General features: G+C 35.0%; 4 protein-coding genes and 3 pseudogenes across 4 annotated transcripts; 3 read left to right on the top strand and 4 right to left on the bottom strand.

Moving 5' to 3' along the window:
* The first annotated feature begins 19,997 nt into the window (after positions 1-19,997).
* LOC136217510 (uncharacterized) lies at positions 19,998-21,099 on the top strand. The gene is made up of 3 exons (XM_066004104.1): positions 19,998-20,079; positions 20,649-20,925; positions 21,026-21,099. The coding sequence occupies exons 1-3, from the start codon at positions 20,035-20,037 to the stop codon at positions 21,097-21,099; spliced, it is 396 nt and encodes a 131-aa protein (XP_065860176.1). The 5' UTR covers positions 19,998-20,034.
* Positions 21,100-25,011: 3,912 nt separating this feature from the next.
* Positions 25,012-26,179, bottom strand: LOC136217500 (protein FAR-RED ELONGATED HYPOCOTYL 3-like). The gene is made up of 2 exons (XM_066004095.1): positions 25,448-26,179; positions 25,012-25,357 (listed from the first exon to the last, which is right to left on the bottom strand). Exons 1-2 carry the CDS (start codon positions 26,146-26,148, stop codon positions 25,012-25,014), a joined length of 1,047 nt encoding a protein of 348 aa, XP_065860167.1. The 5' UTR covers positions 26,149-26,179.
* A 3,722-nt stretch (positions 26,180-29,901) lies between these two features.
* Positions 29,902-32,034, top strand: LOC136226485 (UDP-glucuronate 4-epimerase 3-like). The gene is made up of 2 exons (XM_066014991.1): positions 29,902-31,437; positions 31,860-32,034. The coding sequence occupies exon 1, from the start codon at positions 30,162-30,164 to the stop codon at positions 31,404-31,406; it is 1,245 nt and encodes a 414-aa protein (XP_065871063.1). The 5' UTR covers positions 29,902-30,161; the 3' UTR covers positions 31,407-31,437; positions 31,860-32,034.
* A 3,855-nt stretch (positions 32,035-35,889) lies between these two features.
* Positions 35,890-38,213, bottom strand: LOC136226475 (chloride conductance regulatory protein ICln). The gene is made up of 7 exons (XM_066014979.1): positions 37,958-38,213; positions 37,734-37,857; positions 36,886-37,000; positions 36,726-36,785; positions 36,551-36,616; positions 36,356-36,453; positions 35,890-36,153 (listed from the first exon to the last, which is right to left on the bottom strand). Exons 1-7 carry the CDS (start codon positions 38,122-38,124, stop codon positions 36,079-36,081), a joined length of 705 nt encoding a protein of 234 aa, XP_065871051.1. The 5' UTR covers positions 38,125-38,213; the 3' UTR covers positions 35,890-36,078.
* An 8,846-nt stretch (positions 38,214-47,059) lies between these two features.
* Positions 47,060-49,405, bottom strand: LOC136217491 (uncharacterized; annotated as a pseudogene).
* Positions 49,406-55,808: 6,403 nt separating this feature from the next.
* Positions 55,809-58,154, bottom strand: LOC136217483 (uncharacterized; annotated as a pseudogene).
* Positions 58,155-60,901: 2,747 nt separating this feature from the next.
* LOC136217474 (F-box protein At4g12382-like) lies at positions 60,902-61,635 on the top strand (annotated as a pseudogene).
* Positions 61,636-72,089: the final 10,454 nt, after the last annotated feature.

The raw sequence follows: 72,089 nt of genomic DNA, 5'->3' as shown, positions 1-72,089 counted from the left end.
GGACTTGCCGTGGTTTCCTTTAGCTTGTTTTGCGCATCCTTTGGGGCAACAACAAGCTTTCATGGCTGAGTTCAAAGCGATGATCATTGCTATCCTCAAAGCAGCTGAGCGGAATTGGTTTCCTTTGTGCGTTGAGAGTGACTCAATCTATGCGATTAAGTTACTGAAATCGAGATCGAGAAATGTTCATTGGAGCCTTCTTTCGGATTGGTTCATTTGTCTTGACATTATTCGTACTCATGCAGTTCGAATTTCTCATCTGTTTAGGGAGGGAAATGCAGTTGCAGATTGTCTTTCCAAGTTTGCTGTCACCACTACCTCTGACTGTTGGTGGAACTCTTTTCCTTATTTTTGCTCTAATACTGTGTTTAGAGATGCAAATAGGACAGAGTACTTTCGCTTTGTTAAGTAGGCCTTTGCTTTCATTGTATTGAACTTTTCTTTTTTCTTTTTAATAAAGTTTTTTGGTTTCTTGGTCGGGGTTTGGTTGCTTGGTTGGTGTCAACCTAGTTGACCTTCTTCCTTCCCTCCTTGAAACTCAGTTTCACTAAAAAAAAAAATTATCACTTTAAAAGTAAAATTGCATCATTTATCACATTAGATGGACTCTTCAGTATTGTTTTTTACATTATCCTTTTAATATATTTGTTTATTCAGACTATGCTTTTAACTAGTTTTTGACATGTGCGATGCACAAATTTATCTTAACATATAAATATTAATAAAAATATAATCTAATAATTACAATTAATGATATAAAGATGCTCTATAAATTAAATATTATTATTTTATTTTCACATTTACTTTAAATAATCTTTTTATAGATAAATATAATAATATAATTAAAATTAATATATTATATATTATATTATATTTTTTATCAGTAAAAAAGGAGGAAATGACACCTCAGCTCCATCGTTATTGTTTTATATTATATATAGATATACAGAGAATTAAAGATATTTTAAGGATTAATTTAAATTCTGTAAAACTCTTAGATATAGTACGGATAAAATAATCTTTTTATAGATAAATATAATAATATAATTAAAATTAATATATTATATATTATATTATATTTTTTATCACTAAAAAATTAAGGAAGCGACACATCAGCTCAATCGTTAATGTTTTATATTATATATAGATTTCTTAAATTTATATTATAGAATGATACTAATAAATTAATTTATTGGGCTTGGTTAATTCTAGACCTGTTATTAGGCGGCTGGGTTAGGCCTAATCGGACCAACATGTAAATGAATTTGTCCAAATCACGCTATGTGGGCTAAGGCAGGCTTCCCTTTTAGAGAAATTTATAGTATAAATTCTGATTTGAAAAACTATCTGTTTGTTAAGTCCTAATTTTGAATTAGGTTAAATTATTAAAATCATTACTTTTAATCTATTTTAAAATTTGGAGTTTACATAAAGTTTAGAATTTATGAATTGGATTTTAGAATTTTTAGATTAGGATGTAAAAGTATACTTTATTTCATATATATGAAAAATAATGACATTTTTAAAATTAAGTTTGATAATCTGATTTAGTTGTAATTTTGTAGTTAATTATAATATTCATGTAACTAATCCAATATTTTAACATAGAGTTTTTTTAACAAAACACAACACAAAAGAAGAGTTTTTATTCCTGATTCTTTTGATTGGATGTTGAGCTTATAGAGAACTATTTTCGTTTAGGAATATATAAGGGATGTTGAAATTTCCGCTACGTTGGGAAATATAATCAATATAGTTTTTTGGCATGTTAACCCATCTGGTATCTATATAATCAAAAGTTCTTATAAACTTACCAATTCTTTGTTTGCTATGGAGAAAATCACATTCAAAGAGAGTGAGAATCTATTTAGAGAGCTGAAGTCCTTTATAAATTCGTATCTACCAATGGAAACTTGCCTAAAATTGTCTTCCTACAGGAGTTCACCTTCTTAGAAAAGGAGTTATCGTCGATGGTCTTTGTATGCATTGTAATGGGGATATTGAAGACTTTTGGCACTTATTTATTAAATGCCCTATCGCTTGAGAGATTTGGTGTTTGGCTAGTCTTGCAGATTTGGTGGCGGGTGTAGCTCGGAAAGCTGACAGCTTCACAATTATTCTTCTCTTTACTCTCCAATCTGACCAAAGTAAATTCTGGCATATTCTCGATGTTGTTGTGGTACCATTGGAGATTTCCTCATGACAAATTCTGACATCATATCTCCACGGCTGAAGTGTTCGTTTCATTAGATACCGAGAAATACTTTTTATTAAAAATGGGATTCCTAGCTACCCTTCCATCCGCCCTTTATCAAGCTACACGTAACAGATCAAATTTGTGGCCATGTATACACTCTGTTCTTGGTTATGGGTGAAACAAATTCGGGAGTTGCACTTCACTGCCCAAGAGATTACTGACTGCCAAGCTTGGAATCCTCCTCATTCACTCTTTTACAACTGCAATACTGATGCTGCATTTTTGGAATGTCTGCTGAAGTGGGTCTTGGGGCTATTCTTCGTGATGCCCAATGAGGTTTCATCGTCGCTCGGTCGATATTCCTTCTAAGTTTGCTATTGAAGGTGAAGTTTCTAAGTTTATAAAGAAAACAATTCCTTCTGTCGGGTATTGGTATTGATTCAAGCAATGAAGTGGGTAGCGGAGCAAAGGTGCCGACAAGTCATTTTTGAGACTGATGTCAAGATTGTTGTTGATGCTATTTATTCTAGCAATAAAGATCAGTGGGAGTTTGGTGACTTGGTTAGTCCGTGTTGGTCCTTGTTTCTTCTAAATGACTCTTACTCAGTTAAGTTCGTTCGGAGATAAGTTAATGAATTGACTCGTTTATATCCTCGTCCTATGTTTTATGTAATGCTTCGTTACTAATATAATATTAAATTCTTATCTAGTTGAGGCATAGTAATAAAACTTGGTTTCTGAAAAAAATTAAATCCTAATAAATTATTTAACCTAATACTAAAAATACTGATTTTCTACAACAGAAACTTTAGCTTAAAATCAAGATACTGGACGCAAGCCTAAGCTTGAAAAACAGAGAAACTCATAGCCCAACTTTCAGAGATGGGCTACAAGAGAGCCTGATACATTAAACCTCGCTGTCCATTTATGAAGTGTTTGATTTAAGTTTCCGAATTAAATTAAAACCAGCTGTATGCAGGATCTATTTACTCTTTTTCAAAACATTATGCAAACTTTCATTTAAAATTTTATTTGAAGAAATAATGTTGGTATGGTGAAATGATATAGTACCATAATCTTTTGGATCATCTTTAACTTAAAATTTAGAAAAAAAAAATCAAAATAACAATGTAAATAAACTATAATTATTATTTAAAAAAAACTATAAATTACTATCTCTCACAAACTATAAACTAAATCTGAAATGAAAAAACCTCTTCATTGTTAAAAAAAAATAAAATAAACTAAATCTGAAATCAATTTCTCATTTATTTAATTATTTAGAAGCAAACAATGAACATGTTGTATAAATTCAAAAAGCAATAACTATAAAAAAATCCTAGCTAAGATTTAAAAAACTATAATCAATCAAGTATTTAAAATTATTAGAAATGGTACATAGAGTATGCAACATCTCTTCAGCGAAATACAGTAATACAATTACGTATTAGGAAGTGTGTAACGCTCGTAAAAAAAATCAGTATTATAATCATGCATTTAAATCTTTGAATTTGGGATCCTAAATTCATTAATTAGAGTTTATTAATTTTAATTAAAGAAAAATATTTATATTTATATATTTATATTTGAAAATAATATTTTATTATATTAAATAGTTGCAACTAATTATTAATGAGAGCTTACTTACTGGTACGGGAATGTAAGTATATATTTAATATTGCACTTAAGGGGTGAGATCCAGTGTGGCAATGGGTTAGGGTGTGACAATGAGTTTATTGTGTGACATAACAAAACTACGTAGTTTTGATGATAATTGAAAAGGGTAAGGTGAAAAATTTGTAAATAAAAGGAAAGAGAGGATATAGAAAATTGTTTTATTTCTTTTCTTTAAAATACATTTTTCCGATATCTCTAACATCGTTTTTTAAAATTTTTTATACTATTAGACTCGTCTAAATTAGACGGTCATTTTAAGATCCCTGAAGCTCAAGTAAAAAAAATTCCGGTGAACGGAATCCGGGTGGACGTTTTCCGGCGATAACAAAAGTACCCAGAAAATTCTCAAAAAAATCCAGAAAATGTAAAACATTATTCTAAGAAACTTTAATTCTTGAGTCGAAGCGGGATTTCTTACGGTTTAGTCCCAATAAAACTTTTTCCTTAATTTTATCTATTTTACATGCTTCAACAATTTGTTGGGTCAAAACTGTAAGGAATCTCGCTTTGAGCCAAGAATTAAAGTTTATTAAAATGATGTTTTAAATGTTTTGGAATTTTTTGATAATTTTCTGGACACGTTTTTTGTCCTACTTACATTGTTCCAAATCAGTGTATCATTTGTTCCAACATAATACTTATATTGTTCCAACAGAAAAATGTTTTATTTCTTTTTTTTAAAATATATTTTCCCAACATTTCTAACCTCATTTTTCAAAAAATTTTATGTTATTAGACTCGTCTAAATTAGACGGTCATTTTAAGATCCCCGAAGCTCAAGTAAAAAAAATTCCGGTGAACGGAATCCGGGTGGACGTTTTCTGGTGAGAACAAAAAGTACCCAAAAAATTCTTAAAACATTCCAAAAAATATAAAATATTATTCTAAGAAACTTTAATTCTTGGGACGAAGGGTTTTGACCCAATAAATTGTTGAATGATGTAAAATGGATAAAATTAAGGAAAACGTTTTATTGGGACTAAACCGTAAGAAATTCTACTTCGAATCAAGAATTAAAGTTTCTCCAAATAATGTTTTACATTTTCTGGAATTGTTTGAAAATTTTCTGGGCACTTTCGGATTTTTTTATCGGAAAACGTCCATCTAACCGTCGGATTCCGTTGATTTGGGACTAAACCGTAAGGAATCTCATTTTGAGTCAAGAATTAAAGTTTCTCAGAATACTGTTTTACATTTTCTGGAATTTTTTGAGAATTTTTGGACATTTGTTTCTCACAGAAAAACAGATCGCTGGATTCCATTCACCGGAAATTTTTTTACCCGAGCTTCTGGGATCTTAAAATGACCGTCTAATTAAGACGAGTCTAACGATATAAATTTTTTTGAAAAACAAGGTTGGAAAATTGGGAAAATGCATTTTAAAGAAAAAAATTAAAACAATTTTTTCTTTCCTTTTATTTACAAATTTGCCTCCTCCTTTTGGTTAATTACAAAATTGGTCATTGTCACACAATAAGGCTTGTCACACCATAAAAAAATGTGTCACACCTGATCTCATCTCTTTCACTTAATATGCTAAAAAAATAAAATAAAAGTATATATATATATATATATATATATATATATATATATATATATATAATAAATAGTTATCTCTTTTAAATCAATTTTAATTAAGGTAAAACTCTTTTCTCCTGTATATATGAAGATGGAAAATTTATTTCTGGGAGGAGCCGCAAACCATCTTCCAAATATTCATATTCTAAAAACAAAAAATATTCTACAAGGATATGAAAGCAAGCAAAACAAAAATAGATTGATCAAGACCGGTTGTTAATTAATTTCTTATTCATACGAGAAGTAAGTGGTTAATTATATGTCTAATTATATTTGGTTGTATATTTTTTGTTTTTTATTGTTAAATTGGTAGTTGATGTTGTTTGTTGATTGATGTGTTAAGTTTGTGAGTATGAAACAATTAATGATGTCTGTCCTTTTTTATTTTCGATGATAATATTGATGATGTCTGAAATTATGGGACTGTTGTGACTTGCCTAATGAGTGCGGCTAGTGACGTACATATTAATGTGATATTAAATATTATGAAATAATTATTATTGAGGAAAATGAATGTTGGATGTCTTTGGTAAAGAAAGGAATTGAGAATAATTAAAAGCTTGTCTTGACGAAATATATTCAATGGTTCATTCGTGTATGTGTTGATGGTATATATGATTGAGTTGAGATATGATTTGCTAGGCACTTGTCCTTGAGGCTAGTGTCGGAGTATCTCGTGATGAAGGAGATACTTTGTGTTGTTTTTGCTACGCACCGGGGTGGTGCGGGGATACTTGGTGGAGAGCGGTATCCTGTGCTGTTGATTATGATGAGATTGTGATATTTTGAATTGACCAGTGAACCATTGGGTATATCTCTTCTTGACAAGCGGGGCCCTTAAACAGATGTTAATAAATAAATAGTAAAAGTCGTGTTCTGATGCTTGGTCAGCTAATCATTATTAAATGTTTGAAAGATGAACTGTATGCGGATGTGGTTGTGCTAGTGCATAATTAGCTATCTTGCTGAGCCTCAAAGCTCACCCCACTTTCCACCAGTTTTCTTTTCAGGTTAAAGATACTAATTGACTAGCGGTCCAACTGCCAAGATGGTCAGTATGTTAAACTATGTTGCAGTCTATAGTTAAACTTATTGTTAAGTTTCGAGATGTAAAGTTTGGCCAATTAATAAATCAGTACGTTTATAATCGTTGTTCATTTTAGTGACATTTTAATTATCTATAATGGTCCAATATTAATTAAATAAAAGGTAATTTGATACGGGTGTTACAAAGTGTGATTCGAAAAATCTCACTAAATCCAGTCAAGGATCTAGTCGTTGCTATAATCACGTCTGATCCTGAGAATCACGAGCCAATCGGCTTTGAGGGATATCAGACTCAATATATGGACACGCTTACTCCTATCAATAGAAGCTACGTAACCCACCCTGCTCCGTAATCTATAAACCGTCTTCCATAGTTCGACATCAGTATACATAGAGTAAACTTATCTCATGGTAAACAAGTTCATTCATTCTATTAAACTTGTATTACAACTTTAGGTTACTTGCAGCCAAAATATGTAGTTGCAAACCGAGTATTATTTGGGTTATCAATCAAACTCCTCTTCTCCATTGAATTGCTACAGTTTTGGATTGAGATTTTGCATTTTGAATTCCATTGATAAACAATCTATAACATCCCCGGCCAATTTACATGTGGCATCACATAATATCATGTCAAAGATTCTAGTAATTTTACACGCCCCAGTTTGTATCATAGAATAGAAAGCAATAACATTTAACTCAATTTCTTCTTGTGCTGGGTAGATCAATCCATATCCCTTTGTTGCTTGTAAATATTTCAACACATAAATTACAACCTGAAGATGATACCTAGATGGATTGTGCATGTATTAACTTAGTTGTTGAGTAGCATAGCTAATTTAGGTCAGTATAACTAATATAGATAAGCCCTCCAAACTATCCTTCTATATAATTTTGTATCATCTAAAACTTTCCCTAAAGTAGAAAGTTTCAAACCACGAGACATTAGACTAGTTATAGAATTTTTTCCCCCTCTATTCTTACATCCTTCGATATATCATAAATGTATTTATTCTGAGATAACACCATTCATGTACTTGATCGGACAATTTCAATGCCTAAAAAAAATACTTCAGAGGACCTAAGTCCTTTATGGCTAAAGATGATGAAGATGCTCTTTGATTTTGAAAATTTATGCTTCATCATGATATGTAATTAGAATATCATCAACACGTATGATCATAAACAGAGAAACATCATTTACAATTTTCTTAATGAATAAGTAGTGCATGACTTAGCCTTCTTAAGTCACTTTCTAGTAACTTCATTGATATTTCCGTATTGTCAATGCATATCAACTTGTTTTAGTATATATAAGGACTTTACAAGTTGAAACAATCTCCATTGTGGGCATTGGTTACATCTTGGTGGTATTAGAGAAACCTATCCTCATCAAGGTAACTGTATAAGTAGACATTGTTAATATCTATATAGCTAATAAACCATTATTAGCTTAAACAATGGCTAAAAAAAATCCTAATAGTGACACTCTTTGCAACTAGACTAATACTCAATGCAGGGACGAATCCAGGATTTATAGGTAGTGGGGGCAAACTATATATACATTAAAAGGCGGCCCGGTGCACTACGCGTCCCCGCTAAGCGAGGGTTCGGAGAGGGGTCCCACCATAAGGGTGTACTGGGGCAAGCCTTTCCCTGTATTTTTTTTGGCAAGAGGCCGCTCCTAAGACTCGAACGATGACTTCTCGGTCAGACGACAACAACGTTTACCGTTGCGCCAAAAAAATCAATTATAGCATAAATTAAGGGAATAAGGTTTTACCATAATATATGAATTGGTTTAAATTTAACATTAACGTTTTTAAAAAAAATCAATTTGTCAAAACTTTGAAAAAATTGATTTAATGGTTATAATTGATATTCCAAACATCAATTGAGTTTAAAATATTAAGTATCACTAACATTCAGTTTATCGATAAATTATCTCGTGGGATGGAGTAGGCCAAGAGAGGGGGTTGTGAAGCTGAATACTGATGGTTCCTGCCTCAGTAACGGTAAGATTGCGGCTGGAGGTGTGCTTAGAGATGTAGGGGGCGTCTGGCTTTCTGGGTTCTCCCAGAATTTAGGGTTGGGTTCTTCCTTTTCTGCGGAGCTCTGGGCTATTCTTACTGGAATCAATCTTGCTAAAAGGCTGGGTGTTAAGAGGCTCTCTGTGGAGTCTGATAATTTGGAAGCAATCAAAATGATTTCTGAGAATCATTCTATGGGTCTTAACAGTCGCAACCTCATCAAAGCTATTATAAGGCTTTGCTCCTCCTTTGAGTTCGTAGAGTTCAGACACATTTTTAGAGAGCAGAATCGTGTTGCTGATCGCTTGGCGGCGGCGGGCCATGAAGGGACGTTAGGCGTTACTACCCTTCCTGTTTCCCCTAGTTTCATCTCTCATCTTCTCTTAGAAGATAGGATTGGGGTTAGCTTCCCTAGGCTAATTCCTGGGTAGTTTGTTGTTATTCGTTTTTCTTTTCCTTTTCTACCAAAAAAAAAAAAAAAAGTTTATCGATAAATTTATTTAGAAATTATCAGGTGACAATTAAATAACAGCAAAACTAAATTTTCATTAACGTAAAGCTAAAATTGATCTGATTGAAAACATTTAGCAATGGGTAAATTACACACATGGCCACTGAGCTTTATCCTTTTAACATTATGACCATTGAACTTTAATTCTTAACAGTATTGTTACTAAAGTTTACACTTTTTAACATTTGTGGTCACTCAACGCCTTAAAACGACTGTTGACGGTCTAAAAATAAAAAAATCCGAACCATTAATGATATTCTAAGGAACTTTAATTCTTGAATTTTTTTGTTTTGAGGTCATTTAGGTGTTTGGTTAGAAAAGCGAAGATGAATTTTTAAAGAGAAAAAGCTCCAAAAAATGTGATTTTGCAAAATAAAAAAGGTGGTTTCATGATAAATGTCGTTCTAAAAAACTTTAATTCTTGAATATTTTTATTTTGAAGTCATTGATGGTCATTTAGAGAAGTTAGTTAAAATTGAGTTGTCATCGATATTCAAAAGTGTAAAGTTTATGGTCATACTGTTAAGAATTAAAGTTTAGTTGCTATAATGTTAAAATAGACAAAGTTCAATGGCCATGGATATAATTTACCCATAAAAAGAAAAGAAAAAAAAGGACAGAAGTGGGTTGAGTGGTCTGATGCGTAGGAATTAGTTTATGATTTTAGTTTTGATTTGTGAAACACGACATCGTTCCACTTAAGTGGAACAATGTCGCTTTGTGGAGCAAGTTTTACAAATTAAAATTAAAACCTAGACTAAATCATCTTCTTCCCCTGCTTGCTTGAACTTCAACAATGGCGTTGGCTGCGATCTATGGGGGCAAGGTCAAAAAATTTGAAATTCACACTTGGGGATTTATAGATGTTCAGATCTCAGTGGGGGCAAGTGCCCCCATTGCCCCCACTGTAGATTCGTCCCTGACTCAATGCCATTAGTTTGAGTATACCTTTTGACAACTATTTTTTTTTCCAATTTGTCTACTTTCCTATTTAGCTTTTACTTGATATTTGAAAACCCATTTTGAGTCAATTGCTTTTTTTTTCCTTCAGACAATTCTACAAACATTCACGTGTCGTTCCCGTATAAACCTTTAGTTTACTTTCTATAGATAAGCATGTCGTCAATTCTTATTTCTAAGAGTAAGGCTAAATCTAAACCAATAATATAAGCCACTTCGAAATACCGTCTGCAAGATCCCCTATGGATACATCATCCACCTTTATAGGAGCCATAATTATAAGCCCTGATGGCCTATAATGCCCATAGAAGAACTCCTCAACTAGGAGTGAACATGGTCTAGTTTGGTCTAAAAATTGAATCAAACCGAATTGGACCGAACTAAATTACCTGTATTTTTTAGACCAAAACAAACCAAATTATAATTTGGATCGAACTGAATTATTTCAGTCCGATCCGGTTTGGTTCATATAACTGAAATTGGATAATTGTTGTAAAGGAATCGAAGATCCTATGACAAAGGCAAGAAGGTATCATTCAAAACTTGCATTCTCATCAATCAAACTTATGTCTCAATCTCAATAAAGATCAAATTAATAAAACGGATGAACAAGAAAGGTGGTGCTGTTTTTGGGGCCACAAACATTACTAATTTTTTAGTTTTAGGCAGATTCGTTTTATTAGGCGATTTTTTTCTTCTTCTAAAATTATCATACAACTTTGGTTTAACTTATTTTACTATATATATATATATATATATATATATATATATATATATTTTTTTTTTTTTTTTTTTTTAATTCCAATATATATTATTTTACTGGGATTAAAACAAAAGTAATGAAATCTTAGGATAAGAAATAAACTTAATCCGGTCGGAAAAATTCTAAATACAATCAAATTCAAAATTTTCATTTTGTGATACAAATTGATTTATAGGAATTTTTTTTAAAAAATGTGATGTTGTACTTTGACAATTTGAGATCCTGTGAATTTTTTTTTTTTTGTGACAAAAAGATACTTGAAGTTTTTTATGTTAACAAAAGAAAAAAGAATTTTTTTAATGATATTATTAAAGTCAGAAAGAATTTTTAATATTACTATTAGGTTAATGATGCCATGGGAGATATTGTTTTTTCAATTAATATCCTATCCTATAATTTATTTATAAATAGAAGAAATTTTAAAATTATAGTCAAGATAAAGCTTGTTAACTGTTCTCGATCAATAATTTTTTTTTTTAATAAAATTGATGATTTGAAGTGGTTGGATACTCTTTAAAAAATAGCAAAGTGAAAATACTAGAAAAGAAGTGATCGAAGCAAAATACCGATTCAACTTTAACATTTAACAATGTTACTAATTTTTTTTAATTATTATTATTAACATACAAAATATAGGTAAAATAGTTAATGTATTGAGCTTCTATAAAAAAACAAAATATAAGTACCATGAAAAGCTTACAGTTATCGAAGCGTGAAACCAGCTAAACTTTTATAACTTTTCTTTTGATTTTCAAAGTGTGAAACCAGGTAAGTTTTTACAACTTTTCCCTTAATTTTTTAAATTAGGTTGTTAGAAGATGAACCAGAAAAATACAAGAATCACCTAATAAAGAAATGGATAGAACCGCGGAGTAAGTCGTTTTCTTTAAGACGTTCACGGAACTGTCAAAAAGTGCAAGCATATAAGATTCTTATCGCCCTCGGGATAAAATACCCATCATGTAATACGAGTTCGTATTGCACAGTACGAACTCGGTTCTGTCTACACTCTTAATTGCTCAGTTCGAAATTTACAGAAAGTATATGTTTTGGTGTGTTTGAAAAGAAAAACACAACATGTATTTATACAGAAAAAACAGTTCAATAAGAGATCTCGGATCGAATCGGTATGTCTGATTTAATGGAGAAGAAAAAATGAGAGAAAGCAGGGAAGTGAGGAATTGTGTGATTGGTTCAGAATGACCAAATCATAAGAGACGTTAAGGATTTTTAATTAATTAAAAAATTAATTCTGAAAATAAAATAATAATAAAATACAAAAATATTATTATTATTTTTCAATAAAAAGTATAGAGTTTACACCACACCGGTTCGGCTCGGACGGTGATGACGCACGTGTGGTGGTCAAACATCAATTAGATTCTCACTCTCTTATAAAAATGGGGTACTTTTTGAGACACACTCAAAATATATAAGTACTCTCTTTATAAATATCATTACAAAGTGATTTAAATAGTGTGAAATGCGGTGGACTCTTTTAAAACATTTGAGACTTTTTTTTTTTTTTTTTTTTATAAATTTTAATTGGGAGTAAAGGGCAAGCCCAACATTAGTAAGCTAAAGGAATCTTAATGAAGGTGATTTGAATGTGAATGAGCAATAAACTCTTTGGATATGTCATTTGAAATTTACAATCACCACAAAACATGTCGGCATCCACTTTTACTCTTCTTCTTTTTTTCATTTGTATATAAAAAAAACATTTCAATTTCTTATATTTAAGCAACATTTTTCTTTGTATTAGTGGATCCTATTATATTTATAGCCTTTTTATATTGTTACATCTCACATTTAATAGGATAGTATATTAAATAATTATTTATGATTTGTGAATATGATAATTAATAGGTTATAATTGTTTCAAATAAATTTTATCTTAAAATTTTGGATCACTACTATTTTGTAAATATATAAATTTATTATTATATTGTTTATATTTTTCCATATTAATTTAAATTAAAATGTATTTTGTAAAAACGATATAAACATAAAACTTATTATGTTGACTCATTGTGACATTTTCTCTTAAAAGAGTCGAATTATTTGATAATAGAGTATAAGAAGATCCTAACACAACTAGTAGTCAAATTTTATAAAGATGTAAGACGAGAGTGGTGGTGTAAAAACCCTAATAGATGGTGGAGGAATGGAAGTTGCATCTCCAGTAAGCCGACGCAATAATAAATTGAAGGGTATTGATGGTCGACCAGATGATAATCCCATGAACCATAATAATCCCATGAACCATAATCCCATGGAAAGTGGTTCAATTTCGGAAGGTGATTAGATTGAAGAGTTTGACCCGAATTCGGATGGGCAAGGAAGACAAAGAAAATGACCCTAAATGCCTGTTATGCGTTTGTCGACAAATGATAAATGGATGCTTTGGGACCGATGGAGGTGGTCTTTTATAGTGAATATATATTATGGGTAGAAATATGGGGTTCCATTATTTATACCATCAATTCAAGCAATTCTTTGCTAACAAAGTGGAAAAATTGACATAATCGAGGACGCTAATGAGTATTACATTATTAAGTTTATGAACTAATCTGACTATCAAGCTGATACCGAGGGAGGACCGCATATAGTGGCTAACCATTGCCTAGCTATCTATTAATGGAACCTGAATTTTAATCCTTAGAGGATCAAATTAAAAGAGTAATCGCATGGGTTAGATTTCCTGATCTTCCGATTTAGTATTATAATGAGAAATTTATATCTAGATTGGGAAACCTTATGCGGAAAATGCATCATGCTTAGGGATGTAAACGGGGTGGGGTGAGGAATGCATTTTCCATCCCCGTCCCCGCGAGTTAAGCAGGGACAAATTTGTTCTCATCCCCGTCCCCACGGGGATCCTCATTCCCCATTTATAGATGTTCTAAACCTTTTTCCTCGTTCCCTGTGGGGAATCACCGTTTATATTTAAACAAAATAGTAATACCTACAACATTAAGAATCAGTAGCTAATAATATCAAACATCAACAATCATTCTCAAATTTTCCAAACCATAAAAAACTAAAAATCGAAAATAATCAATCGCCTAATTAAAATATACTTAAATCATCCAAAAATCAATTATTACGGGAAATAGTCGGGGATCCCCCCATCGAGGATTAATGGGGCGGATACGAAAATTCCTTTCTCCATCCTGGCCTCATCCCAACCACTGGGGATAAAACTATCCCCATCTTCGTCCCATAGAGATTCTTATCGAGGATTCTCCATCCCCATCGGGACGGGAAATCCCTACCTCATTTACATCCCTAATCATGTCTATAAAAAATGGGTTAATACACATATTTGCCTTTGTATTATCATAGAAAAACAGATATGCCCTTATATCAAATAAACCCACAAAACTATCCGTAAACTTCCCACAAACCTGCAATTATACCCTAATCTAACAGACCTGTGATGTAGCATAAACGACATGCCCATTTAATTTGATATAAGGGCATGCCCCTAATTGATAAACTAATAAAAACCATATAATAAATTAAATTAAAAACTAATTGATAAACAAATAAAAATGGAAGCACTAGAAGCATGGGAACACTACACCTCCATTTTTCCTCTATCACCTCTCGACTCTCATCTTTTCCTCCGTTTCACCATTGAATATCTCCTCTTTTACATGCTCGTCCAGCTCTAGACGTTTGTTTTACCATTGAATATCTCCTCACATATTTTAGAGAGAAAGCGATGAATATATAGAGAGAGAAAGAGTTGAACTGAGATATCTTAGTCCCTTACTACCCCTTAGCCGACCGAGTTAGGGCTAAGCCGGACAGATCCTCCTTAGAAGTCGTCTGCCGAGGCCAAAGAGTCGTATTCATTCAAGCTTCTGATTCTAATATCGCCATTAACAAGTTCGATAAAGCTCTGAAATCTATCACACACAATGAGGAAACTCTTGTTGTGATTCAGCTTACGTGGCTTAAAGATGGTTTCAGAATACAGATCATTATTATCTTGTGGTTGATTCAACTCACAAGAGATAAAAAAAAAAAATTTGAAACAACCACAAGATAAAAACAATCTCGCTCCGTTATTGAAAAATTTGATCTGATGTTGTTTGTGAAGATCATCTTTTTTTAGATCCTGCTATAACTACTGCTAATTTGAAGTTTGGCCATGTTTCAAGAAATTAAAATAAAAGAGAGCAGAAGACCTTCTACTATTTTTCCAAGCAAATATTTCTCCTTCATCATTAGTGAACAAAACACTTCAAAATTTCTGAAATTTTTCTTCATTCTATCTTTGCTTGAATCCATTCCGATGACAGCCGCCAAATTTTTCCGGCCGAAAAATCTCTACTGCCTCCCAGTGGATATCGACATAGATGGTGGACATGGTGATTCTATATTCCCCTCTCTTTTTTGAACGTGTTGTAGAAATAATTTGATTTTTTTAATTTAAAAATGGTACAGGTGTCATGAGATGATGAATGGGAGTACTTTTGTGTGAGATGGAAGATGTTGGAGGGCTTGACATGGCATGTCGTTTATGCCACATCACAGGTCTATTAGATTAAGGTATAATTGCAGGTTTGTAGAAAGTTCAGGGATAGTTTTGTGGGTTTATTTGATATAAGACATATCTGTTTTCCGTAATAATACAGGGGAAAATATGTGTATTAACCTTAAAAAAAATATGACAACAGAAAGGGGAAATTTTTCCCGTGCATATGTGGAGATAGACCAGGATAAGCCTTTGGTTTCCAAATTTTGGCTTAGAAGGAGAACATATCGGATTGTCTACGAGGGCCTTCATAATATTTTCTTTGATTGTGGTTTGTTTGCCTATGGCAGTGACAACTGCCCATCGAAAATTAAACCAACAGAAGATATCCAGTCAAATTCAAATGACTTAGGTGGCACGACAGACATTCAGGATGAAGATTTGCAGGCCTATGGCCCTTAGGTTCAAAAGTGTCTAAAAGTACATCTAATTGGTTGGCAGTTCAATGAACTAGATGGATAAAATTAACAAAATTAAAGAAGCAAATATGGTTGTGGGTTCTTGTTTTGGAATACTTAACAGTGTGAATGAGGGTTCTAGACCAGGGGAGTTAGGTTCGAAGGAGACATATTTTGCTAGTAAGGATATGTTTGGTGAATCCTTGGAAGTGGGGGTCCCTAATCCTTTATTTGAGCCCCTACGTAGTAACACCAAACCTATTCTGACCGAAAATCAAGATGTATCCAAATCCATTAGTATTGGAGGGTTGATGTAGGAGCCTCGATGCTAAAATTTATCGAAGCATAAAATAATATACTCATATTGGTAAACAGCCAATGGAAGCAAGAACACCCTGTATGGGTCTAGGATTAAAATTCAGAGTGGCTGTCCTCCTAGTTTTGGGGGGCACTTCTCAAAAGTATTTGGCTTAATTGCCTTCTATTCATTTCCTTTCCTTTTCTTATTGTTTCTTTACGGATTTGATTTGTTGGAATGTTCATGGAATAATGAGTAAGGCGATTCATGTCCACTTGAATGATATTATTAAACAGTTTAGGCCTTCTTGTGTCGCTATTCTTGAGCCCCAAGTTAGTGGTGATAAAGTAGACATGATTTTGGCTAAGTTTCGTGCCTGGAATTTTTTTTTGTCCGGAAGCTCAAGGTCACTCTAGAGTTATTTGGGTACTGTGGAAGTCGAGCATTATTTGTGTGATTTCTCTAATTGTGAACACTCAATTTATCCATTGTTCTATCCTTTCAAATGGGAAGGAGGTTTGTAAGGTTACTTTTGTGTACACTTCCTCATGTGTCTTCTAGTATAATCCATTTTTAGGAGGAGCTCATCAAGTTGAGCAAGAGTATTAATGGCCCTTGCCTCCTTATAGTTATTTTAACAATATTTCTTCCTCGTTTAACCAGTGGGGGGGCGGGCAACCAGCAGTATATTAGTATGTGCTTGAATCGCCGACGATCTATGGTTGGGTGTGGGTTTTTTTACATGGATTGCTCGAGTTATCATTTTACTTAGCATAGGGGTAATCTCTTTAGAAGGTAATTGGATAAATTTTATCAAACAATGTCATGAGAATTTCATCTTCGAAAGGTTTAGCGACCAATTTGCCTTTTCACTAGTCTGATCCTTGCCTGATTTTATTTCCACTGCCTTTTGGTAATTAATTGCATGAGAAACCCATCCAAATTTTAAAGACCTAGTTGTCGATTCGTGGAAGCTGAACCATGATCCTATATCTGTTGCTCGTGCTTTTAGTGATGTTGCTCGTGTGTGGAATAAGAATGTATGTGGTCACATTCTCGGTAAAAAGAAAGCAGCTTTTAGATCATATTGGAAGGACCCAAAAGTTACTGGAAAACCAGTTTGATAAACTTTTGGTGGGGCTATTAAACAATCTCCAACAAGATATGCTTATTGTGCTAACTCGGGAAGAGGTTTCATAAGTCGAGGAAGCAATGACTTAATTAAGGGATTATGAATTCTCGATTTTTTCATCTTTCCACCATTATTTATCGTTGCCGTAATAAAATTGAGGCGATTAAGGATGACATGGGGAGATGAAATTTTTAGGAAGAAGAGATTCAGAAGTGTGTTGTCCAATTTTATAAATAGTTGTTTAAGGCCAGGAGTATAGGGGCAAGGGAGGCTTAGTTCAAATGCCACCTTTGGGGCTATTCACCTAGCTGGTTTCTATGAAGCCTTTCCTCCAGTCACGGAGGTGGATGTCAAAAAATAAATCTTCAGCATATGGGCTTCGAAAGCACCAGGCATTGATGGCCTTCCTGCTTTATTTTATCAGAAGCATTGGAGGCTATTAAACTGGGGGGGGTTGTAAGTTTGTAATTAGGGGTGTTTAATGGTGTGGAAGATATTTCTAAAGCTAATGAGACTCTTATCGTGCTTATCCCTAAAGTCCATATCCCTACATAATTCGCTCAAATATGGGTTACTAGTCTTTACAATGTTATTTATAAGATGGTTACTAAGATTATTACCAACAAGATTCAAGGTCTCCTGCCTCAGCTTATTGGCCCCAACTAAGGTAGTTTTTTTTCTGAAAAGGATAAAATGGTTAACAACATTGCCCTAGAAAAGGCATACGATCGAAGTGAGTGGGACTTTATGTCAAATACTCTCAAACTCATTGTGTTATGCTATATTATTGTTCTTGTATTATTACTGCCTCTATGAGGGTGTTGGTGAATGGAAATATATGTGCCATGTTCTAGTCATCTCGTGGTATTCGCCAAGGGGATCCTATATCTCTATATATGTTTTTCCTAACTATGGAGAATTCGGCTCGTCTCTTCCATGATGTCGTCACTGAAGGAAGTTGTAGGCCGATTAAAATTAGAAAATTCTGCCTTGCCATCTCTCACCTATTTTATGCTAACAATGTGTTGGTTTTCCTTGAAGAGGATGTTGAGCAGCTTCGTGGGGTGATGAGTATCCTTCATCAATTTTGTGTGGCCTCTAGGAAAAATCTGAATCTCAACAAGTCCAGAATGTACTGTTCTAAAAACAAGAATAAGCAGGTATGCTCCTAAATTAGTGCGGGTTATGGTATCTGCCTCTCTAATTCACTTGGTACTTACTTGGGAGTGCTTTTATTTAGTGGTCAGGTCACGAAGGTGGATTTTAATAAAACCGTTGCACTATGTTCTATCTCATTTTACCTCTTAGAAGTACAGTTCTCTCTCTCTGGCGGGTCGAATGACTCATCCATTCAGTCATTAACACTGGCCCTAATCATATTGCGGGTTATGATATCTGCCTCTCTAATTCACTTGGTGCTTACTTGGGAGTGCTTTTATTTAGTGGTCAGGTCACGAAGGTGGATTTTAATAAAACCGTTTCACTATGTTCTATCTCATTTTACCTCTTAGAAGTACAGTTCTCTCTCTCTGGCGGGTCGAATGACTCATCCATTCAATCATTAACACTGGCCCTAATCATGTTATGCAGTCGAATCTTCTCCCAAAGGTTGTGCTTAATTACTTCGATAAATTAAATATGCATTTTCTTTGGGGAGCGAAAGGATGGTGAAAAGAAATTGCACTTGATTCCTTGGGAAGAGGTGTGCAAGCCTAAATATAATGGAGGGAGGCGAATTCCAAAAACGATTGATAATAATAACAAGCCTAAAGTTATAATGTGTGGAAAATCATCCTCCCAAGAAATTGGAAGTTAGTTACTTCTCATAACCTAGTGATCAGTGGTTTGAATGAAGTTTGTTCGCAAGTGACTTTCATAGCTTAGACTAGCAAATTATCTTTATTGTGACATGTTGGTTGTTGTGGAAGTGGAAGAACTTATGGGTGTTTGACGTAAAGGACAAGATTCTAAAGGATCCTATTGGGAGCATTCATATTGTTGTCTCTACGATTTTGAATGGATTGGTGGAGAAAGAGAGCTTGCTCAACATCGTTTCTAGGTATGAAGTCGTGTTGTTGGTTAGGCTAACCAGAGGCAGGGTTGTTTTAAGATGAAAACAAATGGTTCTAGGGATGGGACTGGTAATATCTCGGGTAGGGCATTATTCGAAACTGGTATGCTGATCGGTGTGCTGGATTTATGCATAATTAATTTGTGCAGAGGTAACTCATTTGAAGCTGAAATTTGGGGTTTGCTTTCGGGTTTAGAGCTTGCTTGGAATCTTATAACAGTGTGATTGGTAATTTGAAGCTTACGGGGAGTTCTAAGAATTTACTGCGTAGCAGCCGTAGGTAGGCGGTATGCTTCGAAGAATGATGCGGGCATCTAGCAAACTAGACGAGAGGAGACAAGTGGTGGAAAAAGTCGGGTCAAAGGGACAACACACCGGAGTAAAGAAGAAAGCTAATATGTAAAAAACATATCCCATACACTGTGTGGATGTTAAAATTTAGCATTAGAAACTCGGCAGCAAACCCACACACCGTGTGGATTTTCGAAATATATCTCACACGCCATGTGGGCTCTTTAAAATGCCTTCAATATCAGATTTAACTATCACTCAAGCTTTTCCCTAATTATATCTTTACCGCCCATTGTTTACAATTACAATTCATGTCACTACCTTATTTACAAGCTTGTCACTCCTTTATCCTTACCCATTTTATCCTTAACTTTACCCATTTAATTAGTGGGCGACTATATACCGCACTAAAATTCCGGTTCACCGCCCTGTATTGACCTTTTTGCCCTTCTCATTATTTCAAACATAAGTTTTGAAATTCCAAATCCTCTCAATATCTTTTCCATTCTAAAAAAAACCGACCAAAAACGAGATGGCACGAAGAGGAGGCATCGGCAAAGGATACATGGGTATTACGGTAAGTATTTCCATAAAAAAAATTATCAAAATCGTGAGTAATCGGGCCGAAATTCGGGATTAAAATCCCAGAATTTCGCCTAGGCGGGCGCCGAAATCCATCTCCGCCTACGGTGGAACGCATGAACTATGCGTTCCACCGTAGGTGGAGATGCATAGTGTCGAGCGATCCACCTTAGGGTCGATCGCACGGCGCACGCGCTCCACCGTAAGGCGGAGCGCGCGGCGCATGCGATCCACCTTAGGGTGGATCGCTCGACGTACGCGTTCCACTTAAGGTGGAACGCGTACAACGCATGCGCTCCACCTTATGGTGGGGCGCATGCGCCACCCGTTTGGCCTAAGGGCCAAACATTTGCGGCGCACTGGTCGGCCCTAAGGCCGACTGGTGCGCCGCACCCGTTTGGCCCTTAGGGCAGGTGGTGTAAACCACCCGCCCAGGCCAAAAAGGGGCAAATTTTGAATTTTTTTTAAAAAAAATTGCACGGACCGGGCGTAGGCAAACCCGAACGTATAGAAAAAAAAAATTATGTTAAATTGAATATACCTTATAAATAAATAATATTACAGGATAAGGAGGGAGCTGACCCTAGACGCACGTCTTCACGTCCTGTTACTGCATCTGCTCGGCGGGACCGGGAGGAGCAGCAGCGGTTTATGGCGGACGCCCGGAGGGCACATGCTGCACAGGCGGAGCGTGCTAAGGGACGGGATGAGGCGGCTGGTATAGACATGGACGGGGATGCTTCTATGCATCGTCCTAGTGCTGATACTATCCCCATAGATCGTGGCGTTGTGACGAGGGGTCGAGACGGACGATTTTCTTCTACCGCAGCATCTTCTTCTGGTAAGAGAAATTAAAAAATGTGTTTATTTGTATTTGTGTTAATCGTGATTATTGAAAAATATACTAAAAAATTAATGTCTACCGTTTGCTGTAATTTCAGGTAGCAGCAAGCGATCGAGGAGTGTAGAGGATGACTGGGTTGTGAAGGACCCCGTCCCCGGGGTGTCCATTTGATGGTGCTGTGATCCCGAGCTTTTTGGGACATATTGCATGTGCTATATGGGCCGGTCAGGACAGGGGCGTCCTTAGGTGTCATACCAGATCAGGGTATTGCACGAAGCTGAGATTATGGTACAGTGGTTCTTCCCGGACGATTCAGTCGCGTATCGAGTCATCTGGCTTGTTCCATTTACCTGGTATTATGCACAGTCACATAGATGCTGCACTGATCACAGCATTTGTTGAGCGGTGGCAGCCAGACACGTCATCATTTCACATGCCATTTGGCGAGATGACCATTTTGATGCATGATGTGTGGGAGATATTGCGCATCCCCGTAGATGGTGCCATGGTGACTGCTGATGCGACTGTTGATGATCTTAAGGAGTGCGTGATGGATTTGTTTGGGGCGACTCGGGTTGAGTTAGATGCCCGTCATTATGCTTCTGGTGGTATACGAGCCGCTTCCGTCATGGAGCACTGTGGAGGTGATCGGATTCCTGAGACCCAGGCTATAGCTTGGACGTGGCTGATGCTCGGTTCCACCTTGTTCGTAGACAAGAGTGGTGACCGCATCCGACCTTCTTGTCTGTTAGAGGTGCAGGACTCGGCGGCTGGAGCCGTTGGACTTTCTTGGGGATCAGCTGCACTAGCATATCTATACCGTCATCTTGGTATTGCTACCAGAGGAGATTGCGGGCAGATGACGGGTTGTATGACATTGCTCCAGTCCTGGATTTACGAGTATTTTCCTTGCTTCAGGCCACATCGAGAGGCAGTTACAGTTGACCCGGATCTTCCTAGGGCTTCGTTGTGGCCATCTATATCGATGGAGAAGAGCGATGAGCGGTTGAGAGCATTTCGTGCCCGGCTTGATGTGTTGACAGCAGATGAGGTATACTTGCTTTATAATTATAAATACTATTCAATTAAAACAAATTTGTGTATTACTTGTATGTGTTAATGTAATTTTATACATCTGTAGGTAATGTGGATGCCGTATGGCCCTGATGCCATTACTGAGACCCCGAGGACTCTATATTCTGGATGGATACGGTATCGGGATGTGATCGAGCCGTACATGCCGGGGCGATGCCTTCGACAGCTTGGACATGTGCAGACCATTCCTAGACCGATATTGCAGCCTTCTAAGGCTGTTCGCCCGTGGACCAGTTTGAAGTATCGTGTAGAGGTGCCAGCTGTGATGGTGCAGGGTATTTGGGACTCTTTTCCCCAGTCGTCCGTCCTTATACTGTCTGTATTCACTCCAGCACATACTCCATCAGATTATGAGGATCAGTACATGCATTGGTACACCCGTCACTCACACCCTCGTCTACTTTCGGAGATTGTTGCACCCGGACCGGCTGTTTATACTCGCTCGAACAGTGAGATTGTAAGTTATTTTTGGTTTTCTTGACTGGTCTAGTAATGTGAAATGATATTTACTGAAATGTGAAATGATATTAACCTTGTTTTTTGTTCCTTACTTTTTTACAGTGGGTTAGTCGATTATCTGGCTGGGGTGAAACTGTGCTGGATCACATGAGTCATCTGGACGAGGATGCTGCGATTGTATATAGGCAGTCGTTAGAGGAGATTATGGATGCTTGGCATTTGGCCAAGTGAGTTATGACTGTATTTTGTAGTATTTTAGTACTATTTTGACAGAATTTGGTGGATTGATATTTTAGTACTTTTTTGTGGTATGTTTTGTTATTATTGCAAATTTAAGAATACATTAGAACGACATAAACTGCATAAACTGTAAAAATACATTAGAACGACATAAACTGAAAAAATACATTACAACGACATAAACCGGAAAAAAAGACATTAGTCACTATCTTCTTCGTACACCTGAATGTTTGGTGAAGATGTCGTTGGTACACCTGACTGTATTGCAAGGTATATCTCTTTCTCCTCTGCAATATTCGTCTCATATTCCACAGGAAAAATGTTCCATGGAGCATTTCCTCTATTTCTTGGCCAAGCTCGTCCTGGCAGGTAATCGTTCTTTGAAGCGCTGATACTCTGTAGTACTCGAACCTCTAATTTATAGCGATCCCAATTTTTCACGATCGAGTAAGGATAAGTTCGATGAACCTCATGAGAAATTTCAGACTCTGTCCATCTTAAAAAGATGATGGAGTTGAAATTTTTTTTAGGGATGATTCCCCTCTGATTATCACGCAATAGTCTGGCGAACATAGCTTTCCAGTCATCAATAGGCATAAACCACTTCAGAAATGTTTGAATATGACTAGGAATATTTCCTTCATTCAAATTGTTCAACCATTCCTCTAGAGCAAATTCAAAAGGCATGTAATACATATAACATAAGAACCACAGCATGTGTAGTGAGTATATTGGAAACTCACCAGCAGACAGAAGCTTGAAGCAAAACATAAATGGAAATTCAGGATGGAACATTGTTGGACTCACAAATGTCTCTCCATATACACGAATTGCGTAGTATTGATAATCAAGCATCTTCGTCGTGCAATCAGACTTATTCAAAGTTGAAACTATGCTTTTCTCGGGAGGAAAATTAGGGAACTCGTTGGTAAAATCAGATGAAGCCATTTATGTTTGAGAGTTTTCGTTGATCGTAATGTAAAAAGTAAATGTGGATAACTGAAGTAGCAACATTGTTTAATTTTATAGATGGAGAATATAGACGTTGGAATATAGACGTTGGAATATAGACGTTGGAATATAGCCGTTGGAATATAGACGTTGGAACATTACAGAACCACACAAAATTCATCACAATTCACCTGTAACATTACAGAACCACACAAAATTCATCAATATTCACCTGTAACATTACAGAACCACACAAAATTCATCACAATTCACCTGTAACATTACAGAACCACACATAATTCATCAGAATTCACCTGTAACATTATAGAATATCAACCACTAATATCCCCTAAGTTGGGCCAATCTGGTCCACTGTGTCACCCTATCCTGATAGAAGCGCTCTCATCCTACAACGCTTTGGCCTCGGTGCACAAACCACCAGTGTACTATAGGGGGCACCGGAAAGTTAGGCGATAAATTTAAACGTATGTAGTGCTGGCAGTGATTCCCTAAATGAGCTATACAAATCTCACGTGATGGTCTTGTAGCAGTCGATGCGGCATACAATGGTAAGATAGTACCACACAACGCTAATGTGTCCCCACCTGAGAAGCCAAATAACATGATAGCAGAATTGTACATGGTAGCAACCGGCCACAAGTCATCCCAAACGATCATCCAATAATCCGGCGTACAACCTGCACCGTCCCAACTTACTCTACGAAGAGCTGCATCAACAGTATCAACAAACACTCTTTGATACAAACAACGGTTAGCAATTACTTCATTTCGAATGTGATGCCTAACTGTCTGCCACGCTTCTTCGTCACCAAAAATGTAAGTTGCTACCGTACGAAAACCACAATTTCCATCACCTACAACGTCGTAGTATGATTCGACGTATGGTTTAATTATGCCAACTATTTTATCGGAATGTACGAATTCAGAACCATGATACGTTTTTCCATCTGCATTCATGTATATTAGTGTAAAACAACTCTATATTGCAAAACAGTTATAAAAAAAGTTAGGTTTATCAGATATAATTTACCTGATGAGGCAGCATTATGTACCGAGGATGACGAGCTAATTCTGCCACTTCTACCACGACTCCTAGATGAACTAGTAGAACGAGCCCGTCCACGATGAGTTTCATTATATTCCCAAGAACTCGGCATACGTTTTGTGGATTTGCTCACCTTAGGTCGCCCCCGCACGTTAATTTTGACATCGGGTTCGGTGTACTGAGCTTGATCAGGGTGTAGTTGATCATGGATAAACATTGAAATATTAGGCATTACGGATGGGTCGGCTTTAGAGACTTGGTCCACTAAGGACTTAAAATATCGCTGGCTGTTCCTCGTTCAGATCATTACGCCCGTCATTTTCATCAGTGTGACCATGATTGATTAAAAGTGTTCTCCAAAACACGTGAACACTCTCAGAACTGATCATTTGTTCCAGATCACAAGCTCGTTTCAGTTCACATGCACATGGTATCTTATGCGATGTTCTCAATACACAACCGCAACGCACGTACACTTCATGGCTCAACCCTCTCATACGCTCTAACTCTTGATTCAACAACTGCAGACAATAATGAGAGACTTTGAATACAAGTTGGCTTAATGGGCGTCCGGTGAAAGTGACTGATTGACGAAGCCGCGACTGTTCAAGCATGTACCTGATACGAAGACAAAATTATTATTAGTTAGTGAAATGATACAACCCTAAATGCAAATTCCAAAATCGCAGTAGAAGAAATTGCAAATACCTTATATTGGTTGCTTGTGATTCAATCTGCTTGTGAACCTTCTGCCATACCGTGTCAAGGGACCCAGTTGCCGTATTGAGCCATTGCTTTAGACTAGCATGTTCGCTCTCCACTCGACAAGTAGTTGTGTTACCAAAATGTAGGAACTCCTTTGTCCAAGCAACAACAAACTTCTCCTTATGCACCAACCACGTCTCCTCAACATACGAGATAACTCCTTTGAACCTGCTCATCTTTTCCTTCATCATCATAAGATTGGTCTCGTACTCCTCAATGGTTAATGATTCTAATATTGTTCTCCATTTGCCATTCTTGAATTTAGAGGCAAGGCCTTTATCTCCAATGATTCTATACACACGATCTTCCACATCCTTATTAATATGCCAAGTGCATAGCAAGTGCGCTGCTTGTGGAAAAACTTCTTGTATCGGCTTTAATAACCCAAGCTCCCTGTCACTAACAACAACGGTCGGGTTAAGATCATCCCCAAGCAAAATCTTCAGCCTTTGCAAAATCCAACGATAGCTCCCTTCGGTCTCGTCTTTAACAATAGCATACGCTATCTTGAAGTTATTATTGCATGGCGTCATCCCAACAATCTCAACAAACGGCATTTTGTACTTGTTTGTTTTGTACGTTGAATCAATGCCGATGTACCAGTGGTAAGTCCTGAACATATCAACTGACTCTGGATGTGCCATGAACACATGCGTTATCACACCTGAATCAGCCTGTGTGTAATTGACATATTTGTTCTCCACAGCAATATGGTAGAATTGACTAGCCAGGTCTCTACCTTCAAACGCGTCCCTCCTCATTTTGTCCCTGTAATTATATATGTGTTTAATTACTGAGTTGTCCTCTGGGTGTTTTTCTTTAACTGCTGCTAAAATAGCACAAGGCTTTGCTTGAGCTGAAGACATATCACACACAATTTGTTTAGATGCGATACTGAGTCCGCTCATTTGCCGACTTCCCTCTGGATACATACGCATTGTATGGTTATGCATTCCAGTTAACCCAGCCTTAGCCTTTATCCCCCATCCCGAAAGGTCTGCATGTTGATAGGCTTTAATCTGAAATTTACATCGGCACGCTTTAGTTTTACTTTTCCTAATTGCAGGATCTTCATCATTTTTCACAACACCTCTATATCGTTCACCCCGTGAACAGCGCAACAACTTCTGTTTACCCCCATTTTTGTGCGAAGATATTACAAGCTCAAACCCATTCTGAATAGCTATCTTTTTTGCCCAATCAATAGCATCCTGACTGGAGGGGAAAACGGTATCCGTTATAAAACGCGAACTATAATCAATGTTATCGGGGTTCCAATCTTCTATCGGTACCTGAATATACGAAAAATTTACATTAAAATTACAAAAAAAAATACTTCGGACCTATTTCTCCCGTTCGAAATTAGTTCGGGGCAATTTCTGTCCACTTTTGCCTGAACGGGTAGGCTACCCGTTCCACCATAGGTGGAAACGGGCAGCGCGTACTGCCCGTTCCAAAGGTGGAACGGGTGGCGATTACCACCCGTTCCATGGGTGGAGCGGGTGGCGATTACCACCCGTTCCATGGGTGGAGCGGGTGGCGATTACCACCCGTTCCTTAGGCCGATCGGGTAGTTCATCCGATCGGCCTAAGGAACGGGTGGTAATCGCCACCCGCCCAGGCAAAATTCGAATAAAAAAAAATAAAAAAATGATTAATAACGTTTTTAATTCTCGTAATATTACCTCGTGTTCGAACTCATTGTCTTCGGGAATGTTTTGATCCATTTTTTTCAAATCCGGGATTTGTGCTCGGGAGAGAAAACTAGAGAGAGTTTTTAAGGTTTTAGGGGGGAAAAAAGTGGCAAGGGTAAAATGGTCAAAACAGTGCGGTGAAACGGAAATTAAGGGCGGTATTTAGCAATACCCTTTAATTATTTATATAATTTGGACTTTATGTAATTTGTCAATTAGGTTTTGAGATGATATAAATTCATCTCTTTCTTTGTAATCAACTTAACTTTTTATTAATAAAAAATTATAGTCTTCTCTTTAAAGCTTTTGTTAAGGTTTTATGCCTTCAGTAATGAGGATTTCACTATTTCTACGGATTTAGTCCGTGAATACCAGAATTAACTCCTTCTACTTTAGCTAGACAAGAAACTTTTTTACCGATTTAAAATTAAAATCAATTCGTTCAACATTAATCTGTATCAAAGAAGTTGCTTTTAAGCATGTGTATAGGAAGTAAAATTGTACGCCCGGTTGTTTTGTTGATCTTTTAGCTTGTGTTTGTTATTAAAAAAAAAAACAAGATACCAACAAAATTTACAGGAATTAGTAAACAAGATATATATAGTAAAGTATAGGCCACTAGGTAGGGCACATGGAAGACGGGTAATTGAATTTTATTTATCTATGATGGATGGATTTTATGCTTATTCTTCTTATTTTGTTTATTAAACTGAACTGAACATGATCTCTTGGACTTAGATGTAAGCTTTCACATGGAGATAGATATGAAACACAACAACCTTTATTAACTATGCTATGCTATTTAATGCATCGTCGGTGAGGGAATTAACTATTACTGGACTCTATTTGATTTGTTACGGTTATTTTTGTGACAGCTTTTAGCTGTAATTGTTAGCTTTCGTAAATTTAGCCAATGAGGGTTGGTCCGAGTGGTAAGGCGTTGAACTTCTGCTTTACAAGTTTGAGGTTTTAAATCCTCATCAAGGTCTGTAATTTACTCTGACCTTGGGAGTGGGTAGACATACCCTTACCTAAACTTTTGATTACCAAAAAAAAAAGTTTTCGTAAATTTACAAGTTATTAAAATGCCATATTAATGTATAAGGTAGTGACTATGTTTACTTTGTTAAAAGCAAAGTAAGTTTTATTCTGTGTGTTTTTACCATTGGATGAATTTTACTCTCCATTAATATATAATAGTTACATGAATAAAATATTAGGGTTAAGGATTAAATTTGATTATAGCATTTTTTAGAAGTATAGATTTAACTCTAATCTATAAAATGATGTAAATTTAATTTTAATGTTTTCAAGGAGGATCAATTTTAGTCTTACGTTACTTAATTTTTTTTAGTGAGGTAGAGGGCAGAAGCCCAAAAGGAAAAAGAGGAGAAACAAGCGGAGCAACTCTTATTTTATCATTAAACATGGTGTTCCGAGGGCTTGCAAGAGGTGCACCTAACATTTTAAACAAATTTGTCGATAAACTGAAACAGTTTTGTATATTTTTAGTTGGTATTTTTAACTATAATAGTAACATAGCGAAAAATTTAGACAATTTGACAAAAAAAATGTTATTAATTTATATGTGGCGGACTTAGTTATTAACATTTTAACATTGTTTTTGCAACTGTATTAGTAACACATTAAATATTTTAGACATAATTAATTTTGAAAGGACCGATATTACAATTAAATAATAGTCAAACCAAGCATTATAGTTAACACATTTATTTTCAGTTGTTCACACACTAAAATACTGAATTTTACACCCACTCAGCGAGTGGGCTTGCTTCTCGTCCAATTCAAACAATTTTTGATATTATTTGTGTTGTTTCAGGTTGTCGAGTGGGATAACCACTCGGCGTGTGGACAGTCTGTTTGACTGAAAAATACTGAATTTTCACTGTTCAATACTGAAAAATAAGGAATTGAGTAGAATTTTTATAAAATTAAATTATTAATTATAATGAATTATGAAAGTAACTTCAAGGATAAGAAAAAAAATAATTGAAATTGAAAGAGTAACTTGTTACCAAAAAAACAACGGGTAATTAGTATGAATGGTCACACAAGTTTGGACAATGTTTCCAAAAAGTCACAGAAGTTTAATTTGTCTCAATAAAATCACTTAAGTGTGTTTTTATTTCAATAAAATCACTTTAAATGTTTTTCATTCATTTTTTCATTAAAATTGCTAACGTGACATCTCAACCTTATGTTAGTACCACCCGGCATATTAAGAAAATATAATTACACATTTTAATTGAAAATCAATATGCCACATGAGTTAATTTGTAGTTAAAATTTTAATTGAAAATTCTTATTTACTTGAATTAATTTGTATTTAATTTTTTTTATTATGTCATATGACGTTGAGACATGTGATTAGATGTCACGTAATCAACTCCGACAAAAAAAAAAGATTAAAAAATGCTTAAAGTGACTTTATTGGGACAAAAACAAACTTAATTGATTTTACTAAGACAAATTAAACTTTTATGACATTTTGGGGACATTGCTCAAACTTTTTGACCACCAATGCTAATTACCAAAAAAAACAACACTATTAATTAAGAATTTAAGATTTAAGAATGAAGACAAATGAAATTGAATGATTCTTGGTATGGATTAACTTTCCTTTTAATAAAATGGGTTCCATCACTAAATTTAATAATATCTAAAATAGTGTTTAATGGAATAATTTACAGGAAGAACAGTAGACTCTTTCTCTTTAATCCTTTTTTCCCTCCCTCCATTGTCTCTTTCTGAAAATCAGATACTCATCAAATTGAGAGCACAATCCAAACTGCAAGCAATCAATCTATACCTATTCAATAGGATAAGAACAATCTACTTCCTTGCATCATCTTCTTCCTCCTTATTAATATCTTCATCATCCACTCTCTCCTACTACATTCTAACTTCCCCTTTCGATTTCATTCTCAGATTTTCGTTTCGCCATGGATAAACCCTTTTACATCAATAGGTTTCGTTACCATTTTTCTATCACTAAGTCAATTTTCTGGACCTGCATTTTCCTAGGTCTTATCGTTCTCTTCTTCTTCCACTCCACTAATTCTCCTCACTCCTCCGATCCCGGCCGCCGACGGTTTCTAGGTGGTGCCGATTGGGAGAATCGGGTAGTCAAATCCGGTCAGCCCAGGTCTCGAGCAGGTGGTATGCGTGTTCTAGTTACCGGAGCTGCTGGATTTGTCGGCACACATGTCAGCGCCGCATTGCGCCGCCGTGGAGACGGCGTTGTAGGACTTGACAACTTCAATTCCTACTACGATCCATCTCTAAAACAAGCCCGCCGCTCTCTATTAGAACGCGCCGACGTTTTTATTGTGGAGGGGGATATTAATGATTCTGCTCTGTTGAAACAGCTTTTTCAATTGGTTCAATTCACTCATGTAATGCACCTCGCAGCACAGGCGGGAGTGCGGTATGCGATGAAAAACCCCAAATCGTATATTCATAGCAATATTGCTGGGTGGGTTAATTTACTCGAGGTCTGCAAATCAGCGAATCCACAACCTGCGGTTGTTTGGGCGTCTTCAAGTTCTGTCTATGGACTTAATACTAAAGTTCCTTTCTCGGAGAAACATCGAACAGATCAACCATCGAGTCTCTATGCTGCTACGAAGAAGGCAGGTGAAGAAATTGCTCACACTTATAATCATATCTATGGTTTATCAATTACTGGTTTGAGGTTTTTCACTGTTTATGGTCCTTGGGGAAGACCAGATATGGCTTATTTCTTTTTCACCAAAGCTATTTTAAAAAGGAAGCCGATTTCAATTTTTGAAGGGCCTAATCATTTTTCAGTTGCTAGAGATTTCACTTACATTGATGATGTTGTAAAGGGTTGTTTGGGTGCATTAGATACTGCAAAAAAGAGTACAGGAAGTGGTGGGATTAAGAAAGGAAATGCCCAATTGAGGGTTTTTAATTTGGGGAATACTTCGCCTGTGCCTGTTAGTAAGCTTGTGAGTATATTGGAGAAGCTATTGAAGGTTAAGGCTAAGAAAGTTGTGCTTCCAATGCCTGAAAATGGGGATGTTTTGTTTACTCATGCTAATATTAGCTTGGCTCAGAGAGAACTTGGATACAAACCCAACACAGATCTACAAAATGGATTGAAGAAGTTTGTGAGATGGTATCTTGATTACTATACGCCGTCAGGGAAGAAGAGTGAGGTGTAAAGGTTGCAGCCTTTTCTCATGGATGTCTCTGGTAGGTTCATGTTGATATGATTCTTGTGATGAATATATTGTTTAGTATCTATTACGTTCTGTGGTAAATGAGAATAGGAAAATACTGAATCGTATAGTATTCTTGATTTGCATGAATTTAGGGATATAATTCTAGTTTATCCTTTGTTTGATTCTTAATTTTTTTATTAGATTGTTGCTATCTGAGGCATTGGCTTTGATGAACTACATTACAATGATTGTCTGTCAAAGTTTATGAATATTTTACATTTGGGTTTATACTTGTAATATTTGGATTCACTTTCTCATGTTGGAAGAACTTCAGATGTCCAAATAACCTTTCCTTGGCTGCTGTTCTGTTATGTGATCATTATTTATGGAAGTTCATTCTTCTGCTGTTCTTTCATTCTATGAACACTTTCTCATTCATACCGCCTTTTGCAGTTTTCTTGTTGTCAGTTTTCTTGTTGTTGAAGATCATGTGTTCTGTTCATAAGAGTTGTTTGGCATCTGTATTGGAACATAGAAATTCATTTGGAGTTGTTTTATCTTGTGATGGCGACATACCCTGTAAACACCATTTTCAGATTCATGAGTTACAAAATGGTTTCGTATTACATTGGAGCTATGTAAAAAGCTTCTGCTTTGTTTCACTAGTAATACAGTTTTCTAAACATACCCTTTCCTAGGGTTGCAAACGGGACGGGAATTCTCCATCCCGGACGGGAACAGGAATTTCCATTTGATTTCCCCATGGGATGGGATAGGATGGGGAAGAGGGAAAATATATTCCACAAAGAAGGGGATGGGGGAGAGATTGAGACTTCTCTCCTCCCTACGAGGATCCCCATCCCAATTCAGTTTGTATGGATTTTTAGGTGCTAAGTTTTATATTTAGATATTTTTTAATTTATTTTTATATTTAATAGGTTGATGTATTACTTATAAATTATGATTGGTGTATTTGTTTTTCTTGTATAAATATACTAATCTGATATAGAAAATTTTAAATATCACTAAAGGAAATGCTATTTAGAAATTGAGATCTGAGGAACAGGCATTCCTACATGGATCTTAATTCCAATGAGAACGGTGATAGAGACTATATTTTGTCCATTTTATAGATAGAGATATGGATTCTTCATCTAGACGGTGAGGAGAAAGCAGTCACCATCACTATCCCGCTCCATTTGCATCTCTATATTTTCCCTTTTCTCTACGAATTACTTGATTGGGAAAGCAATAAATCTAAATCTAATGAAATTAGTAAGTTAGTAGACTGTAAACGGAGTGTAGCCCCATCTGCTACCATGGGGCGGCAGAGCTTCCCAAATAGCCTTTTCTAGGGGGCTTTTGGTGAATCGGAGAATAAATGGATCTTTTACGACTCTTCGTGGATCTTCCCCGCCCTCAGTAGAGAAAACCCATTTATATAAATATTTCATCCACAAAGGATTTCGGATTTATTGAAATTGGTATTAGAAGAAAAATGGTACTAAAATTCAAGTCTTTCAGATCTTCGGAACCTAAGTCTTTGTATGCAAGTGCACATGATACCGCTGTCAGTGCAGTCAAGTGATGTTGCCAGCTAGTAATTTTTCTTTTGAAAAAAACACTAAACTACAAGTTTTTTTTGAAGGTAATTAAACTACAAGTTATCCTTTTAATAACTAAATAAATAAAAAAATCATCAAAAATGACTTCATGAATAAGACCGCCAAAAATATCATTTGACCAAATACTTCTTCTATTTAATCATTTCAGAGGTAAATGCCTTTATTTATTTATTTTTAAATGTGACACTGAAACAGAATCCACCACATTTTCGATTCTATTTTCTACTAAAATTTGTAGAAAAATCAATTGGCAAGAAATGAGAGACTCTTCTGAATTTTGAGAAATAAGAGTTAGATTTATCAAAGTTTATTTTCATTATGTAATTTCAATTTTGTTTTTAGGATAGAAATTTTAGTTTAATTAGCTATTATACTAGATTTTGATTATGGAGAAAAGATAACTATTTTTAAACTATAAAAGTAAAACTGAACTTTCCTAATCATTTTAAGGGAAATACCTCTCTTGACTATTTATTTTTTTTAACGATTGTTCCTTGGTGAGATATTCTCATATATGATATCTGTTGGTTGTTGTGTTGCAATTTTAATTGAGCCTCCCTCAATTCGTTAGGGGACTCTGGTGGGTTTTGCAAGACAACTATAAAAGTTGTAGTAGGCTATGTTTTTCGCCGAGGCTGATGAGAAGTCGTCGAAGCCAGAGCAACTTTCAAGATGCTTATCGAAACCCTGTCGAGAACCTTTTGCGAGCAACCTTTTTCGAGAAAGTTGCTCGGTCGGTCGAGCTGAGAGAATAAGTTTGAAGGTCGTCTAAGTGCCTATTTGTTTACATTTCTTGAAACTAATTTTTGTACAGAAGATAAAATATGTTTGGTAAAATTTCAAAACAACTGCTTTTAACAAAAAAAAAAAAAATGAACGAACATCTACTACATATCAGCAACAGTAAACATCAAACAGCTAACAGGAACAAGTGAACCAAACAAACCCTAAATTTCGAGTCATGTAAACCAAATGACCAAATAGATCCTAAATCTCGAGTCTGACCCAAAAGCTCGATCGCTGACCCGATCTTCATAGAAAGTCATTATATAAAGATATGTAGCAATCAATTAAATTAAAAGATTTTAATTTATTTTCAAATATGTATCTTGCATTTGGAATAATATTAACCATCTGATAAGTTTTCTAAACTAAATTTAATAATAATATGAGACCGACAAAATCATGTTAAATGGACTGACAAATTTATCAATTGAAAAAATATTATTAGAAGAAATTGGTTTTAGAAATTTGATCAAGGAATGTACATTAAAGAAAGGGATAGTTACTAATCTGGCCCAATCAAGGACCCCAATTTACATATCTAACCCACTTTATCTCAAAGTTACCAAATTAGACACTTTCACCCATTTTGAACAAAACTAACCTTAGTTCTATTTGATGAATCGATGATCTTCTTCTTCTTCTTCTTCTTCTTCCTCCTCCGCTTCATCCGCTTCTTGTTCTTCTTCTTCTTGTTGTTCTTCTCCTTCTTCGTTTCAATTTCTTCATCTTCTTCAATTTCTTATACCAATAGTTAGCGATTTTTGACATATTATGTTCAATTTCCCGTGCAAATGGTATATTTTTTGCTTATACGCTTGCTTTTCTCATTGGTTTTGCCTCTTTCTTCATCTTTAATGGTATCGTTTCAATTTCCTCAATTTTCCATAATTTCTTTATCATTTTCGTCCATTGGTGTCGCAAATGCGACAAGAACAGTCGTATTTCATCACAAATGCGACAAGAACTGTCGCATTTGTTAATGCGACAGTTCGTGTCGCATTTGCGACGAAATGCAACAGTTCTTATCGCATTTGCGACGAAGTACGACAGTTCTTGTCGCATTTGTGACGAAATGCGACAATTTCGTAACAAATGCGACAGCAATGGAGGGAAATGGAAAAAATTATGGAAAAATAGAGGAAATTGAAACGATACCATTACAGATGATGAAAAAGGGAAAACCAACGAGAAAAGCAAGCGTATAAGCAAAAAATATACCATTTGTACGAGAAATTGAACATAATTTGTCAAAATCTCAAAAATCGCTAACGATTGGTATCAGAAATTGAAGAAGATGAACTGAAGAAGAAGTTGAAACGGAGAAGAAGAAGAAGAAGAAGAAGAAGCAGATGAAGCGGAGGAGGAGGAGGAGGAGGAAGAAGATCGATTCATCAAATAGAACTAAGGTTAGTTTTGTCCAAAATAGGTGAAAATGTCTAATTTGGTAACTTTGAGGCAAGGCGGGTTAGATATGTAAATTGGGGTCCTTGATTGGGCCGGAGTGGAGGGAGCGAATCTGTGTCGCTGACACGACTTGATTTTCACGGTTTTATATGATGGTTCATGTTAGCCGACCCCGAATCATTTCGGGACTAAGGCTTTGTTGTTGTTGTTGTTGTCAAACAAATTTATTTAAATGTCATATTTGGTGGGTTTTTTAAAACTGTTTTTATTTCCTGCAACTGAATAACTGAAAATTTGACAAAAATAAAAATAAAATTATGATATTCTGAAGTTTTAAAATTAAAATCATATAATGATAAAATACATAAAAACGATTTTCATAATTGTAAATAGTTTTTAAAATATGAATTTTTATGTAATTTTCCCTTAATAATTTTCAAAAGGCTCAACTGAACTCGCCTTTAGGCCTAATTCAGACATGGAGCCGGCCTTTTTTAGGAGACAACTGGGTATGTTGTCAAGGAACTAGATGCTTATTTCCATCGTTATTCAGTAAATCTGTATATTAGATTGGTAAAATCTCATGATATCATAGATGCTAAATAACATATATAATATGCACGGAAAAAAAAAAAAAAAAACCCTGTTATGAGGTAAAAAACATCATATGCTAAAATGGTCATACACTTGGATAAATAATAAATATAATTTGGACAGAGTTGAATAATTCACATATGATTTGGTAACAATGTTTACATGTTACAACACAACAAAACTATCTCATCAAATATTTTAATGTAGAGCAAAGAAAAGTTTCTACATAGGCACCGATGTTTGTTGAAAAACGAAAAGGGGCCTCACTGGGGATGACCGGGCCTCCTCTCATGTTCCATCTCTTCGGGATCTTCAAACCGTCGATCATCAATTTGAAGCTGTAAATATCATATCCACTATTAAAAACACGAAAATCCGGTCATTGAACCAGTATGTGCTCGTATAAGAGTATGGGAAGCAGACAGTGTAACGAAGGTACAAATTCCCATACACAAGCCGTTATAGTATACAACACAATAGAGTTGCAGAGCACAAATAAGTTGTATGCTACACCACTGCTATAAGACATATAAGTCATACCTCGAGCACTCTACGAGTTACATCATGATCCCCCCCATTTGAATGGCCAATTGAGTTGGCTAGATTTTGAGAGATAAGCCATTCAGAATCTTCATCATCTACAGATAAGAATGGTGTGTAACAAAATCCATCAAAATATGGCGATGTCTAGTTCGTAATGTAATCAATAATCATCTTCGATGACCAATCTCATACCTGCGGCATCATCAGCCACCATCTGATCAGCACTAAAAATCCAATTGTGCTCTTCTTCATCAGCCTCTGTATTGAAAAGATCAGTGGAAAATCAGAAGAACAGACATTGAGCAGTAAAATCAGGAAGAGAAATAATCTATCTGTAATCAATTCCAATAATGAAAAGAGTTCATACCATCTACTGGTTCAGGATTCAGCTCAGCACACTCACAGAAAATCTGAAATAGAGTATCCACTGTCACAAGAACATAAACAAACATAGATAAGGAGGAGAAACAAGGCATAACATGAGCATTATTATTTACTCCATCTTAAAAGAAGAATGAGAGTATTACACTGGCTGGGGTCTGAGGGGATAACCCTCATCTCCGTCACGTGCGATAAGTCAACAATTTCATTACTTTCTGAATCTGAATCTTCTGAGTCAGGTTCATCAGTTTCTGTATCAATCTTCAAACAAACAATGTGTTGATAAAAGGTAATTTAACAAAAAAACAGAAATATGGAGCAAACGCAGGCCAATATGGCGATTCGACTCCACAAAAGGCTCCTAAAAGAGTTCACCTCGCTCATATTTAATAGATCACCCGATAAATGTCAAATGTGAAACCAAAATTAAAAAACTTCCCATGTCTTATATATATTGAAATCAGAAGAAAGCATCCCATTTTGCTGGACTAATAACATTCATAATTATAAAATTCAAGATGACTAGATGTGTAACTCTCAAAACCTAATATGTTGGCAATAAGAATAACGTATTCCAAGGACTAAAATCTTAATTACAAGTCTACTTTCTGAATTGATGAGGAAGAGTTTGATTGGATGCAGAGTTGGGAAGGGTAAATAAAGGAAGGGGAAGGGTCCAACCCTTCCAAACCCCCAAATTGAAAAATTAGTGGGTACAAAAATTGAAAAATTTGCAATAAAATCAACCCTTCTAAACCCTTACAAAACCCCTGCCCTTCTAAATTTAATTCTCTCAAACAAGGGTTTCCATCAACCCTTGCTAACCCTCCTAAACCCCTCATCCATTCAAGGTGAAGGCTATGCTTACTTTGTTTTTAACAAAGTAAGACTTACTTTGTGTGTTTTTTCATCATTGAATTAATTTTCTAATCCATTGTCAAAAAGAATGGCTCCGAAACAAATTAAATATCTTTAATAAAATGAACAGACATACCTGAGCGTAAATGCAAGGAGAAGGATAGGCCTCAGGATCCCTGGAAATTGCGTGCAGCGAGATAGATAAGAAATCAACCGCATAACCTTTTTCCCTATCGACATCGCTCAACCAGACCAGCTTCCTGGCAGAGAAAACCCATCAACAAACTCACAACAATGCCGAAGCCGGAAAAAAAATAAAAAAAGAGAAAATTGAAAAAGGAAAAGGAAAGTAAAATTTACTTAGTGGATATGTAGAGAGTGCCAGGTGAATCCGGGGAGTGATTGCCAATGGCGATGGCAACATTGGCCTCCACGTGCATCAACTCCTCGCCATTGAAGGTGTCGAGAACAGGTTCTCCTGCTCCCTCTCCGATCCTTTGGGAGAATTGTCTAAGTCCTAGTACCATTTTTGGGCTTTGAATTGGTGTTGGAACGAGGTTTTGGGAGTCTAGGGTTTTTGATATCGAGAACTGGTTTAGGGATTTGGGGTTCTGGTCTAATTGTATTTATTGGTCGTAAAAGGGGTGAAAATTTAAATAAGGAAAAAAAAAATTAAAAATAATTACGCGGAAGCCACTCTGTATCAGAGCCAGGTTTCGATCCTGGGACCTGTGGGTTATGGGCCCACCACGTTTCCGCTGCGCCACTCTGATTTGGTGTTAGATTTGGTAAACAATACCTCAAGTATTATGTTTCTTTAAATGTTCTTTTCCATCTTCCCATCTCTTTGTATCCGCTTACTATTTATCATCTTTTCATCTAATAATTAAAAGGAAAGGAAATGGAGAACAAGAAAATCAATTTGAAAGGAGAAGACTAATATGTTAGAAAATATTATATAATATAATATGTTAAATTATAAATTAAATGGATAAATTTCCTAAAAAAAATAAATGGATAAATATTAGAAAAAATATTATATATTTACTCTTATTGAGTGTATAATTTTATTCTTAACGTTTCTAAACAAAGTTAATGTTATCTCTATTTAGTAAAAAATTTAAACAAACCGATTGACCGTTATTTGAAGTTAATATTATCTCTATTTAGTAAAAAAAAACTAAACAAACCAATTGACCGTTATTTGACTCGTTATTTAATTGTACCATCGGATTTTTCGAACATTTATTATGTCTAAAATGTTAGTAACATTGTTATAAAAAAAATGGTAAATAATTTATTAGTTCCCTACTTTTTACTTAACACATTGTTTAGTCCTCCTATTTTAAAAAACACATTATAAGGTCTCTATCGTTTGCCAATATTAATCATTTGGTCATTTTGTCTATTTTTTTTAAGACTTTTAACCGTTATATTTAGCATAAAAAGATAGACATAACAGAGTGACATGGACATTTTATATTATACTATGGTTGTACTAAAAGCTAAGTTATATTCGGTTAAAAATCTAAAAAAATAAAGGACCAAAGAATTAATATTGGTAAAATATAGGGACCTTATAATGTGTTTTTTAAAATAGGGGGACTTAACAGTGTGTTACGTAAAAAGTAGGGGACTAATAAATTGTTTACCCTAAAAAATCTTGACAAAATATCAATATTTAAATATAACAAATATAAATTAATCACAAAAAAAAACTACTTGCATTTAACAACAAACTTGTTTTGGAAGATTCTGCGTAGCAGTCAAATAAATGACGAATAAGTTCGTTCAAATTTTTTGTTAGGTATGAGTAAAATAGATTTTGGTTAGCAACGTTAGGGTAAAATTGCATCCTTTTGTACATAAGGAATAAAGTTGCACTTCTCCAAAAACGATATAGACAAATTTGGACTTTATCCCTATTATAAATTTAAATATTCATGGTAACCCTAACAGTAATGTGTTGGAGATAGTTATTATTGTTCCCAACCAAAAATAGCTCTACCTTTAGATACTAGATGCGGTTGCCTATGGCAACAAAAAATAGGTGATAAATTGAGAGTTTTACGGATATGATGATAGATCCCAAATATCATTTACTTTTCAAATAATTTCCTACAAAACAAGAAAGGTGTCGGTTACCCGTCGTAGGCACTTTAATGCTTGAGCCAGTATCACTCTTAAGAACAGTGAAAAAGTAATGGAGGCTAAGGTTTTGTAGTGCCTCTTTCTAGATCCAGGCATTATAAGTCTCCTTTCGACGTTTTTATACATACATATAGAAGATAAACAATGAGTTCTCTTATCATTTCCATGTCCCTATGGCTTCTGTTTTGGATGCATGTCATTTGTGCCCTGGTTAGATCCATCCTAACAGGTGGGTCAATTTGGTGTGTCTCTATTGGCTCTATAAGAATGTGGACAGATCCATAAACCTCCACATCTTTTGTCAGGTGTTTATCCAGCCATTCGAGACTCAAAGGACCATACAATGTTCTTTCGTATATCTAGTCGTTGTGTTGATGTCTTTAAGAACGACAAACCTTCATTTGTGAAGCGGCAATATTACTTCTTTTGATAAAGGATAAAGGATAACTATAAAGCTCATTTAGATTTGGAAGTGATGGGAATCCGAAAAGAATTACATTTACAACAAGATACGATAAATTTCTAATGACACAAGCATGTTACACATTGTCATCACGTGAAAATAAAAAGTTGTGTGAGTGGCTGAAATGAATTAAACTACCTGATGGTTATGCTTCAAATCTTTCTCAATGTGTAAATGTTGAAGACTGTAGGATATCAGGAATGAAAAGTCGTGATTACCATACCTTTTCGCAACGAGTACTACCTAATACAGCTCATGGTTTTCTAACAAATGATCTTTATATTGTATTATCTGAGCTAAGTTCTTTCTTCAAAGATTTGTGCTCAATGACAATTGATGGAGGGAGGTTAGATAACCTACAAAAGGATGTAGTTTTAATCTTATGCATGCTCGAGATGTTGTATCTTCCATCATGTTTGTTTTTATCATTGTGATACATTTACCAATTCACTTGCCACATGAGGTGGAACTAGGCGATCCAGTTCAATATAGATGGATGTGTAAAATTGAAAGGTAATTCATAGTAATATGCTTTTTTTTTATAACATTTCAAATTATTCTTTCTAAAGTGAGGAATAAGGCAAATTAATATAAATAATGGCAAAATGTTATTCCTTCAAGAAGAATGATTAATGACAATTAATGCATGATTAATAGGGTAAATTTCATCAATATGTACAACATTTGCCTCATTTCACATTTTGGTGTACAACCTTCAATTTGTCTCACTAATATGTATGAACTTATAGGTGACCTCCCACTTTGGTGTACAACAGGTAAAAATAACCGGTCAACGTGTCACGTCAGTAGTTTGACCATTCAAAAAGTCAAAATTTGACCACCTAAATTAAATTACTTTTATACCCTCTCATTCCTTCTTCCTCTTTCCATTTCCCTTTCTCTCTCTAACTCCTCTCAATCTCCTTTATTTTTCTTCCTTTAATCTCTTCATTCAATCACAATTACTAAAAATTAGATTGAAATTAAGATACAAAAGAAAACAATTGGGAGGTCACATATATTCATACATATTAGTGAGACAAATTGAAGGTTGTACACCAGAGTGTGAAATGGGGCAAAGGTTGTACACAATTGATGAAATTTACCCATGATTAATATATATTTAATGATAATTAATGCAGGATTAATGCATGGATAAATATACAATAATGAATGAAAAGTAGGAGCATTCAAACATTATGCCATGCCATCTAGATCGAACCATGACAAGACATGTCATAATAAGATACGCCCCGATGAGAGCAAGTAAAAGAGATTCGCCATTGTTCTCACAGAGAGCGTATATATGCCTTGACGGTTCTTAGAATACCAAAGGACACCTTTACAGCCATCCATAAATGGGAATAAATACAATTAAATAGAAATTAATAGTCTTTAAGATGAGTAATGATATGATTGTTCGAATACAACAACATTAATGCCAAAAGGTTACAAAAATTTATATAAATACCCTCACTCTGAGGTACTCGAGGTATGCTTGTTGATGCTCTAAAAACTCTTAGCAATTATTCTTATTATTCTCAAATAATATACTGACTTTGACATCGGAGTGTCTCGACCCCAACGACACCTCACATGGAGGAGATTCCAGCCAAAAAAATTTACACAATTATCACTTTTTTATTTTATTTTATTTTAATACTCAATTTCACATGGTAAAAGTGAAAGGTAATTTATAGTAATTTTTTTTTTTTGTATTTATTGTATGTAGTAAGGCTTTTTACTATTTTTTTGTTATGGATATAATAGGTTTTTATGCACATTGAAGAATCGATACATGATAAAGCTCATTTGGAAGGTTCTATCGCTGAGGTATATATTACAAAAGAATACCTTAACTTTTGTTCGATTTACTTTCATGGAATTGAAACCAGACACAATCAAGAAGAAATGAACTTTGACAGTTCTCAATTTCCAAATGAAAATGGATTTTCGACTTTTACACACAAAGTAAGACCTCTTGGAGCTAGAAAAAGTTATATGTTGTTTATTTCTGATTTCAACAAAATCGAATGGTATATATTGAGTAAGAGATAGAATAATATCTAATGTATATGATTTATGAATATGTTATATTATTGTAGATTGTTTAAGTCTACTATGTCATTTTTCATGTATGGTTTGCACAAAGAGACAATTCAAGCATAAAATCTTCTCAATGTAGAGCAAAAACATCAAAATAAATTATTGTCTTGGTTTAAGCAACATGTAAGCTTTTGTTGTATTTTATTTTGAAAAAACCTATAAATAAATTTATTTTTATGGCTTGCTAACAAATATTATTGAACTTGAATATTTTAATTGGAACAATGTTTTTTGTCTTGAAATGTGATTAGTGGAATGTTGGTGATAAAAAAACGTGGAGTAAGAATAGATACTCATTTACTAGGTGTAAATGTTTATCGAAAATGGTATGAAAATCCTTTTATGGTGGCAACTCAAGCAGAACAAACTTTCTACATGGATGACATAAAAAAAATGGAAGTAATTAGAAAATAGTACAAAAAAAACTTGTCTTAGAAATGTCTATAATATTCCAAAAACCGAAGAAAGTGCTAATGAAACACTGACCCTTAATTTTGAGTCATATCAACAATATGAGGAAAATGATGGTAATGAGGTTGAACAAAATGATTTAGAATCTTTGTCTCGAGAATATTTACTCTTGAAGAAATTCATGTTGATTATGTACTTCAAAAAAATGGACTGATAGAAAATGAGGATTTTAATAATGAAGCAGATAGTGATTTTAATGATGAAGAAGATGATACTATTGTTGATTGTCTGGATGATAACAAAGAAGAAGATGAAATTGATGATGAAGACAATGAAGATGATGACGAATGTAAATACCCATTTGGTCCACGATGAATTCTCATTTTTTCTTATTTTTCTTTTATCTTTTAAATCGAGTAATTTCATAAGTATTCACGTTGTAAATATTTGCTCAATATACTAATATTTTTTTGAAGAAAACATTGTTAATTGTATAAAAAAAAAACTAATCATATGTATGGGTTTTTATAGTTGATTAAATATTTATGTTATAAAGATTTAATCAAATGATTAAAACATTAATTAAAATAATGCTATTTTTAAGTTGAAATGTCCGTCATGGGATTAAAATTTATATATATATATGAATTGGATAAAGTTCGTATGTTTAAAATTTAATTGTAATGTATACTAATTAATGTTTCCATGATAAGCATTTTATTCTTGAAATGGAAAAGATATTAACAAAAATTTTATTGATCCAAATTAGAAAAGGTCCTAAAACCCAAGTCCAAATCCAAACCCATTCAACAATCAATCAAACAATTAAGGTGAACAAAACTAATTAACAACACTTAACACTAAGTAATCAAAAGAATCTGCCTATATAAAGAGTGTACTGGTGGACCCAAAAGGGAGGATTCAGACAAACAACAAAAAAAAAAAAAAAAAAAAAAGCAGCTTGAATCTTCTCTCCTTCTCTCGTGCAGAGATCTTCAGAAAAGGTAACCATTACTATACCAAATTTTTTATTCCTTTGTCAACCATATTTATTATTACTGGAGCACTTTACTTCTGTTGCATCTGCTTCATCTCTTTCTTTCATCTCTAATCTCTTTCTTTCATTAAACTCTTCATAGTTCTGTTTCTAGGTTCTAGAGACAGAGCCATTAAGTTTCCTTTAATGATCTTAGATCTATCTCTGTCATTAAGTTTCCTTTAATGATCTTAGATCTATTTCCTTCTTCCTTCCAAAAAGAAACTTTAATGCCTAAACATCCAATTTCATTCGGAGACATGTATTCTGGTCCCCATGTTTTGGGAGACTAGAACAAAAGTCTTAAAATACAAAGAGACTCTAAAAGATCTGGAAAATGGATACTACTTTCCACATCTACAAGAAATCCCCAAGATGTTTAGACACAAGAGTTTTTAAAAAACCATTATTCTGTTTTGAGTTGTTATTGTATTCTTTTCCCTCTGCACTTCCTACACTACTCAGGTTTTTTCCTTGAAGCAACATAAAAGGCATAACCTTTATAAAAAATAGAGCCTTTTTACAGTGAAAACTCAGGGAACCCCTGAACCAAAAATTAAAGCACAACCTTTGTAAAAATGAGATATTTTTTACAGTAAAAACGGAACCAAAAACTAAAGCACAAGCTTTGTAAAAATGAGATCTTTTTGCAGGAACCCCTGAACCAAAAATTAACGCACAAACCTTGTAAAAGATGGGACCTTTTTTATAGTAAAAAATCAGGGAACCCCTAAACCAAAATTAAAGCACAGGCCTTTGTAAAAATGAGACCTTTTTACAGGAACCCCTTAACCAAAAATTAAAACACAAGCTTTGTAAAAAAAAAAGGATCTTTTGGACCAAAAGACGCAAGCTTTGTAAGAAATGAGTCCTTTTCTGTAATAGCCAAACTCAGGGAACCCCTAAGACAAAATTAAGACATAAACTTGTGAAAAAGGGAAACTCTTTCATTAGCTAATTCAGGAAATCCCCGAACCACAATAAATGTACAAAATTAGGTACAAAAATTTGTAAAAAAGGACGTCCTTGCTTCAAATCAGCTGCAACCCCAGGAAAATCTCTTTACCAAACACAAGAAAAGCACAAATAAGCATCTCCGTCTTCCTTAATCCGTAGCTGACCCTGAGACCTACACTTCAGGTTCAAAGAACTCTGAAAAAGACAGGAAGAGTTAGCCACGTTTCTGTAAAAAGGAAAACACAAGGAAAAACATATAAATACGATTTACCTTCGCAAAAACGACATGCATGAGTAGATCAGACCCCCTACGAACCTCGAGAGAGTCGATCGGTGGTAGTCCGCCCTTTAAATGGCTCAGACTGTCGAGAAACCCCACAAATGGAATAGATCGAAGTAGTTCAGTTCCGTTTCACCCATGAAAACCACTCGAAAGTGTCTGAAACAGAGAGAAGAACTAGTAAGTCGAAATGAAAACATTTAAAACGTAGGAGATAAGGAGATTCGAGTGCCGTCGGCGACCATAGGCTGATAACTTGGTTCATCCTCCATAGGTTGGAGAAGATGAACAGTGAAGAATAGAAAGAGTCTAGAAGGGGAGGAGGGTGCTTTCGGCAAAGTGCAAATGAAGGGGGGCTAGGTTAAATGTTTAGAATAGGGTGTTATTTATATTAGGGAATTAAGAGGATTTGGACCTTTAAAAAATCGGAATAAAATGCACTTTGGGCCTAAATGCATTAAGCATAGCCTTTTTTGGTTTATTTTCTTCTTTTAATCTACTGTGTTTTCGTGATCACTTCTTCTTCAATTTAGTTGATTTAATCAATTCATGTTTTTTTTAGTTGAACTTAATTTTGTTTTCTAATTCAACTTCTAATTAATTAGTTTATTCTTATATTAACTAGTTTTGCTTAAGCTTATATTTCAATATGAATTTGCAATTATCGTTTTATTAATTTCCTCTCCGTTAAAATTTCATCAATTGGTCTGTTTGGACTTCGTTTAGTTTAGATTGATTTTTTTTTTTTGTAAAAACTGGTTTATTAATAAAACGTTTGCTTTCATTTCGTTAGATTTAATCTATACCCTTTCTATGAATAATCGAACGATTTAATTCATACGCCTATGTCATAGGGGTATAAAATCAGTCAAAATAAATTTAATTAAAATAAAACGGCTCACTTTATACGTTTATATTTTAGGGGTATGACGATAGCCGCAATAAATTAATTAATAAATAAACGATCCAATTCATACGCCTATGGCATAGGGATATAAAATCGGTCAAAATAAATTTTATTAAAATAAAAATGGCTCACTCGATACGTTTATGTTTTAGGGGGTATGACGATAGCCGCAATAAATTAATTAATAAATAAATGGCCTAATTCATACGTCTATGTCATAGGACTATGGAATCGGTCAAAATAAGATTAATCAAACTTCTCCGTTTATGTGCCTATATCAAAAAATAATAATATAATAATAATAGATTAGACAAACGTTAACACAAAAATCACATCCTTTTAGTACCAATATTTGGGCGGGTAGGGTTATTAATCAAGTTTTTCTTCCCTACACATAACCAACAAATGAACCTAAAATCTCTATTTCGCAGACCTTCTTATCCATTAAAATTTACTCGATTTCGGTGTCCAATCACGCCTTAATTTTGATTGTTTCAGCTTTAAAAAATAGTTTTAACTAGGAAAAACCATTAACCGATTTAGCTTTCGGCGTTCGTGCCAGAAAAATCCGGTAGCGATAAGGAACATGGCAATGTTACAAGCAGGTAGTGCATTTTGGGATAATATTATTATTAATTTATCCTAAATCAACTGCTTTTCTTTTATATTCTCAATTTATTATTTTGTAGTGATTAATTTTAGGTGGTTACGAACAAATGAATCAATATGGAAGAATAAATATCATGAGATTTTATGTCTTGTAACTTAGATGACACTATGTTGAATGTCTTCTCATTTCTTCACTTGCTTTAAAAACAAAGCTACTATCTATATAAAGAGAGAAGATGATGGATTCTGCATAGTGTGCATACATATGTTTGATCATTTAATCCTGATTGTGCTCTTATTTTTTACCATAATTTGATTAATTTCTTTTTATATTCACAAAGTTGCAACTTTTATTTTATATATGGTTCTTGGCAGGGACGGATCCAGAATTTTTAGACAGTGGGGGCAGACTATATATACGGTGTAAAAAAATCAATAACAACGTAAATAAATAATATCAATTACCATATATCAAAATAGATTACATAATAAAGTAATATCTCTCACAATTGTCCTCTACGCTTCTTCATATGTTGAAAACCTTAGATAATTTTTTCATTATCAATACTATCAAATACTTCCCTCTCAATATATGTAACTAAACAATCATTTAAAAAATCATCTCCCAAACGATTCCGTAGTGGAGTTTTCACCAAGTTCATAGCCGAAAATACCCTTTCCACTGAAGCAGTTGCAACCAGTAAAATTAAAGCTAACTTCACAAGCAAATAAACAAGAGGATACAAAACACTCTTCTTTGTCTTAACTAAGCTCTTAGCAAGATCTGCAATTCCTTTAAGCTCAGAAAATCGTCTGTCAGATCTCATATCAAAAATATAAATGTCCAATTGATCTTCAAGTATAGCAATCTGCACGGTAGAAAAATCAAATGGATACAAGTGGGCGAGTCTAGTCAGCTTTTGCTTATCAAATGCTACAAAAGAATCAATAGGATTTAAGCACGCGACACATAAAAGTAATTCTGAGTTTTTCTCCGTGAAGCGCTCATTGAGCTCTAAAAGTTGCATATCAATGACAGTATAAAATATACCAGTTTGATAATGACGCAAATTTGTAATTTTATGAGTATTTCTCCGTGACCTTCCTTGATCCACAAACATATCATCCATATTTGGAACATTGATGTTATTCTTTTCACAAAAAGAAGCCACTTGAATCAATAAAGAATCACATCCATCATCTCTCATTTGTTGGAGGAGTTGTTTGGAAATGTGGACCAAACTTATTGCGTTGATGATATCTTGATCTTTTCTTTGTAATGCTTGGGACAAATCATGTGTAAATCCCAATATCTTTTTCATCAAATGTAAGTTGAAAACAAACTCAAATGTTTGTGTCAAGGCAAGTAAAGCACAAGCTTGACCCTTTTGCTCTAAACTTTTTCCATCTCCCTGAATCACATCAAGCACATCAATCATAGAGGGAAACATGGTGATTAGGCTTACCAATGAAACATAATGTGAACTCCATTGTGTATCACCAGCTCGTTGAAGAGAAGTTTCTTGATGTAATCCTGTACCACTTTCAATCTCTCCATTTTGTAGTGCTTCAATGACTTTACTGTATTGCTTCTCACGAAGAAGATCTTTTCTCTTGCATGAAGCTCCCACAGTATTTGATAAGTTAGAAACAACATTAAACAACAAAGCAACACGAACATGTTTTTTGGCCACATCAACTAGAGCTAATTGCAATTGATGAGCAAAACAGTGTACATAATATGCAGAAGGATTTTCTGTCAAGATCAATGTTTTTAGGCCATTAAACTCGCCATTCATATTGCTAGCTCCATCATAACCTTGCCAACGTAAACTTGATATACTTAAACCATGTTTGGAAAATAATCCTTCCATTGCTAACTTGAGTGATAAAGCAGTTGTATCACTAACATGCACAATAACAAGAAAACGCTCAATCACACATCCTTTTAGGTTCACATAACGTAATACAATTGCCATTTGCTCTTTCACAGATATATCCCGAGATTCATCAATTAAAATAGAAAACAGTTCATTATGAAGATCATTGATGATAACTTTAGTGGTTTCACTAGAAGCAACACGCACAACTTCCTTTCGAATATCAGGAGAAACAAGTTTAGAGTTACCTGGAGCATTATCTAAAGTGACTTTGTTGATGTCTTCATTATGATTTGCAAGAAATTTTAGAAGTTCCAAAAAATTCTCTTGATTACTTGAATCATCAGACTCGTCATTTCCTCGAAATGCTAGTCCTTGATGTAAAAGAAACCGAATGCAATCAATAGTTGCTATTAGACGCATTCTGTATTCCTTCCGAGTTTGAACTGAATGCGTCTCAAAAGATACTTCAATGTGTTGTTTCTGATTCATCAAGTATTCACATTGCTTCCAAGCTTGGTTATGAGCACTATTGTGGGCGCCAACATGAGTTTGAAACCTTTCATTCTTTTTCCAATTTGTAAATCCATCAACAATAAAACTATCTTTATTTGCTTGCTCACCAATATATGATTTGTAAAGATAACAACACAGACAAAAAGCTGCATCTTTGGAAATGCTATATTCCAACCAAGTGCTATACTCCTTAAACCAAGTAGGAACAAATCGCCTTAATATTTATCCTATTCTTCTTTGTGGAAATTCATGTTCATGGGGTTGACATGGACCTTTTTGCAGATAAGCTCTTTAAACTTTATCTCGATCATTTGGATGATAGTCTGTAATTAATTTTCTTAACCCAGGATCAGAAGGAAGATCATTCAAATCAATTTCAATCCGAGGTTGTTTTGAAGAACATCTCGCTTCTCTCCCATCAACATTTTTGTCAATTGCTTGTTGTTCATTGATCGACTCTTTTCTAGCGAAGTATTTTTTCATAATCTGCATTAGAGAATCAGTTAGTTAAGCTTAACTTAAGCACAAGATAAGCTTACAAAGCTTAAACATATGTTTATAAATTTAGTTAAGGATATAATGCATTCATTCCCTCAAATTTAGTTAATGTTAAGTTACTAATGTTAATTTAAAGTTAAATTGGTAAATTGGAATTCTTAAGTGATAAATCGGAAGGCTAAATCGTCCACGACTAATTGCTAATGGTAAATTGTTAATGGCTATTTGTTAATGGTAAATTGGAATACAAACTAATGTTAATTTAATTATTAATTGCTATATTAACTACAACTTACAAACACAACTCAAGTCTTAGATTATAAAATGCTAAAAGAAAAGCTAAAGTGCTGAAAAAACAATTAAAAAACAACTAATTCTAGATTATATAACAAATCAAACTCCTCAAATCAAACAACACAAGTTCTCTGTGTACATGGATATATATCTTTTACATATATAGAAATTGGTCCAACCTTATATAAGGTTTCTTACACAATTGATTTCGGGCTCATTCAAATTGGGTCACAATTGGAAATAAAGCTAATAATGAACACAACTAAAACCTTAGATTAGATGATATAGTTTTAGATTATATAATTTACAAATACATGAGCAAACAAAAAAGCGCAAATCCTTCTGCAAACAACTCAAATCAGTAAAGCAAGAAGCTAAATTCAATTAAACTGCTCTTCCCTGCTGCAAACAACTCAAACTTTTCCCTGCAAAACATAATTTTTCGAGACAAAAAAAGCAGCAAGAAATTCAAAAAAGAGCAGAGCAGAGCAGCAAACAACCTTCTTTCGGTTCAGTTCGAGTCTTCGAGATACAAGTCGAGTTGAAACTGACGAAGAGCAGAGCAGCAGCAAGCAGGCAAACACCAATTTTTCCTAATCGTATTTGAGAAAAGGTTAGGGGTTCAGATGATGTATTTGGGGATATTTGGGTTATGTTATGTCGATAGATTTAGGGAGTGTGAGTTGAGGGCAAAGTTGTCATTTTGTTTATTATTTTCTTTAAACAAAACAACGTCGTTCCGCTTTAAAGCGGAACGACGTCGTTTTGTTTAAAGGAAATAATAAAAAAAAAATTACAACTCTGCCCTATTATCTTCTTCCTCCCATAGTTCTTCAATGAGGGCAAGACTTTGAAATCAGAAAAAACATATATATGGTATTTTTTTTTTACAGATCTCAGTGGGGGCAAGTGCCCCCATTGTCCCCACTGTAGATCCGTCCCTGGTTCTTGGGTTTTATTTTGATGATTTCTTTTGATTCTATTGTTTCATTGCATTTGCAGTTTGCTAAAATATTATCCTTAGTTTCAATATTGTTTGATGTTTTGAATTGAAGAATGATGTTTTGCAATTAGGTTATTGGAGGATTCTGCAAGATCCTAAGCTTGACAAGATTCCATTGTTTCAGCCTTGAGATATCATAGTACATTTTTAAATTCTTCTACTCCCAGTTCTGAACTTTGTGATAATCTTTTGCAATAATTTCTCGTCCACCTTCTAATTGGCGCTAAAAGCAGTTATGTCAGCTTGATTAATCAATCTAAATTTGAAAGGATAACTTGTAGTTAATGAAAGCAGTCAGTGCAGTCAAGTGAGGAGAAAGCAGTCACCATCACTATCCCGCTCCATTTGCATCTCTATATTTTCCCTTTTCTCTACGAATTACTTGATTGGGAAAGCAATAAATCTAAATCTAATGAAATTAGTAAGTTAGTAGACTGTAAACGGAGTGTAGCCCCATCTGCTACCATGGGGCGGCAGAGCTTCCCAAATAGCCTTTTCTAGGGGGCTTTTGGTGAATCGGAGAATAAATGGATCTTTTACGACTCTTCGTGGATCTTCCCCGCCCTCAGTAGAGAAAACCCATTTATATAAATATTTCATCCACAAAGGATTTCGGATTTATTGAAATTGGTATTAGAAGAAAAATGGTACTAAAATTCAAGTCTTTCAGATCTTCGGAACCTAAGTCTTTGTATGCAAGTGCACATGATACCGCTGTCAGTGCAGTCAAGTGATGTTGCCAGCTAGTAATTTTTCTTTTGAAAAAAACACTAAACTACAAGTTTTTTTTGAAGGTAATTAAACTACAAGTTATCCTTTTAATAACTAAATAAATAAAAAAATCATCAAAAATGACTTCATGAATAAGACCGCCAAAAATATCATTTGACCAAATACTTCTTCTATTTAATCATTTCAGAGGTAAATGCCTTTATTTATTTATTTTTAAATGTGACACTGAAACAGAATCCACCACATTTTCGATTCTATTTTCTACTAAAATTTGTAGAAAAATCAATTGGCAAGAAATGAGAGACTCTTCTGAATTTTGAGAAATAAGAGTTAGATTTATCAAAGTTTATTTTCATTATGTAATTTCAATTTTGTTTTTAGGATAGAAATTTTAGTTTAATTAGCTATTATACTAGATTTTGATTATGGAGAAAAGATAACTATTTTTAAACTATAAAAGTAAAACTGAACTTTCCTAATCATTTTAAGGGAAATACCTCTCTTGACTATTTATTTTTTTTAACGATTGTTCCTTGGTGAGATATTCTCATATATGATATCTGTTGGTTGTTGTGTTGCAATTTTAATTGAGCCTCCCTCAATTCGTTAGGGGACTCTGGTGGGTTTTGCAAGACAACTATAAAAGTTGTAGTAGGCTATGTTTTTCGCCGAGGCTGATGAGAAGTCGTCGAAGCCAGAGCAACTTTCAAGATGCTTATCGAAACCCTGTCGAGAACCTTTTGCGAGCAACCTTTTTCGAGAAAGTTGCTCGGTCGGTCGAGCTGAGAGAATAAGTTTGAAGGTCGTCTAAGTGCCTATTTGTTTACATTTCTTGAAACTAATTTTTGTACAGAAGATAAAATATGTTTGGTAAAATTTCAAAACAACTGCTTTTAACAAAAAAAAAAAAAATGAACGAACATCTACTACATATCAGCAACAGTAAACATCAAACAGCTAACAGGAACAAGTGAACCAAACAAACCCTAAATTTCGAGTCATGTAAACCAAATGACCAAATAGATCCTAAATCTCGAGTCTGACCCAAAAGCTCGATCGCTGACCCGATCTTCATAGAAAGTCATTATATAAAGATATGTAGCAATCAATTAAATTAAAAGATTTTAATTTATTTTCAAATATGTATCTTGCATTTGGAATAATATTAACCATCTGATAAGTTTTCTAAACTAAATTTAATAATAATATGAGACCGACAAAATCATGTTAAATGGACTGACAAATTTATCAATTGAAAAAATATTATTAGAAGAAATTGGTTTTAGAAATTTGATCAAGGAATGTACATTAAAGAAAGGGATAGTTACTAATCTGGCCCAATCAAGGACCCCAATTTACATATCTAACCCACTTTATCTCAAAGTTACCAAATTAGACACTTTCACCCATTTTGAACAAAACTAACCTTAGTTCTATTTGATGAATCGATCTTCTTCTTCTTCTTCTTCTTCCTCCTCCTCCGCTTCATCCGCTTCTTGTTCTTCTTCTTCTTGTTGTTCTTCTCCTTCTTCGTTTCAATTTCTTCATCTTCTTCAATTTCTTATACCAATAGTTAGCGATTTTTGACATATTATGTTCAATTTCCCGTGCAAATGGTATATTTTTTGCTTATACGCTTGCTTTTCTCATTGGTTTTGCCTCTTTCTTCATCTTTAATGGTATCGTTTCAATTTCCTCAATTTTCCATAATTTCTTTATCATTTTCGTCCATTGGTGTCGCAAATGCGACAAGAACAGTCGTATTTCATCACAAATGCGACAAGAACTGTCGCATTTGTTAATGCGACAGTTCGTGTCGCATTTGCGACGAAATGCAACAGTTCTTATCGCATTTGCGACACCAATGGACGAAAATGATAAAGAAATTATGGAAAATTGAGGAAATTGAAACGATACCATTAAAGATGAAGAAAGAGGCAAAACCAATGAGAAAACCAATGAGAAAAGGGAACCCCTAAGACAAAATTAAGACATAAACTTGTGAAAAAGGGAAACTCTTTCATTAGCTAATTCAGGAAATCCCCGAACCACAATAAATGTACAAAATTAGGTACAAAAATTTGTAAAAAAGGACGTCCTTGCTTCAAATCAGCTGCAACCCCAGGAAAATCTCTTTACCAAACACAAGAAAAGCACAAATAAGCATCTCCGTCTTCCTTAATCCGTAGCTGACCCTGAGACCTACACTTCAGGTTCAAAGAACTCTGAAAAAGACAGGAAGAGTTAGCCACGTTTCTGTAAAAAGGAAAACACAAGGAAAAACATATAAATACGATTTACCTTCGCAAAAACGACATGCATGAGTAGATCAGACCCCCTACGAACCTCGAGAGAGTCGATCGGTGGTAGTCCGCCCTTTAAATGGCTCAGACTGTCGAGAAACCCCACAAATGGAATAGATCGAAGTAGTTCAGTTCCGTTTCACCCATGAAAACCACTCGAAAGTGTCTGAAACAGAGAGAAGAACTAGTAAGTCGAAATGAAAACATTTAAAACGTAGGAGATAAGGAGATTCGAGTGCCGTCGGCGACCATAGGCTGATAACTTGGTTCATCCTCCATAGGTTGGAGAAGATGAACAGTGAAGAATAGAAAGAGTCTAGAAGGGGAGGAGGGTGCTTTCGGCAAAGTGCAAATGAAGGGGGGCTAGGTTAAATGTTTAGAATAGGGTGTTATTTATATTAGGGAATTAAGAGGATTTGGACCTTTAAAAAATCGGAATAAAATGCACTTTGGGCCTAAATGCATTAAGCATAGCCTTTTTTGGTTTATTTTCTTCTTTTAATCTACTGTGTTTTCGTGATCACTTCTTCTTCAATTTAGTTGATTTAATCAATTCATGTTTTTTTTAGTTGAACTTAATTTTGTTTTCTAATTCAACTTCTAATTAATTAGTTTATTCTTATATTAACTAGTTTTGCTTAAGCTTATATTTCAATATGAATTTGCAATTATCGTTTTATTAATTTCCTCTCCGTTAAAATTTCATCAATTGGTCTGTTTGGACTTCGTTTAGTTTAGATTGATTTTTTTTTTTTGTAAAAACTGGTTTATTAATAAAACGTTTGCTTTCATTTCGTTAGATTTAATCTATACCCTTTCTATGAATAATCGAACGATTTAATTCATACGCCTATGTCATAGGGGTATAAAATCAGTCAAAATAAATTTAATTAAAATAAAACGGCTCACTTTATACGTTTATATTTTAGGGGTATGACGATAGCCGCAATAAATTAATTAATAAATAAACGATCCAATTCATACGCCTATGGCATAGGGATATAAAATCGGTCAAAATAAATTTTATTAAAATAAAAATGGCTCACTCGATACGTTTATGTTTTAGGGGGTATGACGATAGCCGCAATAAATTAATTAATAAATAAATGGCCTAATTCATACGTCTATGTCATAGGACTATGGAATCGGTCAAAATAAGATTAATCAAACTTCTCCGTTTATGTGCCTATATCAAAAAATAATAATATAATAATAATAGATTAGACAAACGTTAACACAAAAATCACATCCTTTTAGTACCAATATTTGGGCGGGTAGGGTTATTAATCAAGTTTTTCTTCCCTACACATAACCAACAAATGAACCTAAAATCTCTATTTCGCAGACCTTCTTATCCATTAAAATTTACTCGATTTCGGTGTCCAATCACGCCTTAATTTTGATTGTTTCAGCTTTAAAAAATAGTTTTAACTAGGAAAAACCATTAACCGATTTAGCTTTCGGCGTTCGTGCCAGAAAAATCCGGTAGCGATAAGGAACATGGCAATGTTACAAGCAGGTAGTGCATTTTGGGATAATATTATTATTAATTTATCCTAAATCAACTGCTTTTCTTTTATATTCTCAATTTATTATTTTGTAGTGATTAATTTTAGGTGGTTACGAACAAATGAATCAATATGGAAGAATAAATATCATGAGATTTTATGTCTTGTAACTTAGATGACACTATGTTGAATGTCTTCTCATTTCTTCACTTGCTTTAAAAACAAAGCTACTATCTATATAAAGAGAGAAGATGATGGATTCTGCATAGTGTGCATACATATGTTTGATCATTTAATCCTGATTGTGCTCTTATTTTTTACCATAATTTGATTAATTTCTTTTTATATTCACAAAGTTGCAACTTTTATTTTATATATGGTTCTTGGCAGGGACGGATCCAGAATTTTTAGACAGTGGGGGCAGACTATATATACGGTGTAAAAAAATCAATAACAACGTAAATAAATAATATCAATTACCATATATCAAAATAGATTACATAATAAAGTAATATCTCTCACAATTGTCCTCTACGCTTCTTCATATGTTGAAAACCTTAGATAATTTTTTCATTATCAATACTATCAAATACTTCCCTCTCAATATATGTAACTAAACAATCATTTAAAAAATCATCTCCCAAACGATTCCGTAGTGGAGTTTTCACCAAGTTCATAGCCGAAAATACCCTTTCCACTGAAGCAGTTGCAACCAGTAAAATTAAAGCTAACTTCACAAGCAAATAAACAAGAGGATACAAAACACTCTTCTTTGTCTTAACTAAGCTCTTAGCAAGATCTGCAATTCCTTTAAGCTCAGAAAATCGTCTGTCAGATCTCATATCAAAAATATAAATGTCCAATTGATCTTCAAGTATAGCAATCTGCACGGTAGAAAAATCAAATGGATACAAGTGGGCGAGTCTAGTCAGCTTTTGCTTATCAAATGCTACAAAAGAATCAATAGGATTTAAGCACGCGACACATAAAAGTAATTCTGAGTTTTTCTCCGTGAAGCGCTCATTGAGCTCTAAAAGTTGCATATCAATGACAGTATAAAATATACCAGTTTGATAATGACGCAAATTTGTAATTTTATGAGTATTTCTCCGTGACCTTCCTTGATCCACAAACATATCATCCATATTTGGAACATTGATGTTATTCTTTTCACAAAAAGAAGCCACTTGAATCAATAAAGAATCACATCCATCATCTCTCATTTGTTGGAGGAGTTGTTTGGAAATGTGGACCAAACTTATTGCGTTGATGATATCTTGATCTTTTCTTTGTAATGCTTGGGACAAATCATGTGTAAATCCCAATATCTTTTTCATCAAATGTAAGTTGAAAACAAACTCAAATGTTTGTGTCAAGGCAAGTAAAGCACAAGCTTGACCCTTTTGCTCTAAACTTTTTCCATCTCCCTGAATCACATCAAGCACATCAATCATAGAGGGAAACATGGTGATTAGGCTTACCAATGAAACATAATGTGAACTCCATTGTGTATCACCAGCTCGTTGAAGAGAAGTTTCTTGATGTAATCCTGTACCACTTTCAATCTCTCCATTTTGTAGTGCTTCAATGACTTTACTGTATTGCTTCTCACGAAGAAGATCTTTTCTCTTGCATGAAGCTCCCACAGTATTTGATAAGTTAGAAACAACATTAAACAACAAAGCAACACGAACATGTTTTTTGGCCACATCAACTAGAGCTAACTGCAATTGATGAGCAAAACAGTGTACATAATATGCAGAAGGATTTTCTGTCAAGATCAATGTTTTTAGGCCATTAAACTCGCCATTCATATTGCTAGCTCCATCATAACCTTGCCAACGTAAACTTGATATACTTAAACCATGTTTGGAAAATAATCCTTCCATTGCTAACTTGAGTGATAAAGCAGTTGTATCACTAACATGCACAATAACAAGAAAACGCTCAATCACACATCCTTTTAGGTTCACATAACGTAATACAATTGCCATTTGCTCTTTCACAGATATATCCCGAGATTCATCAATTAAAATAGAAAACAGTTCATTATGAAGATCATTGATGATAACTTTAGTGGTTTCACTAGAAGCAACACGCACAACTTCCTTTCGAATATCAGGAGAAACAAGTTTAGAGTTACCTGGAGCATTATCTAAAGTGACTTTGTTGATGTCTTCATTATGATTTGCAAGAAATTTTAGAAGTTCCAAAAAATTCTCTTGATTACTTGAATCATCAGACTCGTCATTTCCTCGAAATGCTAGTCCTTGATGTAAAAGAAACCGAATGCAATCAATAGTTGCTATTAGACGCATTCTGTATTCCTTCCGAGTTTGAACTGAATGCGTCTCAAAAGATACTTCAATGTGTTGTTTCTGATTCATCAAGTATTCACATTGCTTCCAAGCTTGGTTATGAGCACTATTGTGGGCGCCAACATGAGTTTGAAACCTTTCATTCTTTTTCCAATTTGTAAATCCATCAACAATAAAACTATCTTTATTTGCTTGCTCACCAATATATGATTTGTAAAGATAACAACACAGACAAAAAGCTGCATCTTTGGAAATGCTATATTCCAACCAAGTGCTATACTCCTTAAACCAAGTAGGAACAAATCGCCTTAATATTTATCCTATTCTTCTTTGTGGAAATTCATGTTCATGGGGTTGACATGGACCTTTTTGCAGATAAGCTCTTTAAACTTTATCTCGATCATTTGGATGATAGTCTGTAATTAATTTTCTTAACCCAGGATCAGAAGGAAGATCATTCAAATCAATTTCAATCCGAGGTTGTTTTGAAGAACATCTCGCTTCTCTCCCATCAACATTTTTGTCAATTGCTTGTTGTTCATTGATCGACTCTTTTCTAGCGAAGTATTTTTTCATAATCTGCATTAGAGAATCAGTTAGTTAAGCTTAACTTAAGCACAAGATAAGCTTACAAAGCTTAAACATATGTTTATAAATTTAGTTAAGGATATAATGCATTCATTCCCTCAAATTTAGTTAATGTTAAGTTACTAATGTTAATTTAAAGTTAAATTGGTAAATTGGAATTCTTAAGTGATAAATCGGAAGGCTAAATCGTCCACGACTAATTGCTAATGGTAAATTGTTAATGGCTATTTGTTAATGGTAAATTGGAATACAAACTAATGTTAATTTAATTATTAATTGCTATATTAACTACAACTTACAAACACAACTCAAGTCTTAGATTATAAAATGCTAAAAGAAAAGCTAAAGTGCTGAAAAAACAATTAAAAAACAACTAATTCTAGATTATATAACAAATCAAACTCCTCAAATCAAACAACACAAGTTCTCTGTGTACATGGATATATATCTTTTACATATATAGAAATTGGTCCAACCTTATATAAGGTTTCTTACACAATTGATTTCGGGCTCATTCAAATTGGGCCACAATTGGAAATAAAGCTAATAATGAACACAACTAAAACCTTAGATTAGATGATATAGTTTTAGATTATATAATTTACAAATACATGAGCAAACAAAAAAGCGCAAATCCTTCTGCAAACAACTCAAATCAGTAAAGCAAGAAGCTAAATTCAATTAAACTGCTCTTCCCTGCTGCAAACAACTCAAACTTTTCCCTGCAAAACATAATTTTTCGAGACAAAAAAAGCAGCAAGAAATTCAAAAAAGAGCAGAGCAGAGCAGCAAACAACCTTCTTTCGGTTCAGTTCGAGTCTTCGAGATACAAGTCGAGTTGAAACTGACGAAGAGCAGAGCAGCAGCAAGCAGGCAAACACCAATTTTTCCTAATCGTATTTGAGAAAAGGTTAGGGGTTCAGATGATGTATTTGGGGATATTTGGGTTATGTTATGTCGATAGATTTAGGGAGTGTGAGTTGAGGGCAAAGTTGTCATTTTGTTTATTATTTTCTTTAAACAAAACAACGTCGTTCCGCTTTAAAGCGGAACGACGTCGTTTTGTTTAAAGGAAATAATAAAAAAAAAATTACAACTCTGCCCTATTATCTTCTTCCTCCCATAGTTCTTCAATGAGGGCAAGACTTTGAAATCAGAAAAAACATATATATGGTATTTTTTTTTTACAGATCTCAGTGGGGGCAAGTGCCCCCATTGTCCCCACTGTAGATCCGTCCCTGGTTCTTGGGTTTTATTTTGATGATTTCTTTTGATTCTATTGTTTCATTGCATTTGCAGTTTGCTAAAATATTATCCTTAGTTTCAATATTGTTTGATGTTTTGAATTGAAGAATGATGTTTTGCAATTAGGTTATTGGAGGATTCTGCAAGATCCTAAGCTTGACAAGATTCCATTGTTTCAGCCTTGAGATATCATAGTACATTTTTAAATTCTTCTACTCCCAGTTCTGAACTTTGTGATAATCTTTTGCAATAATTTCTCGTCCACCTTCTAATTGGCGCTAAAAGCAGTTATGTCAGCTTGATTAATCAATCTAAATTTGAAAGTTGTATCATTGAATACTTGAAATGCTTCCATATGATTTTACCTTATAAACTGAACCAAAACCATATTGTTTAAGTCTATTAGCAGGATTAAAATTGTGAGTAGTTGCAGATATACTGTCCTTTGACTATTTGACAAAACTATTATACATATGTTTTTAATAAGTGCTATTACATTAAAATTGATACAAGTTTGCTATTTACCTTTTGTTTTCCTCTTCTTTCTCATCCACATATAGGTGTCTAAGATAATGAGAAACGTCGTAACTTGTAAAAAGCTAAAAACAGCACATTAAATTCTTTTTGAGAAAATCTTTTTTCTTTCTCTTACACTCGTTGCATTATTAAAGAAAAATAATAAATGAAGTTTGTGGTAAAAAAATTTAAAATAATTTTAGTTTAACTGTTGTTATTTGGTTTTTTTTTGTCTTGCGTAGAATGGTTCAATACATGGGAGAACGATCGGAATTTGAGAAAGAAAGCCTATTGTGTCAATTGCTTGTTTAACTACTAAAGCTAAAATTGACATGAAAATACTCAAATTTTGTAATGATTGGTTAATGTCATGTTGGCATTGGAAATAATATTTACCTTTGAATTCTTACAATATCAAAACAAAATTGTGACTTAAAGCACTTATCCTTATGTTTTTTCCATTACAATTGAACTTTTTATCATGGAAATTAACACTCGTTCAATTGAAAAAATTATACGATTAAAATTCTTAAAATCATACAAAAATAGTCCTATTTATAAGATTAGTTCTACTATTATTATTATTTTTAATACAATAACATTATACATCTTTAATAGTATACACCGTATATATATATATTAAAAATTAGGGAAAAGTATAAAAATAAACTTTGTGGTTACACATGTTTTCAATCGGCGCCATTGTGGTTTAAAAATTTACAAACTAGTACCTTCAGGTTTATTCTGTTAGCAAACACATGTCAAATAGACTAACAGTGTTAAAAATGTCAAAAATCAAAACAAAAAGAGCTAATTTTATCCTTATATTTATTTATTTTATAAATTAACTCTTCTTATTATCTAATAATCATAAACAACCCCCAAAAAAAACCAACTACATCATCTTCTCCATCTCTCTTTAATTTCTTATTTTTTTCTTTCTCTCTTCTATTTGTTAATTTTTCTATCTCTATGGAACTTGGGCCGACCTTTCTGTGGAACTTCTCAAGTTGGTTTTTAGATATTTAACTCTTGAGGATAATATTCATGCCTCTATTGTTCGCAAGAGATGGTACATTGCTGCAGTTTCCATCATAGTGGTAAACCAACCACCTTGACTATGTATATCTCGAAATATGGAAATGTGTATGAATTTTATGACCCAGCACAACGCAAGACTTATTCGCTTAAGCTACCGGAGTTGCACGGACCAAGAGTTTGTTACACTAAAGATGGTTGGTTATTGTTATACAAACCTAGAACACATCGTGTGTTCTTCTTTAGTCCATTCACCAAGGAAGTGATCAAACTGCCAAGATTCAAATTGACTTACCATATCGTAGTCTTCTCGTCTTCCCTGAAATCAATTAGCTATGTCATTTTTACGGTTAAGCACATAAGTCCCACAATTTTAGCTATCAGTACTTGTCATCCCGGGGCAACTGAGTTGGTCAATATTAATTACCAAAATCGTTTGCCTTTCGTCAGCAATATTTGGAATAAGATTATTTTCTACAGTGGACTATTCTACTGTCTTACTCTTACCGGGTGACTTGGTGTTTTTGACCCAGTGGAATGTACTTGGAATGTTCTTGTTGTGCCTCCTGAGAACGTTTTTGCGAAAAATTGGTGGAATGGTAAATTTATGTCGGAATGTAACAAAGATATCTTAGTTATATACACATGTTGCAGTGAGAATCCATTTTTTTTAAGTTGAATAGGTCAAACATGTATGATTTTAGAGAGAGAAAAATTAACAAAGAGGAGAGAGAAGTGAGACAAAGAAGAAGAAAAATTAAAAAGAAATGGAGAAAATGGTGTAATTGATTTTTATTTTTTATTTTGGGGTTTGTGTGTGATAATTAGATAGTAAAAGGAGTTAAGTTATAAAATAAATAAATGTAAGGAAAAAATTAACTCTTTTCCCTTTTCCCTTTTCCCTTTGACTTTTGACTTATTTTTGATACCGTTTTGCTAACGGAATGAACCCTAATATACCAGTTTGTAAATTTTTAAACCAAAAGGGTACCGATCGAAAACATGTGTAACCACAAGGTTTATTTTTGTATCTTTCCCTAAAAATTATTTGGATTTAATTAGGGGTATCAATATGGATTGTCGTGTTATATGATTTATGTTCCACATTATTGTATATGATATATGTACAATAAAATGATAATTGTGCTAGATGAGTTATCTTTATAAATATCATACTAGAAAGTGATAACGTTAATGTTAGCATGATAGAGATAATAAAATTTGTGTTCAATGCAATCCCTAAATAAATAGGAAAATCTTCACATTGATTTTTTAAGCAGTAGATGAGTCCCTTGAGGGTATTGTGATAATAAAAAATTATATACTACTTTGATAAAAACATTTATTAATTGAGAGAAAAAGAACATATATAAATATGTTAATTTATCAAGAATAATAGTTTTCAATATATATAACACAATTGATATTATGTTTCAAGATACAAATTAGATCTGTTAAACATCCCAAAGTGTGATATGAATTCTTTTACACGTGCGAACAACTTATTCAACTCCAATAGATGAAATTGGATTGAAAATTTCTCATGGCCGCTCCTTTCACCACCATTTCCACTCTCATTTTTACTTCCACTTCCACTCCCTTTTCCTGTGGATTATTAGTTTCTCCGATACTTTTTCTCTATACTCTAGAAAATAGTTGTTACGTCCGTACCCAATTTTTTTATATGTAATTTGATATTAGATTATATAATATTTTGAACTTATTATTTGAATTTTAATTCTTTAGACCCGGAATAACATCTTTGGGTTTAATCAGTTTATATTTTTACATGTGATTTTAACAAGAATTGAGATTGGTTATATACGATGATTTTTTTTATGATCGAAATAATAAATAATAAAGGTTCATGTTAAAAACCAATTGATTATTTGAGTTACTGATGAATTTTCAGTTTTTCTTTGGATATTGAACAATTAATCGTTTTAATTTTTGATTTACTCCTAAAATAAAAATAAGTATGAAATGATGAGGGAATGAATAAAAGAATAATTACTTGAATTGGAAGATTCGGGGTTAAATTGAAGAATTGTGACTAAATTGAAAGGTTAGAATAAATTAAAAGGGGAATTATAGGGAACTAACTGTATAGTTTAGTAAATTGGGGAATAAATTATAAACATTTTTCCTAATTCTAGTTGTCTAACACGATCAAATGTAGGGATTTATACTCAAACAGAGCCTTCTCTCTAGAAAGATCGATTTACATCTTCTTCCTCACCTCACCTCGCTCTCTCTCTCTCTCTCATCGATACTGCTTCCTCACTCCTCACTCTCTGGTTCGTCTTCTCCCACTCCTGTCCATGGCAATCGAAGATGATTTCGTTCATCCCTGTCTTGGGAGAAAATCACTCCGATTCACTTGGGCTATCTGGTTTTGGGTGATTTCGAGTGTCTCCTTCTGCTTTCGAGCTATTTCGGTGAGTTTCACTCATTTGCACTAGGAGGATACGAAGAGGTTAGTGTTGGTTCCTCGTAGTTTGGGTTGTCTGGGGTATTTTGTCCCCTGCCATGGGAGATCGGTTACTGATCTGTTCCATAAGACATGTTTTCTTCTCTCAGATTTCAACATGCAGGTAACGTATTTGATGTGGTTTTTCTTGAAACCTCCTATGTTGTAGTTTTTTTTGGAGTTAGTATATGCGATTTAGCAAATATCTGGAAGATTTGAGGGATTTGAATAATTTTAGCTTATCGTAGGAAATTGAGCATATTTTCCATATGATTCAGTTTGTTTTTGGAAGTTTTAGAGATTTGAATAGTCATTCTTCATGATTAAATCGAGTTATATGGTTATCAATGATAGATTTGATTCATGTAATTTTATTTAACCAGTTTTTAGAAGTTCTCGGGGATTCGAGTCATCTTAGCTCGTAGTTGGGATTTGAGCATATTTTATACGGGTGATTCAGCAAGTTTTTCAAGTTTATAGGAATTTGAGGAACTGTGTTATGTGTTCATTGTTTCAGAGATTTTGACCTTTATCTAAAAGGAATTTTAGTGTTACCAAAATATACCTATATATGTGTAAGGTTAAAAAGGAGAAAGGAGAGTCATCCAATTAATAATTAATAAGGAGAAAGGAGAATGTGTCATTGAAGTATAGATTCAGGAAATATATGCTGAACAATTATTTGATAAGATTTGTGAGTGAATTCCTGTAATTTGCTTGTGCATTTACTGATTTACATTGTGGATTGTGGCAGTAAATAAAGAATGAATTGACAGTTAGAAGCAACAAGGTATTGCTCATAGATACGTGATTATCTTATTATATTTCTATGAGATTAGTGATTTTTAATAAGTCTAGTCTGGTTGATAGTAATTGATTAATTTCATAACTCCATGATCTTTGCTTACATTTTTGTCTCAAACAATTCTAATTAAGTTCAGGTTGAACGTGGCTAATTCAGATTAGGCTGTTTTACTTAGTTATCTATCATGAAATTCTCAGCCATTGGAATTAGTAATCAACTGCCAGAAAAATGGATATATCAATTTGATTTTGTTAAATTATGGTTCATGAGTTCATAAATTGTGGTTGATTAGTTTAATAAAGACATGAATGATAATTGATTAAAGTGATAAAGTGGGTCTTTTGTCTTTTTTTAGAATAAAACTCCACTCTTTAAACTCTCAAGTTAACAAATAATTTTTTAACTACTGTCAAATAGATTTGTAAGTAATTATCAATTAGTGGTTAGTTTATAAGTAGATTGATTTCTATAAATTTTGAAGTGTTGTTGGTTTGTTGATTATAGTATTATTTGATTATTTGGTTTAATTATTTAAGTTATGCTGAGAACAACCGAGCTAAAAACTAGATTTATTTGTGACTAGTTAGAACTACGTGGCTTTGATTCCCAAATTGTAACTTAATGAGATACATAGGAAGCTTGATAATAAATATATTATCAAGTCCAAGCTGATTAAGTAAACAAACTCTTATGTTTCCTTTATATTTGAGAAGATTCGGGTAGGCTGTAATATTTTGAATTGGACAGTTAAATTAAATATTCGTTAAGATTTTATTAGACTATTAGGTTATAATTTATTAGTGTAGTGTATAGTATTGATTAATATATATATATATATTGAAAAATTAGGTTCGACTTTAGACTCATATGTTCGTTATCTGACCTTCCTTTTATACCCGATGTCGTTTAGGGTCGGGGTTGACAATAGTTCACCATTTGTAGCTCATCTGACAAACCTACAAATTCAAATATTTCAATTATCGTAAGATGCTTGCTCAAACATTCAGGTACTGATTTTAGCTTTTGCCAATTGAAGCGGTTGAATCCTTGGTATAAGGTAAGAGTCACAAGTCCCTAAGCAAAGCAGTACAACACAATAATTAAACTTGATTTATTTATACAAACTCAATGAGATTACAAATGTCAAAGCAAACTTACATGAGGAAAGATAAGAACTTGTAGATTGAGTGAGGAGTTGAGCAAGTAAGTCAACACTTCCCAATTAGTTGTTGATCCTCGTCCAACAAGAACCTTCAATGTTTTTAGTTTCTTAAAAACATGCAAGGTTGAAGCCGAAATAATTTTTAGGAGACTCTATAAATTGACAAATATAATCCAACATTATACATTGGATAGAAAAAAAACCAATATAATCAAATTTATTTCCAAACATCCCTTATCACTTGATTTTAGAGTTAAATTTTTAACTTGAGAGATTGCATTCAATAGGGAAATATCAAGCCATTCAAGTTATGGATGGATCAGGATTGATGTAAAATATCTACTTAGTGGACAGCTTTCCTCAAAATATTTCAAGATACTTCAGGCACGGTGTATTTATTTTAGTATGGATACTATCTAAATATCTAGTTGTAATGGTCAACCTTTTCAGTGAAGGAATATGAATATTTATATTCTTCATGCACCTCTTCACTCCTGTAATGGTTAACTCTTCAAGGACATGACAACTAGAGAAGAGTTTTTATGCTTCAACATCATCCACAAATACTGAATATTCAACCACAAGGACTTTAAGATTTGGAAACCATACATGCCTAGGTAAAGTCAATGAAAAAAGTTCCAGAAATTTTCAAAATCACTAAAGTTTTGCTGGAAAAATTCATCCTAGGCAATTGGTTATACATGGGGCCATCTACTTCTATACAGTTAATGGATGATTCATGGATTTTCCATGTGATAACTTGCTGAATCCGATTTGATGATCTCCGCCGGAGTTACCTGCAAAACAGAATCGGAGACGGGATCTCCGGGAAAACTCTCCGACGATCTAGTCAGTTCTTTGTATGAAGGTTGGTAATAATAGCATTACGGGGAAAAATGTGAACGTACCTCTCCCTTTTGGCCTTATGGCTTTTTATAAGTGTTCTTAAGTAACCGCCGAGGGCGGTTACTCCTTCCAGGCCACGTTCCGAGGGCGGTTACTCCTTTTTAGGCCATGTCCCTTTCGTGGCTTTCGTGGCAACAAACGTGGTATCGTTTGTTCTGAGTGGGAGTTTTGATGCTCCATTTAGGAATTCGGGGCAGTTACTTACTTCACCCGCTTCCTCTATTCGGGCTCTATTCGGGTCCCATCCGATCCTAGACCATGGGTCTAAGTATGGGCTGGGCCCGTGTAATGAATTCGGCCCGGTTTGGCTTCGCGGGTCATCACATGCCTCCCCCTTAGTTTGGCAAGAGCCCTTTAGGGTCTTTTTATAGGGGACTCTTCGTTTTTGTCTGGATATTCAAAATTCAAAAATTGTGAATTTCCTTGTCCATCGTTTCTTTTCCGGCATCGTCGTTTCTTTTCCGGCATCAACCTCTTCGCGTTCATTCTTCTCTGTGTAGTCTTTCATATGTAAGTTTTCCTTTCCACAACTTGTACCTCGCTCGACTCTTTACTTCTGTTCATTTTTCTTCATCAATATGTCGAACCCTGACCTCGACTTCGCACCGTTCGACGAAAATTACGTCCGCGAGGTATCTCATGAGGTCGATGAGATGGTTGATGAAGCTTCAACCAGCTCTCCTGGGTCTGATTCTCATCCCGCCGACTTCCTCCACCTAGCGAATACATCCGATGAGGGTTTAGGTTTTGACCCTAAAAAGTTGATTCCACCACCTGTCCCAACCCCTCGTTTGCTACCGAAGAAGGACAGATCAGGAAGCCTAGTTTGTCAGGAGACAATTGATGACTTGCGGGAGCAGTATTCTTGGCTTCAAGGTCTCGAAGCCCTTATTCCCGGGGAGGATAGAGGACTGGGCGACTACCCAAAGGGGTATTTCACCATTTTCGTTGCCCAGATTATCTGCAGTTTCACGTATTCGCTGGCGGATGAGATTGCCTCCGTCCTTGGCGGTTACGGAATCGCACCTGGTCAATTGCATCCCAACGGATGGGCCGACTTAACTCTGGACAAATTTCTGGCGGATTGTCTGGAGGTTCCCTTCTCGCTCAAAATTTTCTCCAAGCTTCATCATTTCAAAAGTTCGGCGGGGTATTTCACTTTCATCCGTCAGAGCGGTTACTATGGTTTCGACGAGAAGCTGAACAAGATCCGCGAGTGGGACCGATCTTACTTCTTTATCAAGTTTAATGAAGGGAATCCAAACTTCCTTCGCTGCTGGGGCCGGCCCAATGTAAAGAGTTTGAACTTCGGTTACCCCAGTGAGGAAGAATCCGCTGTTATAAAGTTCTTGAAGAGTACGCCTCCTTTCGTATGGACATATGATCAGGCCTTCCATATGCTAAGGAGCCGAGTAGCGATTGCCTACCGCGAGGGAGATCGCGTTGTCTATATCCCTTATCGCGTTTTTGTTCAAGGTATTTTTTTATTTCCAAGTTGATGATTTCTTTTAACCCTTTGCAGGGGTGATCCTTTATCTCAACTCGCTGCAGATCGGGAGGCGAAAGCCCTAGCGAGAAGGAAGAGGCGGATGGCGGGGACCACTTCCGTTGCAGGGGCGAATTCTCCTGGAGGGGCGATTACTTCTATTGAGGCGGCTTCTCCCGTAAGGGCCTCCGTTTCACAAGGTCCAGCTTCTGCTTCCGAGGACCTTCCCTTAACTAGGAAGCGGAAGCATAATGCGGATATAGAGTCTTCTCGTCCCAGAAAGAAAAACACCTATGTGTCCCTCACTGTTGGCGGCACACCCGTATCCGCCCCATCCCAAGGAAAGAGCAGTACTCCAATTCACGAGGTATCTCAATCCATTCCCCCCTTTTTTTATGTTGTTAACTTTTCCTCATGAGTTATCTGCTGTTCTCCTGATCTTTCTCCTTATGCATTCGCAGCCGATTCCCGACATCAGCGGGTGGTGGACTAGGACCTTTGGTATGGCCGTGAGCTTTTCTTGTAAGGACATTATCTCTTCCATATGCAATGTCCTTGGGCGGCTCCCCTCTGCTTCCCGTGTGCGAGAACAAGTACCGCTTCCTACTGCAATGGAGGGGATTGAGAAGCGTGCCATAGAGGTATATTGTTGTTTTGGGGGTAGAGGCTTGTCATTCCCTTTCAAGGATCTTGTGTCTATAGTAATCGCATGTTTCTATTCGCCCTTTTTATTCACGAGTCGTCTTATATGCAGATTATCAATTTCGCGGAGGGCGCTCTCCAAAGGGATGCTGAACGAGCCAAAGAGTTGGAGAACCTTGGTACTGAATTGGCGACTCAGAAGTCGCTTTATGATGATGTCCAAGGGAAGGTAAAGGCTCTTGAAGGCGCTTGTCAGAAGGTTATGAGCGAGAAGGAGGAAGCTCTCAGATCCCTCCAGGCTAAGTCCGACGAGCTGCAAAAGGTCCTTGATGATCTAAATTCATCCAAGGAGGCTCTAGAGATGCAAAAGAAGAAAGCTGAGAAGATTCTAGCCGAAGATGGTGCTCGCATCTATTGGTATGGGGAGCGAATTCATGCCGCTTATGAGCATGGGCATCCAGATCGAGTACTTAGCCGCCCCAAGGTTCCCATCCCCGAAAAGGATCTAACTGAGAAGTGGGACAAGCTGGAAGCCGAGGATGCTGATATGGATGAGGTACTCTTCTTAGATTGGCAGAGTTTTCAGAACTCTCCAATTAGCTGCGAGATCCCTACTCAGAATGCGGAAAAAGAGGCACCACAAGACCTTTCTCAGCCTGAGCAAGAGGTACCGCCCTCTGAAGCGGTTACTGATTCGAGGGTTGAGGATTCGCTTGAAGCAGATCCGCCCACTTGAGGAGATGAGGGAGCCGCTGAAGGCGAGGAGGGCCATAGGGGTGAAGGAGAGGAAGCTGTAGCATAGTTTGATTTATATCTGGACTGTTGTATGTAACAAACTGCCCGTATATATATATTTTCTTTTGCTTGCCGCTTTACCTATACGTGCAATTGTTGTTTTATTCCTTATTGCCCTTTGTTTTCATACGTGACCCTTGCCTTTTGCCGACTCCATATTTGTATTTCCTCGTAGTTTAGTTTCGTTTCCGCTAGGGTGGCCAGACCCTTTTTGCAATTTTCAATTTTTTGAGTACTCGTTAATTCGCTTAATTTTATGCCTTATCTTATAATTTTTCTTTCAAAAATAATATAATCATAAGGTTAATCATAAGGTTTTGCGAGTGATGCGTAATCATGCATCCGCCTTTCTTTAAGAGGCAACACATTTATGTGTTTTTAAGTTTAACCATAAGGTTTTTGCGAGTGATGCGTAATCATGCATCCGCCTTTCTTAATAGGCAACACATTTATGTGTTTTTAAGTTTAACCATAAGGTTTTTGCGCGATTTACCCGCCTTTTGTTTGTAGATAACACACTGAAGTGGTTGTCCTAAAAAGGATCCGTACTCAGACGCTGTATGCAACAATTGAATATCTTTATTGATAAAAGAAAAGACTTTTTGTTACATTGGTATATGAAATGTGTGGGATCAAAGCCTCATTAAAACCTTTTATCAGAAAACCCAGTGGGAAAAAACTCATAAAAGGAAAAAGAGTACTCGTCATTTCCCTGAACTACCCGGCCCGTTTATATAGGCGCATATTTTCTAGATTCCAGGTGCGCGGGAGCTTTTTTCCGCTCATTTCTTCTATTTCAAAAGTTGATGGTCCCAGCTTCTTGGATACTCTGTATGGTCCGATCCAATTGACGCCTAATTTGCCTCTGCCATCTCTGGATTGTATTTTATCCGCTTTTTTCAAGACCAAGTCATTCTCGTTGATTATCACTTTTTGCACCCTTCTATCATGATATTTCTTGACCCTATTGCGGTATACTGCCATTTGCATGTAAGCTTTTTCTCTTCGTTCTTCAACAGAATCCAATGCATCTCTAATGTTGATAGGATTTTGTGTGTCGCAATAATAAATTATTCGATCTGTAGGCGACTTGATTTCAACAGGTAGGACTGCTTCGGCTCCATAAACCAGCGAGAAAGGTGTTTCGCCAGTTGCTGCTTTTACAGAAGTTCTGTATGCCCATAACATATGGGGTATCTCATCCGCCCAACCTGTTTTTTTATCGCCTAGCTGCTTCTTGATCCATTGAATCATGGCCCTGTTGGTAACCTCTGTCATACCATTCGATTGGGGATGGTTTACGGAAGAAAAATGATTCTTGATCCCCATGCTTTCGCAGTATGCTTTGAACTTGACACAGTTGAACTGGGTGCCGTTGTCAGTTATAAGCTTTTGCGGGATTCCAAATCGCATGATAATGTTCTCTCGTAAGAACTCGATCATTCGTTTAGGTGTTTGAGCGATTACTGCCTCCGCTTCTACCCATTTGCTGAAGTGGTCAACTGCGACTACCAAGTACTTTCTTTTCTTTGTCGTTTCTGGGAATGGACCCACTATATCGATTCCCCATGTTGCGAATGGCCATGCCGTCATTATAGAGATTTGTTCGGCTCCGGGAATGTGCTTTTCATTCGCATGGATTTGACAGCTGTGACATTCCGCTACCATCTTCTGGGAATCCTCCATCACCTTTGGCCAATAGTATCCCATTAGCTTGACTTTTCTTACCAACGCCGCGGATGCTTCATGTGCGTCGCACATTCCTTCATGGAGTTCTCGCAGTACGTAGTCTCCTTCATTGCGGCTAACACATTTCAACCATGGACATGTATATGATTTTCGATACAAAGTTCCATCTCGAATTGAGTATCTCGCTGATTGTCCAATTAGCTTTCTGGCTAGGCTTTTGTCATCCGGCAAATCTCCCTGCTCCAGATATTGGCGGATGGGTATCCGCCAATCTTCATCATCTTCCAGCTCTTCAATGACCATAATCTGATCGACTTCAAATGCCGGTGCGGATCTTATCTCCAAATTGCATGCTTTTTGATTCCATGGTTCTCTACTCGCCGCTGCTTTTGCCAGTTCATCAGCCTTTGTGTTTTGGCCTCTTGGAACATGCACCATTTCCCAGATGACTCCCTTGTGTGTTAACTCCTGCGTCAATCTGCCTACTACCTGATGGTATTTGACCAGATCTTCTTGTTTCACCAGATAGTTTTTTGTGATCTGATTTATCATGAGTTTAGAATCGCTGTAGATCACCACTCTTTCTGGCGTAAGTTCATTAAGCAGCTTCAATCCGCATATCATTGCTTCATACTCTGCGGCATTATTGGTAGTTTCGAATGTTAACTTTGCCGCATAGTACAGGCGAATAACCTCCAGACCTTTGATGACGACTCCTAGTCCAGCTCCATCCGTGGACAATGCCCCATCTGTGAACATGCTCCACTCTTCTTTTTGTGCCTTTGGACGTTCATCTTCATCCCACGTGAATTCATTCACGAAATCGGCAAGTACTTGACCCTTTAGTGCTGGTCTTCCCTCGTAGCGAATATCGAATTCCCCCAGGCGAATTGACCATTCCATTAATCGGTCGGATGCGTCAGGTTTCTACAGTACCTTCCGTATTGGAATTCCGGTTCTCACAATGATAGTATGTGCCTGAAAGTATGGTTTTAGCCTAGCCGCCGTGGTTATCACCGCGAGAGCCATTTTGTCCAACTTCGAATACCGAAGTTCTGCATCCTTCAAGACTTTGCTCACATAGTACACTGGATATTGTTGGCCCTCTTCTTCTCGCACCATCACAGTGCATATCGCCATACTGGTGATGGATATGTAAAGAAATAAATCTTCTCCAT

Source organism: Euphorbia lathyris, chromosome 1 (assembly GCF_963576675.1).
Source record: "Euphorbia lathyris chromosome 1, ddEupLath1.1, whole genome shotgun sequence".
NCBI classification, from domain to species: Eukaryota; Viridiplantae; Streptophyta; class Magnoliopsida; order Malpighiales; family Euphorbiaceae; genus Euphorbia; species Euphorbia lathyris.
This window is presented reverse-complemented; position numbering and strand designations above follow the sequence as displayed.

What these genes read in the sequence shown, in the direction of transcription:
- LOC136217510 (XM_066004104.1), top strand. Translation starts at nt 20,035, where the DNA reads ATGGCACGAAGAGGAGGCATCGGCAAAGGATACATGGGTATTACG. An exon ending in AAGGATACATGGGTATTACG is followed by an intron (nt 20,080 to 20,648) that starts GTAAGTATTTCC and finishes ATAATATTACAG; the next exon opens with GATAAGGAGGGAGCTGACCC. An exon ending in TACCGCAGCATCTTCTTCTG is followed by an intron (nt 20,926 to 21,025) that starts GTAAGAGAAATT and finishes CTGTAATTTCAG; the next exon opens with GTAGCAGCAAGCGATCGAGG.
- LOC136217500 (XM_066004095.1), bottom strand. Translation starts at nt 26,148, where the DNA reads ATGGCACATCCAGAGTCAGTTGATATGTTCAGGACTTACCACTGGTAC. An exon ending in TCACAAGCAACCAATATAAG is followed by an intron (nt 25,358 to 25,447) that starts GTATTTGCAATT and finishes TCTTCGTATCAG; the next exon opens with GTACATGCTTGAACAGTCGC.
- LOC136226485 (XM_066014991.1), top strand. Translation starts at nt 30,162, where the DNA reads ATGGATAAACCCTTTTACATCAATAGGTTTCGTTACCATTTTTCTATC.
- LOC136226475 (XM_066014979.1), bottom strand. Translation starts at nt 38,124, where the DNA reads ATGGTACTAGGACTTAGACAATTCTCCCAAAGGATCGGAGAGGGAGCA. An exon ending in ACTCTCTACATATCCACTAA is followed by an intron (nt 37,858 to 37,957) that starts GTAAATTTTACT and finishes TTTCTCTGCCAG; the next exon opens with GAAGCTGGTCTGGTTGAGCG. An exon ending in TAACTCGTAGAGTGCTCGAG is followed by an intron (nt 36,154 to 36,355) that starts GTATGACTTATA and finishes TGATATTTACAG; the next exon opens with CTTCAAATTGATGATCGACG.